Source organism: Pteropus medius, unplaced genomic scaffold (assembly GCF_902729225.1).
Source record: "Pteropus medius unplaced genomic scaffold, Ma_sr-lr_union100, whole genome shotgun sequence".
Classification (NCBI taxonomy): domain Eukaryota; kingdom Metazoa; phylum Chordata; class Mammalia; order Chiroptera; family Pteropodidae; genus Pteropus; species Pteropus medius.
In genome coordinates this window covers 18,139,905-18,211,673 of record NW_024349803.1, presented here as the reverse complement: position 1 = coordinate 18,211,673, position 71,769 = coordinate 18,139,905, and the positions used below count along the sequence as shown (strand labels likewise).

Here is a 71,769-nt window from a genome sequence, read left to right as displayed (position 1 = left end):
AATTACCTTTATTTATAGTTTACAGAATTCTCTTTACGACCCTGGGATCTTTATTTTTTCACATTAATTTGGGGTTGAATTCAACAAGTTCCACTGTGGGAAAGTAGCCCTTTAGGAATTTTTATTAGAATTGCATTGATTTTATAATGTAAATTGGAGAGGTTTAATATTTTTGATTCGGGATTTTTTTGTGACGTTTGATTCAAGAACGTGCTTTATCTCATCATTCACTCAGATCCTTTTTATTCTTCAGTTTTCTCTATGAATATCTTGGCACCTCTTTCATTAGCTTTTTATCTAGGTACCTTATATTTTTGTCGCTATTATGAATGGTGTCCTTACTTCCTGTTTCCATCATCGTCTTTGTTGCAAAAGAAAGGTAAAGGTTTCTGTATATTGATCTCGTATCTAGCGACCTTGATGAATTCTCTAATTGATTCTCATATTTGTCTATATATTTGCTTCGATTTTCTATATAAACTCATATAACTTGCAGGTGTAATTTTGCATTTTTCTTTTTGATCCTTCCTTACATCTCATTTCTGTGTGTGTGTGTGTGTGTGTGTGTGTGTTTGCTAGGACTTCTAGCACGATAGAAGTGGAAATGAGAGTGGGCGTGTTTGTCGAAGTCTTGTATTTAATACGTCTAGAGACTCTTTCTAGAGGGTGTCTCTAGAGTATATTTTACAAGCGCAGGGAGTAGTGAGGCCCACAGCGCTGGCTGCCAGCGAGCTCCCCGGAAGGCTTCGTGGCGCTTTGTGTCATGGGTGGAGTCATACGAGGCCATGGCATGGATAAGACCACACTTTGTTCCTTTGGGCTTCAACTTCTGTTCAGTGCTCTTGTCCCAAATGTCCTTGTCTCAAATGTTCTCGGCACCTGGGAGTCTTCCTCACTTACTTTCGAGCTTGGCTCAATGTCCAAGAATTATGTGGTTACTGGTTTCTTTAGACTTCTTCCTCTTGTGGTTCCCCACACCCCCTCATCCCACTTCATTCTCTACTGTTTGGAATTTGTGTCCTCCATTTCTCTTCTTGAAATTGTCCCATGTATATTTAATTTAACCAAGTCTACAGTTAAATAATATCTCGACTTCCCTGCCAACCAGTACAAGGACTTTAGAACACTTTCAACTCGTCCCTCCTGTTTTTACACCATTTTCGTCCAGTTCTCTTTGTCAACCCCATGAATTGGATGCTATTGTCACTTTATACAGGGCGTATTTACCTTCGTATTTACCGTTTTATTTATTCACCTTTCTGTCTTGCATCCCAGCTGTCTTGTGTGTGGGGTTTGGTTTGTTTGTTTTTCTTCCTTAAAATACATTCTTTTACAACAGGTTTCTTGATGATAAATGTTCTCAGGTTTTGTTTGTCTGTAAATGTCTATTTTGGGCTCCATTTTTAAAAGGCAGTTTTCCCCCGAATAGACAATTTCAAATTAATAGTTATGTTCTCCCAACACTTTGAAGATTTTGCCTCGTGATTTAAGCTTCCATGCTTGCTGTTCAAACATTCTTTCATCCTTTGCAAACGCTCAGTTCCCCAGCTTTTTCTCTTTGATTTTTCTCATCGTCTTCCCTCTGTCTTTGGCCTCTGCAATCTAAGCACGGAGGTATTTTTATTTATCTAGTCTAGGCTTTGGGTGACGTTGGGCTTCCTGGATCTGTGGATCTATGTAGTTTATCAGTTTTGGAAGATTCATGCCTAATATCTCTTAATCATTGCCTCTCCTTTATTTTCTCCCTTTAGAATTTCATTTAGACCTATGTTAGACCTTCTCGTCAACCCTACACGTCTATTAATTTCTCTTTTATTTTTTTTCCCACCTTCTTATCCTCTTTTTTGCTTCATTATAGATTTATTCCTTGGACACATCTTCCAGTTCATTAATTCTCTCTTCAGCCATAAGTAATATTTCACTGTCAATTGAGCTTTTTAATTCAGTATTTTTTTAGACACTATTTTGTTAAATGTGCTTTTCATCCCAATAGTTTCTTGTTATACGTTTATCTCTGTAATTTTATCCCTTATTTTTTTAAATGCATCTTGAGTAGTTGTCCCGATGGTGTCCTCGGGTCGGAGTGAGGACAGTTAGCCCTCGAGGGAGGAAGAGTTTTATGACACTGTTGAGAATTGTCTACTCACGATTGTAATACAAAGCAGATCGAGTTTAGTAGATTTTGTTATCTTTAAATTCTCTACAAGGACTCACCCCCTTATCGTCACACTCAGGATGAGCAATCCCACCATGCCATCGAGCCTACGTATAGTCTGAATCTGACCGACTACCCAGTATCTGCCGCTCTTGGGGAGGGGTGTTCTAAATCTTATTTCTTATCCCTGCTGACTCTACACTCACAGGGGCTTGTCTTCTCTCGGGTTTATAAATCTGCAAGCTCACTCTTGCTCATCTCTGGTGATCCCGTGGGTCTAAATCGGGAAAGCAATCCTCCAGAGAGAGTTTGCTGCCAGGGGACACCCCACCAAGACCCCTTCCAACCCCCTCAGGTGGTTCGTCTCTAAGCAGGAGTCCCAGGCTCAGTTTCCCCACTACTGTGTTATTGCCACAGGGACATGGCCACTGAGCGCCCCTGCGCCTGCTGGCTGACTGCTGGGCCAGGCCGGCTTCCCATCATCCTGCTGCTCTGGCCCCACCTTCCCACCTCAGCTCTCAGCCACTGAGGCTGCAGACGCCTAGTCAGTCATGATAGCAGAAGCGGAAATTATCCAAACATTGGTTTACTGTGTTCCCCAGAATTCACATGAGTTGGGGCAGAACTGGAGAACTCAGTTCCCAGCTCGACTGAAATGTCTGCTCACACTTCACTAACATCACCCCTGACAGCTCACATGTCTGTCCAGCCCGGGGAAGCCCGAGGGGCTGGTCTGCAGATGGGAGCTCCAGCCACGTTGCTTAGCAAGCAGTGTGTTTAAGGAATCAAAAGTCCCTTGGGTGTGTAATTGGTGTCTTCTCGCCGCGGGCAGGCCGTCCAAGGCACTGGCCTGGCTTTCATCGTCTACACGGAGGCCATTAAGAACATGGAGGTGTCCCAGCTGTGGTCAGCACTGTACTTCTTCATGCTGCTGATGCTCGGCATCGGGAGCATGCTGGGCAACACGGCCGCCATCCTCACCCCTCTGACCGACAGCAAGGTCGTCTCCAGCCACCTGCCCAAGGAGGCCATCTCAGGTGAGCGGGCCGACCCAGAGAGAGGCTGGGGTTTGGGGAGGATGGGATGTCGGGGCACATGGATGGATGGGTGGCCTCAGGGGCCCTGAGCTCGTGGAGGTGGCCACGGGGGCTGTTGCCACCTCACAGTGGTCCCGCCCTCACCTTCTCCTCGCCTCGGGCAGTCGGGGGCCAGCGCAGGTGAGTCCGGTTCTCCACACCACGGGGAAGTGAAGTGACCACCCCAACAATGAGAAAAGGCCAAAGTCCTCGGCCTGGCCCCCGGAGCGCTCCAGGCTCAGAGAGAGCTGCTTTCGTCTGTTTTAACTGAGGTTTAACAATTATAGCGTGGACACTTCTCAAGCACAAAGTCAGTGAATTTTACATATACATCCACCCAAGTGACCACCACCGAGGTCGAGACACTGCATGTCCCACACCCCGGGCCCCTCAGTCAACACGCCCCCTCCTCTATTCTGGTGATACCATTTTAGGTTTGTTCTCCCTATTGTCCAACTTCACGTAAACGAAACCACACACAGTCCGTATCCTTCGTGTCTGCCGCCTTCACGCGAACTCTGTCTGTGGGATCCGCCCGCGACGCGGCAGCGAGCACCGGTCTGTCCCTTCCCTGCCCGTCTCGCTCTGCATCGCAAGAGCGCACAGCATCGTTCGTCTGCCCGGAAGGAGTCCTACCCTTCGTCAGAGCCCCCTAGCACTTAGCAGCACCCCCTGCACCCGTAGCCATGCTGTGTGCCTTTGACTCCCGGCCACCCTAACCTTTCCTCCTTGTGCGTCCCCCCAGGATGGGGAGTGGTGGCTGGTGGTATCTGGCGTGGAAGTGGAGAGGGCAGGTGGGACCTTTAGAGTCAAATACTTTTTGTGGGGTGCCCAAGGAGACTGGGACAAGAACCCGGGTTCTGGGAGCAGAAGGGCCTCCGTCTCAAACCTGACTCCACCGTTTACGTGCTGTGGGGCGCTGGGAAAGTTACTCAGCTTCTCTGCGCCTTGGCTTCCCCGTCTGCGAACGGGAGCTCCCGAGACCTGCCTCAGAGGCGTAAGGATCCAGCGCATGGCGCGTGCCCGGGGCTCGGTGGGAACTGGGTCGGCGCTGTTTTTCTTCCCTTCGCCCTTGTAGTCGGACACAAGTCTTCGCTAGGAGGTCCTGAGGGGGTGTCCTGCAGCTCGGCTCTCCTGCCCCGACTCACCTCCCATGAGCTCAGGGGCTGAGCTGTTGGGATAAACAGCCATCCCCAGACTCAGCCTGGGCGAGATCCGCCAGACAGGGATGCCCACAACTTCCTCTTTTCCACTGAGCTGATGCCCCCTGCAGGACAATTCTGTGAATGAACATCAGTGACCCCTGCGGACGCTCTTGGGACGCCTTCCTCCCCCCAGCACCCCACACACACAGAACACACAATACCACACACACACACACACACACACACACACACACACACTTTCAGAGTGGCCAAACCATGACAGCACTTCCAACCCACGCGGAGGACCCCATCGGCCAGAGTCCCCTTGGGGTCCATGGCTCTGCTGCCCCACAGAAAACTGGGCGCCCGGGTGCGGGTCTCAGGCTGGTCAGCAGGTGGTCTTGTGGCCGCAGGTCTGGTGTGCCTCATCAACTGTGCCATCGGCATGGTGTTCACCATGGAGGCCGGCAACTACTGGTTCGACATATTCAACGACTATGCCGCCACCCTGCCGCTGCTGCTCATCGTGCTGGTGGAGACGGTGGCCGTGTGCTTCCTGTACGGCCTGAGGAGGTGAGCAGCCCCCGCCCCGCCCTTTCTCGGTGTGTTTCTTCGAGCTCGGCACTGTTCGGCAGCGTTTTCGATGGGCCCCCAGATCTCGGCTCGTTCTCTGCCTCCCTCAGTTTGCCTTCAGCCACCATCCCCCCAATGTCCTGTACCTTTCAGTAAGGGGTATTGAAAAGCCACGTCGAGTGTGGTCCCAGAGGAGCACCGACTCCCGGGACAGAGAATCCTGCTTCCAGACACTGGGCGCTCTGACCGTCGGCCAAAACCAGTATTTTTCAAGCATGCTGACCAAAGTCCAGTTGATAACTCACGCCTGAGAAAATGTGGCAAATTCAGGTCATCAGGCTCCCAGCCCTGCTGCACAGTGCAGCCCTGGCCGGTTTAAATCTCTCAGGTGATGGACGGTGGGCGGGGCCGAGACCCAGGGGTCCAGAGCGGCTTCCAGACCTGGGCATGGAGCTGGAGCTCTCCGGCCCAGGCCGTTTCACACTTGACCTTGGGCCAGCGCCCCGGGATGCTGATTAAGTAGGTCCGAGTGGGGCCCAAGAACTCACGTTGCTAACAAGCTGCAGGTGAGTCTGGGGTCGACACCCTGAGAGCCATTTCGAGCGTGGTCCCAGAGGAGCAGTGTCCGGAGCTTGTTCGAAGAGCGGGGTCTCGGGTCCCCCGTATGTCATCATGTCCAGGGGTCCGAGGCACATCACGCTCTGGGAAGCGCTGCTCAGATGGGAGCCCCATTAGAAGGGCTGTGCCAAATTGTCCCCACACACAGTCTTTTCTGATCCTCAGACCGTTTGGAGGCAGGTGGAGGCCAGGTTGAGGGATTTCCATGGTCAAACGATTTCGGGTCGTAATTAAACAAAGCCAGATTTCTCTCCCATGGGATTTCTCAAAGCCTTGGAGACAACTGTGAATCTCAAACAGGGGGCTGTCATTTGCAGAGTTTCTAGAACCACGTTCGTGGTCAAGGAAGGCCTTTCGTCCTCCCCCACAACTACTAATGTTGCAAGGACATTGGTGCCTGAGTGACCAACTCTCCCCGTTCGCCCGGGACTCGGGGATTTCCTGATACATAACACTGGAAACGTCCCGGGTGAACTGGGACAAACTGGTCACTTAAGAGGGGTTTCAGGGTAAGGAGAGAAGGTCCGGGAGAGAGCGACAGAGCCGAGGGCCCACTGGAGGTGCCGGGGAGGGGCGCAAGTCCATCCAGAGGACGTGGTGGGAAGTGGTGGGAATGGAGGGGGAACCAAAGGTGCCCGGTCCGGGTGGGGTCGGCGGGGAGGGGGATCCATAAGCAGCCAGGTCTGGGAATGACCAGGAGAGGGGAGTCTTTCTGCTCGCTTAGGGGACAGCACCATCTAGTGGCCACCTAGCAACAGTGCCATGCCGCCTTTTTTTCTGCAGCCAGCTCTGCCCACCTTTCTCCACCCAGGAAAGTGGAGGGCAGGGAGGTAGAGGGACAAGAACACCCAACTCTATCTGCCATGTGTGGTCTCGGAAATCCCAGGTGTTCACATTATGCACGTGAGGCTTCGTGGCCAAGAGCCCAGGGCCCCACTAGGCCGGCGTAGCATGGGGGCAGGTAGAGGTATCTACAAGCACGTGTGGGCCTTGACCCCTAACGCTATGAAAATGGGGAGGTGGCTGGGTCAGCCTTTCCCAAAGTGCTGAAGATACTTTCCATACTTATTTGTGCGTACGTTAAAAAATACGCGATTAGCCTATCGAACCCGCGATAAAATGGATGCTGTTGTGCCATAGCTAAATTTAGGCAAATTTAAAGAAAAGAGAGCCTGCAGACATGCCTGGAAATGCAGTGGTGGGCTGTGAGCAGCTACGCGGCTTCCCCCCACGCCAGCTCCAACGGACCGTGGCGCTTTGGGTTCCAGGTCTGAAAACGTGCTGCGGTTGCAGGGGACAGAGGAGATTCCCCTTGGGGGACATTTATAATGGGCAATAGAGTCTCTGACAGACAGCAGGGGGGAGGGGTGGGGCAGAGCTGCTCTTGGGGTCCCCTAGCATTGAGGATGGCTTGACAGATGTCCCGCCATGCCGTCTGTCTCCGCATTGCTGGGGGTACCGTACCTCTGGTCTCCACCAGCGGCCTCCACCTGAATGCTGGCACCAGGCAGATGTCTTCTGACATCTCTGTGGGGGATTTGCTTTGCCCCCCTTTGTGACAACCTCAGCCCTCCCCCCAACACTCCTCTCCCCAGAAGAAATCACAGAGGGCCCGGTGGTTGTGTTCAAACCTTAGTGGTGCCAGAACACGCTCCTCCTAGGCAAATAGGAGGTAGAGGCTGGAGCCCCCCATCACCCCGACAGCATGGATAATCCAGACTTCTTCTTCCTGTTTTCCAAGTAGATTTGAAAGTGACCTTCAGGCCATGACTGGCCGCACTCTGAACTGGTACTGGAAGGTCATGTGGGCCAGCATCAGCCCACTGCTCATCGTCAGCCTCTTGGTCTTCTACTTGAGCGACTACATCCTCACGGGGACCCTGCGGTACCAAGCGTGGGACGCCTCCCAGGTACCTGCTGGCTCGGGAGCATGGGCCTTTAGTGTCTGAAACCAAGCACCTAGTTCCATGGCGTGGGCAGGTTATTTGTCACGACATGGAAACCTCACTCAGGTATTTAAAAACTCTCAACCCAAGACGGCAGAGCTGGGCTTTGAGCTTTTCACCATACGCAGCAGTAAATAGAGTAAGATTCCCTCTGGGACCTCCCAGGAGGATACTGGTTTCCTGCCTCCCCAACGTGTGATTGTCCTTGGCCAGCAGGCCCTCCGGCCTCTGTCCACTTAGGCCTCCTTAGGAAAGGCCGAACAAGACTGGATGGCATAGCCACTGACCCTGGCCCCTGGCCCCAGCTAGAGCAGGCTCCTGCGTCCTGCAGGGACTCGTGGTAACACTTGAGTTGCTGGATCCTGGGAGGGCCTGGCTCCGGGTGCAGCTGAGACAGAACTCAGTGAGCAGCTCACTCAGGGTGCTGGGTGGCAGCTGTCCACCAAGCAGAAGGGCAGTATGTCACTCTTTTAATAGCCAGAGCAGCTACCTCAGCACATTCCGCCTGAGGATCAGCCCTGGGTGTCCTCACACAGACACATTCTCCTAGAATAAATTTGGCCAATTTGGATTTTTTTTTTTTCTTGTGGATAGAAGACACTGTCCTTTAGCATATAGTGCGTGTGGTGTGTGCAGAGGGGGTGTGTGAAGGGCCCAGCGAGCCAGCTCACGCCACTCCACGTGACCAGTCAGGGCTGGAAGGCGGCCCTCCGACTGGTCCCAGCAATGGTGCCCACTCCGCTTCTCAAACTGGTGGAGGGCTGTGGTGGCCTCTCCATCCACAGCAGACCGAGTCTTTTCTAAGATGCAATAACGACGCAGTACTTGAAAAGTAAAATTTAAAAAAGATAAGATACAAGCGTCAATTACTTATTAGATTCGACAGGCACGAGTATGCTGTCAGATTGCTGAGACAGTTTCTAAATGTTTCCTCTCAGTTCCTGTACTTGTCTGTGCAGAATATTTTAGACTAACAGACGAGTAACTAACAAAAAGTTCATGGGCTGGTCCCCGTGGCATTTTGGTTTATAAACCAGACTTCCTTGACAGTGAACACCTGTTCCCCTGGACATGGCTGCCCTGTGCTTCTTTTGTGGAAAGATGGCATATATTGAATTTTTGGCCTCATTTCTCATCAGTTTCAATGTATGTGCGTTTAGGGAGACATCCATCACCCCACCAACTAAATCCAGGGGCCCAGAGAGACTGCTCCTGAGACCATAGCTTGCTATTCAATGGGGTAGCCGACGGCCACCTGTGGTTATTTACATTTAAATTTGTTAACATTAAATACAATCTTAACCTCAGTTCTTTAGTCTCGGTGGCCTCGGACACCATAGCCACCTGTGTCTGGTGGCTGCTGTACCGGGCAGCACTGATATGGAACATTCCCAGCATCCCAGAAAGTTCTATCGGACCTCGCTGGGCTAAGGGCAGCCCCCAAATGCAGGTGCTCTGCACGGTGCCTCAAACGCAAGGCCCCTGGCTATCCTTCTGCTTACTCTTGGCGAGTGGCTCTAAACAATGACTCTGTGCACACTGGCGAAGTGTGCGGAAGAGCAAGATGACAAGGGGAGTCAGTGTACCCTTGCTGGTGAGCCGGGGGGTGCCCGGAGCCAGGAGGGTGCGGGGCTCTGGGGTTCCACCTGGAGAGGTCCTTCCTGCTGACGCTCAGCTTCTCCTTCCAGGGCCAGCTTGTGACCAAGGATTACCCGCCGTATGCCCTGGCCGTCATCGGGCTGCTCGTGGCCTCCTCCACCATGTGCATCCCCCTGGTGGCCCTGCGGACTTTCGTCATGCGCTGCCTCAGGAGGGGAGGGGACACAGCCCACGTGGCCTGAGAACTGGGTTCCCAGAGGCCGCTGTCAGCTGCTCACTGTTTCACAGCTACTATTTACAGGTGGAACCTCCGGCTGCTTGTTCAAGTATTTACTCCAGGTGTGCTCAGCCCGCCATCTTCCTGAGTCTATAAAGAAGGTGTGGAGGAAGGAGATCCTCTCAGGGGAACTCACCCCCCCCAACCCCCTCACCCCCGCTCAGAAGCGGCCCCTCTGCCTCCCTCCAAGGTCCATCCTGCTGCCTCCTTGTCACCAAAGGGGCAGGTTTTGCATGGCCAGTCTTGAAGACAATTGCTTTCTTGATTCTAGGAACGTCCTACGACTTGGGCACAGTGTGAGCTGAAATTTGACTAATGTTTATGGAATAAAATATATGCAATTTTTTTTTTCTAAAGAGATTCGAAAATATTAGAGGGCAGTCGTTTTTAGATCAGTTTGAAAAGTTTTTTCAGTGCCCAAGACGACAAATCCAAATGTCATTGGTGCAGAATTAGTTCTCTTTTCTTAGTCATGGCGAATACGCAATTTCTGTGTTCTCTCTCACTGGTAGGATAGGCAGGGCCATAAAGAAAGAAGGCCTCTGTTTGGGACCTACAAAGGGGGTCACTTTCCCCTAATCCGAGGTCTCTCGAGGCGGGTCCAGGACCAGTCTTCTCTACAAAAATTGTCCAATTCCAGTTTGCAACCGCAGCCCGGCTGCCTGTGGCGTGGTCCCGTGAGGCATTAAAGCAGACGGCCCCTGCCCCTGGAGGCTTCATTTATTGGATGAGGATCAAAGTGCATCTAACTTCCCCATAGACTTTACCTTATATTCGGGCATGATGGCCAACTCTTTATAGAAAAGACCAAGAATTTTAAATTATTTATCTGTATATAAGTTTTCTAAAATGTATATAACTCAAACAGAGCATCTTGTAACTGAAGACACACTATATTTATGATAGAGCGTTCGCCCACCGTGCAACTATTTTTTTTTTTTTTTTTAACTGCAGTAAGTAGGTCAAGGTTAAATCTAAAGTGAAGGGGGCCCTTCCTGCTCTAACATTCTGTGCTTCACTGAGATCGTGGGATTCAGGAAAGTTCCTTTGGGTAGATGCGTGCAGACATCTTTGAAGATGCTTTAAGCACTCAGCTAGAGATGTCTTTTTATCTTAAATTCTTTTCATGCTACGAACTTTGTGTGGCGTTAGGAAGGGCTCCTTCTGTCTTGAAGACCACCATCCGATCAGTGTTTCCAGCTCCACCTAATGGCCAGTTATAAAAAGATCACTTGCCCTTAAAGTGAATGAACTGGCATTTATTTACCCCAAATAGGCAGTCTCCTGATTTCTCATCAGAGGTTACCTTAGCATCAGAAAACCTCGGATACCAAGGCTCACTCGATAGCAAATACACAGGACAGGGTCTGGTTCCCGAATCCTTACAGATCAGCCCCCAGCTCTGGTCATGGTCCTACAACACAGGCCACCCCTCCTGGGGTCAGTTGCCAAATGCCAGGTGTCCCCAGGAGCGTAGAGACAGATGTCCTAAATCATTATTCACAGTTACTGCATTTCAGTGGTCTCCACCTCGTGGCCCATTTGAACCACCTAGAAGCATCTAAAACCTGGATGCTCAGGCCACGCCCCACTTAAGAAAGAAGAAAATTGTGCCATACCTTTAGGCACCTTTACATCAAAATGACCTTTCAAAGTCTAAAAGCATTTTTGAGCCTTTCCTATGGGGTGGAAAAGTCACTTCCACAGAGTAAACTTTGCTCGCCAAAGTCAGATGGGCGAAATCCCACTATTTGTTGAATAATGTGCTCCAGACGAAGCTGTCCCAAGTTTCAGTTCAGTTTTCCTCTGGTTTCTGTGAAATTCATGAAGAGCAGAATGTTCTCAATAAATCTCTTCAGTCAGTAATAAGTCCTGTCTCAAAAAAATTCTTTGTTGACTATTTTTTAGGTACTTCACAAAAGTGGTCATCTTGACATTTGTCTACCCCTCTCCAGTAAGCTGGAGAGAAAAAGGGACATTCCATCCCTGTACACTTAACAGGAACCATGGCAATAAGGCCAAAGCGCGAACTCTAGAAAGCTTTCTATTTATACTGGAAATATAAGGACCCTTGATTTAGCTCCGAGAAATCATGTGGGGAAATATTTGACTTTTAAGCAATTGTCATCATAAATAAAACCCTCAACGAGTATATCTATAGGTTTGTTTGTTTTTTGGTTTTTGGCTTTGTTTTTGTCATTTACTGGCTGCTGTTTTAAAACTTCTCTCAACACAAGATTCCCCCTCCTTAAGCAAACACACAGGCTAATTTGGGGAAGATATGGAAATAAAGAAGAGGAGGAGACACGTCCAGTCTTTTTTCTATCACCTTTTCCATTTTTACCTCCTCATGTGACCAGTGACCCTGCACCAATGCAGGGTATGAAGATCAATCACCACATGAGGAGATGAGAAAAAAAATGGGAAAGAAAATATTCCTGATTTTCCGGATTTAAAACAGAATACGCGCTCTTCTGAACTCCTGCGGACTCTCTCCAGCCCTTTTGAGAGGTGTCCTGGGCGATCTGCCCATCTCAAGATCCCTCTCTGCACAACGGGTCAGAGTGTGAGCTTAGAACTGTGCCCGGGGTGGGGGCAGAGTGTGCGTCAACCGCTGTATTAGATTTTTGCATGAGTTACTTTACATGGAAAAATAGATTCATGGCGTTTCTACTTTAGAGAGAGAAAAGCTGGGGCAGAGAATGAACTCACTCACTCATCGTTTTCTATTAAACATCAGTCAGGGGAAGAAAAAAACCAGATTTAACTATCTCTCTGCAAGGCAAAAAGTGCATCTACCAATATGAAATCCTGAACCAGAATTTCGTGACCAGGTTCTTATATGCGAATCACTTTTCTTTTGGACTATTGCCCACCCGCCTAGTCAATCAGCCTTTGTTGAGATCACCAAGGGGTATATTACCAACCAGTCCGTGGGGAGGCGCTAGGGACAGTGCTGAACAGGACAGGCACGGGCCCTGGCCTTTACGTCACTTCCATTCTGGAAGGGAAGAGAGACGGTGATAGATAATGAGATGATTACAGACTGGGATGGTGTCTAAGAAGGAAATAAACATGCCAAGGGATGGTGTAAGAGGGTTGGTCTTTCAACCAGTGGTCGAGGAAGCGCTTTGCGAACTGAGTTTAGAAGGAGAAGAATGAACTAGTTATCGGAATCGCTGGACGGTCCATCCAGGCAGAAGTGACAGCAAGTGCAAAGGCCCTGAGCAGAAAGGCGGCCCGTGGTTAGAATGGAGAGGGCAGATTGGAGGTGAGGCCGGAGGAGTGGGCAGGGGCCAGGTCACATGGGCCTTGGAGGCCGTGGCGAAGAGCTTGGATTTTTTAAAAGAGCAACGGAACCCCACTGCGAGTGCAGTGTGGGGCCCTGCGGAAGCTCACTTAGATGTGGCAGATCCACTTAGATGTGGAGAAGGAATGGGAGAGGCCGGTAGATGGGGAAGCTGAAGAAGCAGGAGCTCCTTTAGAAAGCCCAGGGGAGAGATGATGGTGGCGTGGACTTGCAGATGGGTAGTTCCCACGTTTCCTAACCTCAGAGTCTCTGCATCCTTAACAAGAGCTTAAAGTGAGGACATAAAATGGGACATATTTTAATGGATGATACTTCAGCTTTGCACAGCTAGAATAATAAACAGGCAACAGACACGCATCACTGAAAACGGTGAATGGAGCAAGATGAACACTTGGACCTTTGGCTAAAACATAAAAACAAAGAAATTCACGCTCAGAATAATCTGTAAAAGGAAGTGTTAAGAACAAGTAGGCCACCTAACCAGTTCACCTGGGACCCGGGCATTCATTAGAATAATTATACATGTCACAACTCCTTAATAATTGCCCACCCGTCCCCACTGAACTCACATTCTTGCAACCTCTGCAGCACATCCAGCACAGAGAGTGACAGCTGGACCTCAAGGAAGCACTCCCACCTGTAGATCTACCTGCGTTTCTCAGCAGGTGTGTGCATGCATGTGTGCACGCATCATAGGGAATTTCCATATGGATGAGAATCAAAGAATTTATGGTTAAACTTAGGGAGGTTCAAATAGAGCTCAGGTTTTTCAACTGATGCCGGAGTGTTCCTCCGCATGCTAGCCAGACCCAAATGAATTCCGCAGAAGACTAGTTCTATGAGATGCTCTATGAATAAACGAGTCCAAACGTCATAAAGTTTGGGTGCTGCTGCGTTGTGTATACGCCTCACCCCCCATCCCAGGAGCCACTTCAAACCTCCGACAAGTCCTAAAGGTTAGACAACTCTTTAACTTTGTTTAATGTTTCCCAGTAGTTCTCATCAAAGATGCATTTTCAAAACAAAACAACTAGGAACATACAGGAGAATTCACATTTCCCCAAAACACGGGTAGAAAAATACCTGGCCTAAGACCGGGGAGCTCGGGGGCCCAGGGCTCATGGCAGAGCCAGGGCCAACCTGCAGGACGTGGCCACTGTTCTCAGCAGTGAGAACACCCAGGCCAAAGGGCAGAACAGAAAGCTCGGAACACGCACAAGCACAAGGGACCTCGAGATGTGACCTTGGTGGCACTGTACATCGGGAGCAAGGGATTCAGGAAGGCTCGCGGCAACCTGCTAACCACACAGGGAAAAGGAAGCCTGGGCTCTGCCGGAGGACATCTCACACTGCACTCTCCCGCCTCAGGCACCTCGCTTTAGGCCACGTCCCTTGCTCTTACCAGCGAAACGTGGCTGTCACTTTCAAGCAGAAACGCCTCCCCTTTCTGCCAAGACAACTGGCAATGCTCCAGAGAGGCGCTGTTCCATCACTCTGGGGCCCAGGACGAGGGAGTCACGTAGCAGAGCTGCGGCCAAGGCTTCAAGGATACACGGAAGGAGTGAACAAGAAACTCTCGTTTTTCTCAAGCCATTGGGATTTGAGGATCATTTGTTACCACCGCACAACCCGACATATCTGGATTGGTACAGACCCTTTCCTTACTCCACGGGGTGCGAAGATCTAAAAGGGAAAAAGCCAAACTAGGTGCAAAGGCATCAATTTGGAGTTGAGTGACATGGTCTGACCCGGGTGCAAAAGGTGCTGGGAAATTTTTGGTAAACTCAACACCATTGAAATTATACATTCCTCTCATCAAAATCACCACAAGGAAATGAAAAGATGAGCCACCAGCTGGGAGAAGATACACGTCGTACATGTCACCCACAAAGAATTACTCTCCAGAATACGAAGAATTTCAGCAGATCAGTAAAGACAAACAATCTAATAGAAACAGGCAAAAGACCTCAACAGGCACAGAATAGGAACCGCCGAAGACTAAAAACAGAATTTTTTAAATGAAAATAGGCTCGATCTCATCCGTGACCAGAGCAATGCCAGAATCAGATAACTACTTCGTACCTACTGGATCGAAAAATTAAGAAGTCCGCCATAACTAGTGTTGGTGACAACGCGGAACTGCTAGGAATATACATAGAACAAGCAACTTAGGAAACGATTTCCTGTTATCTTGTAGGCTCATAATTCTAGTGCTGGGCACACGCGTGGGGCCGAGACGTAGGGAACGCGCACAGCGGTCCTGAGTGCCACAACTAGCAACCGGAAGCCACCACCAAGTCCGTCAGCGTTAAACTAGATAAAGAGTGAGCGGTGAGACAGTCATCCATAAATCCAAGTGAATACAGATACTATGACATACTGTTCACACAACATAAACAAGTTAACAGAAATAGGCAACAGCCCTCACCGTCGGCATGGATGAACCTTATAAACGTGATGAGTTAGAAAGGCAAGTTGCAGGACACACAGAATGATGCCACTGTGATAACACGCAAAAGTGTCAGTGCACTCATTTCCGGATGTATATATATAAATATATATATTTATATATATGTACTAAACTAGGAAAAAATGCAAGGAATGAGAAGAAAAAAGTAAGGCTCGTGGTCTTCCTGGTAAGATGTAGGGATGGCTTTGGGATGGAGAACGTGGGGCTTCGAGGTGCGGGTTCTGTCTCCCCGATTCTGCTGCAGGCCTCACAGTTGAGATGGAAGCAGCAAAGCCTGAGATGGAGCTGGGGCGCTGAACCCCTACAGTGAGGTGCCTTCCTCCACTTCCCCCCTCACGCTTCTGCCAAAGAGGGTGGTAGCTGAGGGGAGCAGCGCATGGTTGTGCCCAGGCTCGGGATTTCGGGGTGGGGGCGGCTGTCCTGGATGGGGCGTCCCATGCACACTTGCTGTCTCTCTTCTCCTTCTGCCCCTCCCCCACCCCCTGCTCCTGCTTCCTCTCTCTCCTCCCCGCTCTCAGGTGAGGAAGCTTCTGATGATTCTGGACGCCAGCCTTTGAGCCACACGACTGATGTCAAGTGGAATGGAGGTGAGCAGTGCCCACTAGGCCCTGCCCACACTGCGGGGTTTTGTAAGCAGAACACAAGCCACCGTGGGGGCTCACCTGCTCCGCAGCATTAGGCAAGCGAACCACCGCGGTCGCAGCCTAAGCCTGACCGCCCGCGGCCACCGGTCTCTCCCCGCACTAGCTCCGAAGCACGCTCTGCATTTTCCTCTCCTGACTGGCTGTGGTAGCAGGTGGCTGGGATGATCCCCAGAGATCCCCACCTCCTGGGATTCATGCCCTGGTGTAATCCCCCCTCCCCGTGAGTGAGCCGGATCTGGTGACTTGTTTCTAATGCAGACAATATGGCAAAAATGAAGGGACGACACTTCTGAGACGGGATTATAGGACTGTGACTTCCACCTTGCTGGCTTTGATGACCTAAAATGCCATGTTGGAGTGCCTATGTGGCAAGAAACATATTTTAAAGATTTATCATAATTTACCTATTAGATAATTTCTTCTGACGTCAGGACTCTCAGACAAGCTGAAGAAACCCCAAAGCCCTCATTGGTTCGTCATTTCCCCCAACAACGCCCCTCCCTGCACCCCCAACCCCGACCCGCGTTTCTCCTTTCCGCGTATGCGGGCTTCGTCCCATTCGGCCAACTCAAATCTTAACTGCCACAAAGAGTAAATCCTGTTCCATCAGGACTGACGATTCTGCATCAGATGACTCTGGGAATAATTCCCGCCACTAACCCTCTCCCTACCCTCACCCCCGGTCACTGGAACCTAAACGGGACAAAGCTTTCCATTTCGTAGCTACAAAGGACTTAGAATAATAAATAAATGACTTAGATAACACACTGAACCTCATTCGCAATGAAGTGTAATCGGGGAATCCTAAGTGCAGTTCATATTCTCTCCCCCGTGGACGGAAGGGGTTCCAGGTCGCCAGGCGCAGAACACCTGAGCGTCGGAGGGCAGGTCATGGGGGCGGGCTGTGAACTGCTGACAAGCGCTTTGTGGGAGCCTGGGCCAGTGTGTGCGGGGAGGTGGGGTGGTCGCGTAGAGAACTGAACCAGGGACGGTGGGACGCGGCGCAGGGCCGTGTCGCACGGTTCCTGACGGGGAGTGCGTACCCCAGAAGCGTCTCCGGGGCCCCGCCTCCCATGCCCCGGGCGAGGGTCTCCTGGTACCGAGGTGTCCACGTCAGCGGTTCCTTCACGCTCAGACCTCCCTGTGGCCGAGAACATTTTACAGTTTGGAGCTGGGGGACAGCTGCCATCTTTCCATAGGCATTACACTTCACTGAAGTTTTCCCTGGTTTTATAACTAAAAGATAATTACAAGGATAAATACCATTTCTTAAGTGATCGTAACTGCAAAGTAACATTTGAGAAGCTATTTTCTTGTTTCCTTATGTTGCCTAATTTTTCTATAATGACCATGCATTATTTTGCATGATTTTTAAATTCTAAAATAAAAGAGAACACTCCTTTCGAGACAAAGTACAGGAATGACACCAACAGTGGTTAGAAAAGAATACGACATTTTATTTTCACTTATGGATGTACAGGACATGAATTTAGAAATAAAATCAGTGAAGAATGACACCTGCCGGTCCAACACGCCATCAGCCCATTCCCGGCAAAGCGGCCACATCGGCAGTTCAGATTTGGTCTTTGTTACAGTTGCTGAAGTAAGTTCTTAAAGTGAAATGTCCAGTAGCATTTGAGTGATAGGCTACTGGAGACCCGAACTAAGTTTCAATATCTCATCTTTGGAAAATTATGCTTATTTACATGTTAAGAATAGGCAGTTATAATTACTTACCCTATTGTGGGTTTTTAATGACTGATTTTAAGCTACAGAGGGTTTTCCAGCTATTATTTTAGTTTCTAAAAGCAACAAGTCTTATTAATGTTTATAAAAGATAATGTTGAAAGAAAAAGGTAATGTTGAAAAAAAGGTAATGTTGAAATAAAGGCGCTTTTAGAGATATTTCAGGAAAACAAGGTACTACTATTGAAAAAACTGTACATATTTTCAAGCATAACACAAATATCATAGCAGTCTTTAATTGAACAGTTTTAAGATAGTGGCAATTATACTACCTTACATACTTTTCTAATATTTAAACCTCGTAATTACAATTTGAATATACAGTCTGACTTAGACCTATGCATAGCTTCTAAAGCATATTTTTCAGGTTTGGTTTTACACATAAATTAAAGTTTACGTTGGTCCTTGATTTGGAGAACTGTAACTACCCGGAAGCACTAAATTTTAGACACACTTATTGATTGATAGCTAACGAAAAACTTTACAGAGTGAAGAGCATCTCAACAGTACCATGAGTGGGGAAGCAGCGCGCGGCTCTGACTGCATGGCCGCACCCAGCACGAGGCCCCCAGGGGCCTGCATGTCTCGGTGAATGTCCCCAGAGAAGCCGAGATGTCCGGGGGGAAAGCAGCTGCCCCACAACAGCATTCTGCACACCGAGCTGATCCTTACAACAGAGGCGGCTTTGGACCCTTAGCATAGGAGACAGACTTTACATTCTTTGATTTCATGTACACCTTTTAAAAAAGATAAAGTATATCTGAGCTCACTCGTCACACTTCACCTGCTGGCCCAACTGCAACAGTCTGAGCTGGTGACCTCAGGGGGCAGCCCAGCTGAAAGTCAGGAGATCACGGGACCCGTTCCCTTCCCCGCCCTGAAGTCACAGGCTGTTCTGTCAAATTTGATGTGTGTAAAGCACATTTCATAAACAGAGCAGAGTTAGCTTATTATTAAACTTTTAAGAAAAGCCCAAAAGGTGTGTGAAAAGGATGCCTGTGAACAGCACCTGCTCCCACAATGACAAGACTGAGCTAGAAAAATAATTTTACTGTCTTAAATAATGAAAGAAGCTAGATTTTTTTAAAATATATTACTTATTCTGCAACAGATGATTACACTGACAATGGACAGATTCTTTCCATTCTGTGAGCTGAATTCAGATTACGCTTTAATTATAGAATAGCTTCAAATGATAAATATGACTGTCCTGACAGTAAAGAGATCATCAAGGCAGCGACGCCAGACCGATTCTAGTTAATCACCCCCACGCGGAGCACAGGACGTGCTTCTGGATAAAGGCTTTAAAAAACCTCGGGCCGATGTGGAAAGCGGGTCAGTAAAGACTCCAGTTCTGCATAATGGAATCTTCCAAGCCGAGCCGCTTTCCACAGACACAGATTCAGTCTATCTTTTCTTTCTGGACTAATCTGGGCGCATCGACAAAATCTTTGCCGTTGTAAAGAATGATAAAAAATGTTCCGATGCTTGCAACTCCCCAGAAGAGTACATAGGCCAGTGTTTCCGTCCAAGTGTCACCTGTTGATACAAAAAACAAAGAGCTGATAAAAATGGTTTTACTGATACCGTTTAGCACATCTTGACACCATTACGAGGTTTACTGACACATCGACAAGACCCTGCGCTCCAGTTTAAACCAGGGGTTCCCAGACTCTGGCTAGCACCAGAACCCTCTGAAGGGCTTGCTAAAGAGGCAACAAGAGTTTCGGTCTGGTGGTTTGGCGTGGGCCAGAGAATGTGCATTTCTAACAAGTTCCCAGGTAACGCCGATGCTGCTGGTCCAGGGGCCACACTTTGAGAACCACTTGACGAAACTATTTCATGTTATATAACACAAATAATAATTATTACTTTTAGATTATATACTTTAATATTACAAGAAACTATTACTAGTCATTTAATTCATATTAAATGATTATGACAGATATTAGCTACTATCAAAATATCTACACAAAAATAACTACAAAACATACGTGTTTCAGAAGTTATGTATTAAAATCAAGTGTACAAAACTGAGTAACATATTTTAATAACATATGTAACACGACTCCCCCATGTGCATTTCTGTCAACTCGAGTTCGCGAAGGCTGGCGGCAGGCGGTGCGCCAGGATCAGTTCTGTCCTGCTCCTTGAAGGGCTGAGCCCTCGCCGCTTCTGCCCTGCACCAGCACCGGCCAGCCAGAGAGCATGCCGGGAGAGAAAAGGACGGCCCAGACTCCGGCCTAGAGCTGTCAGAGGTCACGCTGCACGACGTCTTACCGCTCTCTTAAAAACCAAAGCAGGGGCCAGAATTCAGACAGTATCCTATCCGAACATCACAAGGCTCATTATTTTATAACAGTTAACTGACGTGAGATGTTACCATCCATAGCATCCAACCTCTTTTTACTCAAAAACACATCCAAACTTTCTTAACTGCTAATTTTCAGAGCTCTACAGTCTTAAAATTCTTGGGCAAAGGAGAAAGGCGGTTCCTCCCTAGCCCACCCCGGGACACTCCCGAAGGAATCGTCCGTCTGTCCAGGCTGAACACTCGGTCTTGACTTTCCTGGCTCTCCAGAGGTTTCAAAGGGAAATGTGGGTATATAGTCCAGAAAACACAAAACAGATCAAAACTATCCAATTCAGCAGTGGAGTGGCTCCTAGAAACTAGCACCAGTGGGCGGTGTTTCACAGTCAGAGGGTTTAGGAATGAGCCGACCAGCACGGGCCTCTGAGGGATCATGGGAAGCACCTGCTGGCTGGCCCTGTCCCCCTCCCTCCTGCCTCCAAAGCTGACACAGGACCCACAGTCATGCCACACGGGGATCCCTGTGCCCTGGAGGTCTGAGCCTGTTTTATACTGAGAACTAAGAATGGTTTTTCCACTCTTAAAGAGTTGTAAGAATAAACGATGTGCAACAGGGCCCTTATGTTGTTTGCAAGGTCGAAGACGCTTATCTGACTCTTTTCAGAAGACGTCTGCTAAGTCCTGCTCCAGGGCACCAACAGGGCGCTCCTGACCCCTCTGCCTCGACTGACTGACCCCTGCAGAGGAGTGGGCCGGGCCGGGCCAGGTGGGGGTGGAGATGGGGGTGGAAATCCGAATTCAGCAAGTTCTTGCTGAGGACTTACTACGAACCAGACCCAGGAGACAAAAAGGAATTCACGCTGCCCTCAGAAAGCTGCCGATCCGGTGAGAAAGACAAAGGAGGACGCGAATCATCACCACACCGAGAGAAATGCAGCGAAGAGCTACCTCTAAAAAAGAAATCCCTAGATGCTTACGAGGTGAACGAAGCGAAGTGCTGTAACAGAGCTGCAGAGAGCGCCATGGAAACCAGAACGGGGGTGTTGCACTGTGCGGCGGGGTGGGGGGTGGGGGTGGTCCAGGGCTTCCTGAGGGGTCTGGCTCAGGCAGGCTGAGAATCCTCAGCCCAAGGACAAGTCCGCTAAGGGGGAGGATGAAGGCCGGAGGGTGCGTCTTCCAGAGTGCCTAAGGCTGCATCTCGAACGTGTAATGCAACCAAGCCACAGACTCCAACTCACAGGGCTGAGCTCTGCCTGATGGGGATGCTTTAATCTTAAATGCTTATTAACTTAGTAACAGAGGATACTGAGAGGAGAGAGAACCAGTGAAGGCCTTGGTAGAGCTCAGTTCTTCAGCAGTTTTGTTTTCAGTCTATTAAAATTTAACAAGTGACATATAACTATTAATAACACTTATTTGTCCAACGATAGGTGGTGGGTTAAACAAGTGATACACCTATAAATGGAATACTTTGCGGTTCTTAAAAGAACAACAAAAAAAAAATTAAAGAATGTGGAGAAATGTTTACATTGCTCAGTGAAAAAAAAAATTACAAAAAAAATGTGTCTCACTTCTGAAAAGAAATCACATACTTATAAAGATTAAAACATCAAAATGTTAACAAGGTAAGCTTACCTCTGGGAGGCAGAATGAAAATATTCTTTTTTGTCTGGCTGTATTTTCTATAATTACTATATATTACTTTGGTAATAAAAAAAATATTTTTAAAATCTTAAGTTAAAAAAAAAAAACCACGAAAAACATTTATTGAGCTACTGAGTACATATTTTTCCTTCAGTTGGCTCTAAGGACTAATCTCACCTGCTACTTTACCCATCGAGTTTAACTGGGAAACATCAAGTGTCGAGTAGACTCAAACTCAAGACATTGTACGAGGAAGTTCTAAAACATGAACCTCAGAGCGGACTTACCAGCCATAAGCAAACAGATAATGCACATCGAAAAGGCAACAACCATGATAATAGGCAACTGGAAAAGAGAAGGGAAAGAGAAACCATCACTCACGACGCTAATCAGCGGTGCTACGGATCGACAATGCTAGGCCTGAAAATGAGCAAAGCTCTTCTGCAACCTAATACACAAAATTTTTTTTTTTGACAAAACATCGTTATTTAGGGGTACAATCACAACTGTCCAAATCTTCAGACTGGCTGAGTGAGTGATCAGATCTGAAGCAGCAAGGCTTGCTCCAGACCGAGCGGTGCTGGGTGGAGGGAGGGCGCCCAGGTGAGGACCCGGGGCTCAAGGCCACCCCGCCCACTGGAACGGGACCCCAGAGAGGCTCTTGCAAAGTCTGGTGAAGAGAGGAGTCGAAAAAGAAGAGACGTGTCAAACGCATGCAGGCATACCTCATTTACTGTGTGTCGCCTTACTGCGCTGTGCAGATACTGCTTTTTTAGAAATTGAAGGTTTGTGGCAACCCTGTGTTAAGCGAGTCTATCAATGCCATTTTTCTAACAGGCTGAGATGATGGTGAGCATTTTTTAGTAATAAAGTATTTTTAATTAAGGTGTGTACCTTGTTTTTTAGACATAATGGTATTGTATACTTAATAGACTATAGTATAAACTTTATATGCGCTGGAAAACCAGAACATTTATGGGACTCGCTCTGTGAATCTCACTTTACTGCGGTGGCCTGGGACCGCACCTGCCATACCCCCGAGGTGTGCCTGCACCCCGCCTCCATGTCACCAGTCTGCCTCCAACAGTCCCTGAACACAGGGGAGTGGAGTCTCCTGCAATAAGAAGCCTTCTGCACAACCTCTGCTAATGTGTCCTCGCAGGAAAAGGGTGTGCAAGAGTCAAACACGAAAGAAAAGAAACGCCCCGAAGTTATTTTACTCCTCTCCCAGACCTTCTCCTTGGGGGGAACTTAATATCTATATTCCGTTTACAACAACACATAAGGTTTTAAATCAAGGGGAGCTGGCACCAACTATACCTTCTAACTATTTTTTTAACAACTTGAAAAACATTAAGGTTTCTTACAGCCAGGAATTTCAAATCCCTTGGAACACTTAAAGGACTGTGAGAGTCTAATTCATCCACTGAATAGTTCCCAAGAAACAAGTCTATGGAATCCTAGAATAGAAAGAAGAAAGTTATTAACTCCCAAATTAGATGTAATGATATTACTGAGGAACAGGAAGGACACAGCCACATAATAACCAAAAATTAACATCAAATACACACTTACTTGTCTAAATCCATCAGAAAAGTTGTTCTTGTAATAGCGTATCAGTGAGTTCCAGCCATCCTTTATAAGTCCCAACTGAGTTCTCTTCCCAGTTCTGGTTAAAAGAGGTTAAGCTCTGAGTTATAGATTTGCATGTTAAATTCTTACACTGTTTTATAGTGTGAGCATAAGTGGCCAATAAGTATGTGGTATGGAGATACGGGAGTCACAAAGATTTAAAAAATCAACCCTGAAATATAAAGGAAACACCTTATAAAATAAACCACAATCTCTTTCTAAGATACTACCAAAGTAGGCACAAAGCGGAAAAACACTCACTTCCAGCTGCAACAACAAGAAATGAGAAACACACAGTCGGGGTAAAGCGGTATGAAACAGCGAAAAGACTGAGAAATCTCATTTTGCTCCTAGGGAATCCAGACAACAGGAAAAGACCCAACCTCATACATGACAAATTCAAACTTTCTGGCTCCACTGCCCAGTATGACCCTGGGAAGCAGCATCAGAAGCATCTAGGTGCCCGTTCGAGGTACAGCATCCCAGGTCTGCCTAGCCCTAACCCCCCAGGGAGGCTGAGGGCCTCCCTCCCGCACGGGCCCCTCGCCAAGCCACCCTGACGACTGGTGGGAAACGAGGTCCCAGCGCAGCTGTGACGCCCCAGGACTGCAAGTGCGGACTATCTTAAGAGCGTGGCTTGCCTGGTAAAGTCGGTCTTCAAGGCACCAGTTCCCGCATACTGTTTGGCACAAGCATTTGCGTTGTCAGCCCAGGCTGTGAAGAAAAGTAAAAACCGGCTGATAACGATTAGAATGACAACCAGAGTTCTAAATGCGAAATATTAACTTATTTCAAGATTTGAGTAACTTTGCCCCTATTAAAGAAATTACCTACCATTCTTGTAAATCTTCTCAAAATCATCTTGTTCTTCAAGCTTCTGTCCCACATGCAAAACTCCTAGTCTCTGAAATAAGAACCACACCCATGTTTACGTGTGATACATAACGGCACACGCGATTTAGAAGAAAAAGCAGACAGTCCCCAAGTCGCCACGTGGCTCCTGGCTGCAGGTGGAGATGCGGTCCGCGCACACAGCGGGTCCCAGCTGACCGCAGGCCTGTCCTGCCCCTGCGAGGCTCAAAGCCCCTCGGAGGGCGCCCTTCCCCCTGCGCCCCCCACTCTCCCTTGAGGCTCAGCACCCCAGGAACAGCAGCAGGACTCCCGGTACTCAGGGAGACAGGCAGTCGGGAAAAGATAAGCTCCCGCAGGATTCCGGCCTCTGCTTCCTCCTTCTCTGCCATCCCCCAACCTTCTCCTCCTTAGCCCTCTCCCCACTCACAGTTCACCACCTGGACTTCCCCACCCCCAAGCGTGCCCCTAACCCAGGCAGGGACCCTTTGAGCATCGGATGAATGCTACACACCCACCCCCACAACCTGCACATCCGCACAGCCCTCTAAGGGTTCCCGGGCACCCTGAACCCCGCACGGCCTCTCCTTTGGGTTCACCGACCACGGATTAGAAACCCACCGTGGCCTTCGTCACCCGCCCTCAACTCTCTCAGAACCATCATCTCCAGTGCTCACCTCAGACACCGTGCCCCTTCCCCCTCACAACGGGGTGCTCCCCCCGCCAGCACAGGAGCCACCCTCGACCTTCACTGGGGACCAACTCTGCCTCCCTGGAAGGGGACGGCACAACTGGAGCCCACACAGTGGCAGGCGCTGACGCGTGCGAGGTTCCTGCCGAGGACCCTCAGAAACCGGCTGGGTTTTCGACACCACATTTAGCACGTAAAATAGTGACATAAAGATTGCAGAAGCTTCTTAAATAGGTTTTTGTTACTCAGCCTTGGAACCATCATTCCTAACATTGTGGCTGCTGAAAACCATCCTCTGACGTCACCCTGGCAGACTGACGGGGACACAGTGCGACAGGAGCCGGAGCACTCCAACAGGGAGTCCACCCCCTGGGCACGTGCTCCGTGAGGGTCCCAGGGCGAGGCACCCTGAGGGAGAGGTCCCACCTCCACACCCCCCACGCACCATGAAGCTGTCATACGCGGAGCCGAACGCTTACTGCTCAAGGAAACCATCAGGGGGGCATTTGTTTACCTCTCACCGCAAACGCCAATGTGATCCGGAAATTTGGGCTCTACGTACTTTTAATTCCAAATATAAGCAGAAGAAAATATTTATCTCTATTTTTATCAACAGCACAGTCTTAACGGTAAAGCAAAACTGTGTCAGAAGCTTTTTATCTGGAAGTTAATACCTGTTGCCAGTAATAAAAGAGATGCAAATAAAAACAACCTTGAGGTACTATTTTGACTAATAGAAAAAAGTTTTAAATAAAAATATCTAATACTGGCAAGAGCTCAATGAAATGGATTCACTTATCACTGCTGGCTGGTGCCAGCGTGAACTGTCATGACCCTCTTGCAAAGGAGGATATATATTCTCTTCACCCCACTAATTGAACTAAGAATTAACCTGAAGGAAATAATTCGAGTTTATAACAATATATACAGATATATTCTCTACAGTGTTATTTATAGGCCAAAAAATGTAGCAACCTTTTAAATGGCTTAATAAACTATAGTGCAACACAACTCTTAAAAACTACGATTATGTATAATGCTAGAGGAAAATGGCAAGATTAAAAATTGTGCATAACTATACTGACCAGAGTTACAGAAAATGTGCACACCCATGGCTGGCAAGACACAAACACAGGGAGAGCTGGGTTTCGGTGGGGACAATGTGAATGTTTTCTGTCACTGGTTTTGAAAAACGAAGTTTCTTTCATTTTTTGCTGTATTGTTTAATAAAAGGCAAAAAAGAATCTGCACCTGCAGCTGGGCCTGAAGCGAGCGGCGCGCCAACAGGCTCTGGATGACGTTGGTCCTGTCCAGGCAGTCCATGCAGTTGCTGCGGAACACGCCCTCCTGGTTGGTCACCACCTTGCCGGCAGAGTCCACTAGAAAATAACTAAAACATATTTGTATAAACACTCTCATACCAAAGTCAGTTAAATCTACTAAGGACATACTTCTTATAACACAGGTTTCTTATTGGTAACGTTATTAAAATCAGTAAATTAAGAGGTCAGACAGGAAATGCATGGCCCAAGTCCATTTGATCAAAAAGAAGTTTCAAGGGCGGAAGTTGCTATGGACACGACCGTGTTTCCCTAAGGCCAGAAGAGGGCTTCCTGTGGCATCATCATTCCGCCTCCATCCTGCACAGCAGGGTTTCTCGAAGCGTGGCCCCTGTTCTAACTGTATCAGAGTTCCCCGAGTTTGTTAAAAACGAAGAAGCATGGCCTTGAGATAAACTGAGTAAGAATCTCTGAAGCAAGGGTCAGATACTGTGCATCAAAAACACTTGTCCGAATGGGTAAAATACACAAATAGCACAAAATTTATATGACATAATAGGGTATTATTTGAGAAACCTGTCTCCCTTTCTCCCTTTCCCCACCCAGATGTCTACACTGGTGTCGACCACAGTTACCAGTTCTTGTGTTTCCTTCATTTTTCACCATCTCCTCAGATAATTCTAGGCACTGAAGATGTGACACTACATAGCGTGGAGGCGAAGAGAATGAACTCTGGCAGCAAACGATCAGGTTTGCTGGCCTTAGCTCCTTGGGCGACTTGCTAGCTGTGTCACTTTAAGTAATTAACCGAATCTCTCTGAGCCTAAGTCTCTTCATCTACAAAATGGAGGCGACGGCACCACCAGGCTGCTCTCAGGCCCGAATGAGATAATGTATAATGCGCATCAAATGCTCACAGAGTGTATGGAACGGAGCATAAAATGAATACTAGATAACATCAATCAATTAATTAAGGCAGAACAAAATGATAGAATGGTTTACAGATTCCTTTTTCTGGCTTAAAATAAGTAAAGTCTGACACGTGCAGAATACGGTAAACCTGTGAACTGACACAGTAAATACCGTGATAAACACACATGGAAAGTGCCATAAATATATATTCAGACTCTTTGAGCTATTACTCCTACTCTCAAGAATTTATTTTGGGAAATAATTTAACAGAAGTAAAAATATGTACACCAGAGTGATTCAGTGCAGCACAATCGCTCACAGCAGGAAGAGGAGAGGAAACCAGACAGTCAGTGCGGAGGAGAGCACTGGACTGGGACAGCGACGACCCAGCGGGCTACACAAAAGCCGTCACGCACGACCGCCGCAAAGACTGGGCAGGCTGACGGCGAAACGCCCGTAACAGGATGTCTAGTGAAAACAACTGAATATAAAACAGCAGTAAACTAACTTCAATTATTAAAAACTTGTAAGTGTGTAAAAAATGATTCATAAGAATATGAAAATACCCAGTAATTTTTAAGAATTTAAAAATATTTAAAATATAGTCTCATCTCTCCGATTAAAAAAAAAACCTAAAAATAATAGTATAGACAAGTGCTGTCAATCTAGAGAATTGTAAGTCTGCTGGATAATGCATAATAAATATGTCCTTGTCCCTTGACCTCTGCAGGGAAATAATATAGCTTACCTTAATTCATCTTGCATTTCTGCTACCTGATCCAATAAAATACTTAGTCGATCCCATCTCATATTCTGACATTCCTTATGGAAGTCAAAGGCAATGTATCTACCAAAAAAAAAAAGATATTCAAAACGGATCAAAGATTATTCATTTTCCTTCTATTAATAATATCTTCACGGCTGAGTTCCTCTCCGTATAGCATGGCACACAGATTTCCTGGGAACAGCAGAGCCTCCCTCACTCTGGGTTCACCCCTGTACACACACACACAGCCCACCTTCCTGTGCTCACTATCGTTCCAATTTTAGTATACGTGCTGCCGAAGTGAGCACTGCGCTCATTATCTACTGAAGGAAACAAAACGCGCACACACTCTCTTCTGCTTTCACGTGCTCGTCTAGAGGCCCTCAGAGAGGAGCACAGAAGCAGCCCGGCTAAATGTAGGGAAGAGCGCTCAGGTACAGCAATCAGATCTGTAATAGAAAAAGCCTTCTCCAGTTGGGTATCTAGCTTATATTTACTCTCCACCCCCATGTGCACAGAATAAGGTCCCATTTTATTGTTCAAAATGGTCAAACTTGATTCAGCCCAAAGAGAGTTAGACTGTCTGTTGTATACTAGGGGTCGTGAGAAAAAGCAGAAGCAGGATGGTCCACACTCTCGTTAGTTACTGTCCACACTAGCAAAAACTTCCACTTCGCCAAATCTATACATTGCATATACCCGTGGTAGAGAAGATTTTCTTGTTTGTCAATCTGTAATGGGTTGTTTTCAGTTATCTAATATTTAAGAGGCGCAAATCTCAACGTTAGAATACATCTAACAGTGAAGACGTCCTAGTACGAGCTGAAAAACATTGCCCCTTGAGAGGGAAAAAAATCATTAACCAATTCCTGAAAGTCAGAGCAGGAAGAAGGCAGAGCACCTGAGCACCAGGGCACATTAAAACCCTCACATACTCCACTTCTGCCCAAATTCCCACTCAGGGATCACGCTGAGTCACAGAGTAGGACTGTGGAAGGGCATTATGCTCGTCTATACAGCGCAATTCAGAGGCAATGTCTGATCTCGTGGCTCCAACAGACGGGGCATCAACAGTATGGGCTTCTAAGCCGGTCAAAAGAGGGGCTCTTACTACCTCGATGGTCATCTCAGGTGAGATATTAGAAACAAAATTAGAAATTAGTGCAAAAATACAAAAATACAGGTCAGCCGACTGAGAGGTTAGACGCTGGAAAGACTAGGGTGGGGGAGCATTTTCAAAGACAGCTCCAATGAAAGTGACAGTGTGACAGTTACTTTGGAGTGCTCTGACCAGGAGCAACAGCGCTAGACTTCTCCGAAGAAGTTAAGAAGCTCACTAGTACCTAAATGTACCTGAATTCTTAAGCTTAGATCCTTCTAAAATCGTATTTATATCTTCTAAGAATGAGCTACATAGTTACATTTTGATAATAAATGATTTTAAATATATTAATTTACTGCTGATCCCAACAGTCAAGTAGTTCTACTTCTTTCAAAAGTCTAAGAAGAAACCTGTGGAGACACATAACCTTGCACATTTCATTTTTTCATCCGGTTTCCAAAAGAATAACTTTCCATTCCTTAGAAGAGCAAATGTATGACTTTTCTCTGTCTGGTCATCCACCAATCCATCAATTTAATCTATTTAATTTACTCAAAGTAATAACAGTTAAAAAACTAAAAGTGAATATCCATTAGATATCTGAAAGATGAAAATAAATCTACCATTTAATTTCACTTTAACCAAAAGACTGATTTTTATCCCTGCCAGAAAATATATTAAGTGGAAAAAAAAATTAAATATTCTTTTGAACATGCTCCTCTATCTGGTGGTCTTCAGAGCTTTGGGGTGTTCACTTTTAGCAGTAGGTGTCCTCCAAGTTCCCCGGAACACCAAGGGTATAACCTTAGCCCCTGACCTATGCCTCAAGTTCTCATAGTCAGTTGCTGCTGCAAACCCAAGACAGCTCTGGAGGTGAGCACACATACGGGCACCCTGTGGGGCAGAGGGTGTGCGGAGGTGCCTCTTCCAGAGTATACGTGCTGGACCCCACACTCAGAGATCCTCGTTTTTCGAGTCTGAGGTATATCCTGAGTAAGTGCCTCTGAGGATCTAGAGCACGTCCTGGTTAGGAATCCCTTCTCTGAGTCCTCCCAAGCGTCTCTGACGGGTTCCACTGAGAAGGCAGAAAATGTGCATGGGTGAGGGCCTGATGAATTTGCTAGAGAGTTTTAGAATTAGACAAAATAGACAAATTCTTCCCCAAAGAGTCTATTTTTGTATATGTTTAAAATTTTCCATAGGTTAAAAAAAATGTCTCCCTAAACAACCCAGTACTGCTTCTTTGGAAAGGTTCCCCCCCAACGCCCGTGACCACTTCCTACCAGAGTAGAGCCCACTCTTCCTGCTCGCATTTCCTGCTGCAGAGAGCTCCAAATGGGCTGACTCATCACCCTGTACCTCTCCACAGGGCAACCGCTGATATTTTAGGATCCTCATCTTCTGACAAGGCTACACAGTTTATAACTGTTGACTGGTGACTTATAGGAAAGGCACAGCTGCTACTCCAGACAAGGCCATGCCAAAGTAAACTGGCTCCAGCTCGTGGTGGTTGGAACCACAAAGACAACTCCTAGCAATCATGAGGAACTGCAATTCTGGACCCAGTGGTCACAGTGATACAAAGCCTCAAAGAGGGGATTTTAATCAGGGACTAAATTTTTACGAAATTAAAATTAAAATTCAATGGTTAAAAAGTTATTCTACAATAAAAATTATGCCAGAGAAAATTTTAAGCCAACAAAATCATGTTTTGATCTAGTATTTTAAAAAAGAGCCGAAATATATATACATTTTGAGACCTAAGTACTTGTGTATATATACAAGTTAACATCCAACATAAAAAGAGCTCCAATGGGTTTTTAGTAAAGTACCTGATCATTCCACTTGCCAAGGAAGACACCATGGTTGCAAACGCCTGTTCAAGTGGCTTCTCTGAGCCCTTCTGGTTAACCTGTAAAAGATTAAAAACACCATAGCTTTCTTTTAAGTTTATTTAAAAGGAGAGAGTGACATCAGCAAAATGGCAGACTAGGAAGATCCGAGTTCTTGTTCCCTTACAAAAACACTGAAAAATCCAGAAGCTGTCTGGTTCAGACCAACTTCGTATGAGCTCTAAAAAACAATCAAAGGTATTAAGCAACCAAACAAATGCCCAATCAAGACAAAGCCATCTTCAAACTCACAGGAGTTCTGTGGAATTTTTACTTGCCCTTACCCCACCTCCCTTCCCAGTGCAGCGATGGTCTTCGTCTTAATCAGTGGCAACTTAGTTCTCGGTTCCTCTCCCCAAACTGGAGGGAGGAGACCAGACCTTACCTGCAAATTATTGTGTATGTTTTGTTCTGACCTGAAGGACTAATTCATTTATACCTGCCTTGCATAACTCTGAACACAGGCAGGAAGTGATGGACTCTGCCCGTAAAAGCAACGAGATGACTATAAACCAACAGATGCCTAGGACAAGAGATTTCAGGTGGAGACGTAAATCAGACCATATAAAACCTGAAGAAGAAGCTGGGGTGATACTCTTTGGGAAGTTGGGACATTCAAAATAGTCACCCATTAGGAGGATTTTAGAAAGCCACATGCATATCCAGGCAAGATGCATGCTCAGAAAAGTCCTAAGAAGACCTAAAGTCTTCATGATCCCTAGGCTGAGAGCAATTTTAGCTAATCAGTGAAGGACTGCTCCAACACAGAACCAAACTGCAGAGACTGGGAGCTGATGTTGTTCTGTTTTTTTTCTTTGCTTTAACTCCTGGCATTCGAAAACGTCTCTGTCAAAACATTAGCTGAACATGAGCTAAAAGAATAGACAAGGAACAGTTTTTGCAAAAATAGTTTGGAAAAGTTTCAAAATAGTCTTTGCAAAAATAGTTTGGCAAAGTCTCAAAACAAATGGATTACTATAGTCTTCAACAATCAAAACAAAAATAAAACAAAAGAACAGAAAGAAGAATCTAGCTTTCAGGGTTATCACATTAGAACCATCCAATGCCCAAATTTCAACAACAATCACAGGGCATACAAAGAAAATGAAGCATATTTAATGGAAAAGGATAAACTGACAGAAACCATCCCTGCAGAAACCTTATTAGAAAAAGGTTTTAAAACTGTCTTAAGTATGCTCAGAGGTAAAATACAAGACAGACAAAGAACTAAAGGAAATCAGGAAAACAAAATAAGAATATCAACAAGTAAACAGAAATTACTCAAAGGTAGCAAACACTAAGTCTGAAGCTAAAAAGTACAAAATGGAAATTAAAACTTCACTAGAGAAGTTAAAAATCACATTTGAACAGGAAGAAAAAAAGAAACAGCAAACCTGAAGATATGGAACAAATGAAATAATCAGGTCTGAGGGGCAGAGAAATGAAGAAAAGTAAACAGCATAGGGAACTTCTGGTAAACCATCAAATGGACAATATACTCATTATGGAAGTCCCAGAAAGAAAAGAGGAAGGGGCAGAGAGATTATTTAAAGAAAAAATGGCCAAAAGCTTCCAAAATTGGATGAAAGACATAAATCTTCAAATCCAAGACATGTAACAAACTCCAAGTGTGATAAACCCAAAGAAACCCACAAAAAAACATATCATAATTAAACAACTGAAATACAGAGAAGATACTGAAAGCAGCAAGAAAAAAGATTCATCATATACAGGAAAGTATCAATAGGGTTATATACCAATTTCTCTTCAGAAACCTCAGCAGTGGGATGATATATATAAAGTGCTGAAAGAAAAAAATTGTCAACCAAGAATTCTATATCTGGCAAAACCATCCTTTAAAAAAATGAGAAATTGAGACATTCTTAGATAAAAAAAAAAGCTGAGGGAGTTCGTTATCACTAGACCTGCCCTATGAAAGACGCGAAAGGAGTCTTTCAGGTTGAAATGAAAGGATGCTATAAACAACTCAAAGTCACGTGAAGATATTAAGATCTCCAGTAAACCCAAATACACAGCCAGCTATAAAAGGTAGCATTATTGTAATCTTGGTCTGTAACTCCACTTTTTATTTTCTACAGAACTTATATACATAGAAAGTAATTATAAATCTATGTTATTAGAAATAAAATATATAAAAATGTGATTTGTGACATCAATAACATAAAGGGGAGGGACAAGTCTTTATGAGAGTGGACTTTTTGTACATGATCGAAGTTAAGTTGGTATCAAATTAGGCGTTATAACTTGAGGATGCTACATGTAATCCTCATAGTAACCACAAAGAAAATATCCAAAATATATATAAAAATAAATCAAAAGGTAATCGAAATGTGTCACTATAAAAAAAAATCATCTAAACACAACAGAAGACAGTAACGGAGGAAATGAGGGACAAAAGCTGTAAGAGATACAGAAAACAAATAGCAAAATGGCAGAAATAAGGTTTTATAAATCAGTAATTACTTTAAATATAAATGAATTAACTCTCCAATCAAAAGGCACAAGTTGGCAGAATGGATTAAAAATTACATGATCCAACTATACGTTGTATAAGACATTCACTCTAGATCTAAAGACACAAACAGGTTGAAAGTGAAAGGATGAAAAAGGTATTTCAAACATTAATCGAAAGAGAGCTAGGGTGACTATATTAAGATCAAACAAAACAGACTTTAAGTAAAAAACTGTTAGAAGGACAAAGGACATTATATATTGGTAAGACTCAATTCACCAAGAGGATATAACAAGATATCAAGGCACCAAACATCAGGGCCCAAAACTATATGAAGTAACACTGAAAGAACTGAAGGGAGAAATAGACAATTCTACAATAATATCTAGAGACTTCAATAACTTACTTTGACAATGGATGAGTAGAATAACCAGACAGAAAGTCAGCAAGAAAACAGAATCTGAAGACCAACAGCCAATTATATCTATAAGCCCTAACGGACATAAACAGAACATGCCACCCAACAAAAGCAGAATATACATTTTTCTCAATGCGCATAGAACAGTCTCCAGGATAGATGCTATGTTAGACCACAAAACAAGTCTTAATAAATTTAAAGTAACTTGAGTCACACAAGGTATCTTTTCTGATCATAATAGAATGAAAGTGACAATCAGTAACAAAGAAAACTAGACACTGCATAAATATGTGAAAATTAAACAACATTGGGTTAAGAAAGAAAGCATAAGAGAAATTAGAAAATACCTTGAGACAAATAAAAACAAAAATTCAAAACACCAAAATTTATGAAATAAAGCAAAAGCAGTGCTAAGGGAAATTTGTAATTGTAAACACACAAATTAAAAAATAAAGCCTTAAATCAATGCTTTCACTTTATACTTTAAGGAACCAAAAAAAGAAGAGCAAACAAAACTCAAAGCTAGCAAAGGGAAGGAAATAATAAAGACTGAAGCAGAGATAGAATAAGAAATAGAAAAACAACAGAGAAAAACTCAATGAAACCAAAGTTGGTTCTTTGGGAAAAAAAATCAACAAAACTGACAAACTTTTAGCTATAATGACCAAGGAAGAAAAAAAGAGAAGATTCATTACTAAAATCAGGAATGAGAGTGGGAACATTATTACTAATTTTAGAAAAATAAAAAGGATTATAAGAGAATAAACCATAAACATTTATGTGTCAACAAATTGGACAACCTAGATGAAATGAACAAATTCCTAGAAACACACTCTACCAAAACTGAATCGTAGCATCTATCCTGAATTGACCTATATACAATAAAGAGGTTGAATCGGTAACAAAGAAAAGCCCGAAACATGATGGCTTCACTGTAATGATGGTTCACAAATTTTCTACCAAAAATGTAAAGAATACCAATCCTCCTCAAACTCTTCCAAAAAATTAAAAAAGAGGGAAAGCTTCCTAATTCATTCACTGAGGTCAGATTACTCTGATACCGAAACCAGACAGAAACACTATAAAAAAAAAAAGTAAAGATCAATGTCTCTCATGAATATTGATGCAAACATTCCCAAACAGCAAACCAAATTTAGCAGCATATTAAAAAGATTATACACCAAGACCAAATGGGATTTAGTCCCACAATGCAAGAATGGTTCAACATACGAAAATTAATAAATACATGACATTAATAGAATGAGAGAAGAAAAACCACGTGGTCATTTCAAATAATACAGAAAAAGCATCTGACAAAATTCAACACCCTTTCTTGATAAAAATACTCAACTCAATGATCTAGAATAGAAGGAAACTTCCACAACACGATAAAGGTCATATATGAGAAACCTATAATTAACACACTTAATGGTGAAAGACTGAAAGCTTTTCCCTTAGGATCAGGAACAAGACAAGATGCCCGCTTTTGCCACTTCATTTCAACATAGTACTGAAAGTCCTAGACACAGCGATTAGGCAAGAAAAATAAAGAAAGAAAGATATCCAAACTGTAAAGGAACCAGTAAAATTATGTTTTCAGATGACATGATCTTATATGTAGAAAATCCTAAAGATGCCATGGAAAGCTGTTAGAGATACATGAATTCAGCAAAGTTGCAGCATACAAAATCAACATTCAATAATCAACTGCATGTCTATACACTAACAATGAACAATTCAAAAAGGAATTTTAAAAACGCCATGTATAAAAAGGCTCAAAAATAGCAAAATACTCAGAAATACATTTAATGAAGGATGTGAAAAAGTTGTATACTGAAAACTACAAAATATTACTGAACGAAACTAAAGATGACATAAATAAATGATAGGGCATCGGTGATCATAAACTCAAAGGCTTAATATTGTTAAGATAATACTACCCAAAGTAATCTATAGTTTCAATGCAATCCCTATTTAAAATCTCAATAGCATTTTTTTTTTTTTTGCAGAAATAGAAAACCCCATCCTGTAATTCACATGGAAGCTCAAGCGACTCCAAATAGCCAAAACAATCTTGAAAAAGAACAATTTGGAGGTTTCATGCTTCATAATTTCAAAACTTGCAACGCAAAGCCACAGTAATCAAATCAACTGTCATGCTGGCAAGAGAACAGACAAAGACCAATGGAATGAAAAGCTCCCAAATAATCCCCTGCATATGTATTCAACTGATTTTTGACGAGAATGTCAAGATCATTCCATGGGGAAAGGACAGTCTTTTCAACAAATGGCAATGGAGAAACTGGATATCCACATGCGAAAGAATGAGGCTGATCTATATATATAAAGATTAACTCAAAATGGATCAAAGAGCTAAACACAGGATATAAAACTATAAAAGTCTTCGAAGAAAACAGCAGAAACTCTTCATGACAATGGTCTGGCAATGACTTCTTGAATATAACACCAAGAGTACAGGCAACAAAAGAAAATAAATTGGTTTCATCAAAATAAAAAACTTTTATGTATCAGAAAACATAATCAAAAGAATAAAAAGACAACCCAAAGAATGAGAGAAAGTATTTGCAAAGCATACATCTGATAAAAGATTAACTTCGGAATACATAAAGAGCTTCTATAACTCAACTACAAAACAACAAACAACCTGATTAAAAATGGACAAAATACTTGAGTAGACATTTCTCCAGAGACGATATGCCAATAGCTTATTGCATACGTGAATAGATGCTCAACATCGCTAGTCATTAGAGAAATGCAAATCAAAACCACAATGAGACACCACCTCACACCCATAAGGATAACTATACTCAAAAAAACAAAACGAATTCAGAAAATAACAAGTTTTTTGGCAAGGATGAGGAGAAATTAGAACCTTGGTACATTGTTGGTGGGAATGCAAATTGTCATAGCTACTATGAAAGACAATATGGTGGTTCCTTAATAAGGTAAACACAGAATTACCATAAGATACAGCAATTCCATTCCTGGGTATATACCTAACAGAACTGACAGCAGGGACTCAAACAGATACTTGCACATCCATGTTCACAGCAGCCTTATCCACAAGAGCTAAAATGTGGAAACAATCCAATGTCCATTGATGGATAAACAAAATGTGGTTTACACATTGTCTTTAAAAGGAAAATAATTTTGATACATGCTGTAACATGAACCAACCTGAATGAACCTTAACAACATTATGCTAGGTGAAATAAGCAAGACACAAAGGAACACATATATTATATGATCTCATTTTTATGTGGTACCAAGAATAGGCAAACTTATACAGAAAGTAGAAGAGAGAAAGGGTCTATAAATGGTCAGTAGTGATGTTTGCACGACACTGGAAAATTCTTAATGCCACTAAATTGCACACTTAAAAATGGTATTTTATGTTATGTTAAAAAAAAAAAAGCAATTATTTTTGCTTGGTTTGTTCCCCCAAAACAAGTAAGAAACATACCAGATTGACTATGACTTGTTTTCCATAAATAATTACTTGTGAATCAAAATGCCTTTGAAAACCATCCATCTAGAGAGGAAAAAAGAGTTATATACTTCATTGGATTACATTAGAAGAATATTTATAAGTTTTTTAAAGTATCTCCTTAAATATTCTATTTCTATATTCAAAAGAATGACAGTAGGATGGGAACCATGACTCCTAGATATTCTAAATACTATGTAGTAAATAGTAATTACAAGCCACTCTACTTTGAGCTGCAAAACTACCAATTCTGAGAAAATCTCAAATGGAATACACTAAATACTATAAAATTATAAAGTTAATTTTGAGATGCCATTCAGTCCCAGCTCGTTTTTCCACATTTCTAACATGTCATCTATACAACCTTTTGGTTTAAAGGTTTGCTATGTGCCAGAAACAAGAAAGAAGGCCTCAAAAATGTTGGATTCTGACTTATGAAGAATAAATACATGCTCTACGTGTAAACTACAATGCCATTATGCTTCTATTTTTAGCCAATAAGAAAAGTGTGGAAGATACACACGTGATTTGCTACTTTGTTGATCTGTGGCTGTGGTTTGTATTTGAGATTTGGTCTTTGAGACCAGAAAACTGGTATTGATCCACGAGTCTAAAAGAAAAGAGAGAAATGTGAAAAGAAACATATACACACACAAAATTGTTTTTCTCCGCTTACTGTCAGTGGTATATACATATCAACGACTACAAAGGAAAAGCTATAAATACAACCTACAGACTACGAAAGAAGTCCATGTATACCTGCTCCTATAGGTTGTATTTCGTGGGAATACATTTAGAAAGGCCTTTTTCTCCTTCTGATTTTATATACACTGCACTGGTGTAGCACACACTTTATTGTTTCCCCTAAATTCTAAAATAAATCAAATATCTAAGAGTAAAAATTAACAAGTTATGTCTGTTATATAATTTGGCAGTATAATAGAGCTGGAAAATTATCCATTCTCAAATGAGTATGTTTATGAACTCATAAATTTAGCCAGCGGTGCTCTGGAGCAGCAAGTGATCCACAACTCTGTAAGGTGCCAACGAGAGAGAGATTGATTATCTCACAGTGACGGGCAAGGCAGGGAGAGTCAGCAGCCTGTCCTATGTCACTGCCCCGAAGGAATCTAAAGGGTTAAGCTGACAGGTGGCTCCATTTCCATAACCCTGGACCTCCTACCCTACCCTCTCCTTTAGGAATTTAATTCACCAGCAGGAAATGTCAGCACCTGAGTGCTGGATTAATGTTTTGGGTGAACTTTTTCTACACTGTAGACGATGACATTACTTTAAAAAGGAGGGAAGAGAGATTTCAATAATGACAGAAAATAACATCCAAGTGGAGAAGGCCGCCTGGCTGGCCGCCTGCCGGACAGCTGGCTTGCCTGTACGAATGAAGCCCTGCTCCCATTGTAGTGCACGATTTGTTCGGTTTCTACGAAGTTAGCTGCATGGCCTTCAGAATCAATTCCTAAATTGAAAAAAAATTAGAATTAACTATAACTTAGTACATAAGAAAAACATCAGAAACTCACTAATTCAGTTTACTTTGGAGAGAACTAAGTCAGTTCAAATTAGTGGAAAAGTACTTAACAAAAATAAATTTTGAACAAATGCATAATCCATGATCAGAAACCTAATAGAAGCTCCTTTTAAACAGGCTTACAGGGATTATTAAGGATCCATTAGTAAACAAATGAACTTAGTTGCTATTTAATACATCAATTGTTTATACATACACAATCCTGTAATTCCTCTACAACAGTGTTTCTCAAACTTGAGAGATCCGATTTCTCAAGGATCCCTGAGAGTATGTCCATAAATCCCACTTTGAAAAAGTACTAATGCAAATGTAGCCATTATGTTAATACCATTTTGTTATAATAATGGAAATGGTCCAGCAGACGCTTATAATGATTTTAATTATCAAAATGAAAGCACAAAAACTGTATATGATCCTAGAATTTGTACAACTCCATGAATATACCCACAAAGCCTAGTTTGAAAAGCACTGCTCTAGTGTTTAGTCTTAAGTCTGCTTAATCTTTTCAAACATTTAAAGCATTCCTTTACAGTCGTGTTCACGTGATCTATTTTTACTAAAAAAGCTTGCTAAACAAAGGTTACTTTCAAGTTAGTCCCTGACTCAAAATACCAAATTATCAGAAATAAATCAACATTTAACTGTTTCAAATATAACGTTCTTTCTACCTGACATCTTTCTCAAACATAACATTTTGAGGTGTGAGGTATTAATTAGTCTTTTTGTTAATATATTACCAGAAGGGGACATAAGTTTTGAGTCAAATCAGTATAAAATGCCTTCTCAATATCCTCTACAAGTACTTGTCAGAAGCATGGGCTATACTTGGTTCTTTCCACAATTCCCATTAAGGAAAGGAAGACTGTGTAGTTATTTTTAAAGATGAGAGAGAGATGGAGAAATGAAGAGGGAGTTGAAGAGGGAAGGGAGGAAGAGGGGGAGGGAGGGAAGGAGGGAGAGGGAGAGACTTTCATGAAAAGATTTCCATGATACATTAAGTTTAAAAAAAAAAACCACCAAAGTGCAAGAAAATGTGCACAGTATACAACCACTGTATACAAAAGGAGAACACACCTGTAATAGCATAAAAATTATCTGGAAGGATAACCAGAAACTAACAACTGATCCGCTGGTAGGGGGTTAGGTGCAGCAGATGGGGTCGGAAATGAGAAATATTTCTGATTGCTGAACTATGTGAATGTATTACCTATTCAAAAAATTCAATTAAAAAATATGTCTCCATCCAAGAAAATCTAGTTACAAGGGAGCTGCTAACTCTAACTCTGGTTCTGTGATCTTAGCTAGCTCGCTCATGTCTTTCTTCCCCTGATATATTACCTGTAATATGGGAGATTAACAAAATAATCTTTACAACTTCCTGCTCCAAAACTGCTACCATTTATCTAATGGCCCACAGGATTTTATTCTGATAGTCTGGCCAAAAAAAAAGTGACTCCTTTTCATGATGGTAACTTTTAATACAGATTTTAAAAGTTTGGTTTAAGCAAATTAGCATTTGCTAGTCCAAAGCCTAGAAAACAATTGCTCAAAATGAAAATCTTTAAAGTTGATGGCATAAAGACAAATGTCCATCCAGCTCCATGCATGTGAAGAAACTAAGGACAATGAAAGAAAATACTTTCTGATATGGGTTTAGGTTACTGAAAACTACACTAAGCTGTACTTTCAGGCATCCAGCAAACCACATGACCAGTTCCTCTTCAAGTAGTAAAAGCAGTCCCCAGTGTCTCTTAACATTTGCACTATAACATCACTACAGGAGCTGGCGTAAAGCACAGAAGACCTACCTAATTATTCCAAAGAAGCAGGAGATAAACATTTAGTAAGGCTATAAAATGACAATAAAAAATAGAATACAAAATATTATAGTCATGTCACTGTAAAACAAAACATTAAGTAGTGATATAACCCAGTAGTAAATCAGGCTGACTTAATCAATCTCACCTCTTACATAATAGCGCACGCCGGCTCTGAAACAACTCCTCCTCGAGATGAGAATCCAATCAAAGTACTTTCCATTAATAGAACACGAGTGCATAGTAATAACTTAACTACATTAAGAAAAATATAACTTATACAGAAATCACATATATTATTTCCAGATTAAACAATTCTGACGAATTGTACCTGGGGTCTGAAAGAGAAGAGCCTGGTATGAATCTAAATCTACTTGGGTATCTACAGACATCTCAAGCTTCACATGTCCAAATGGAAGTCTGGATACTTCCGGCCTCACCCCCACCTCCAGACTCTTCCCTACCCCAGTGGATGGCTTCCTTCCACTTACTCTGGCCAAAAATTTAGATTCATAGTAAACGTCTCTCTTTCATGCTCCACGTACAATTTGCAGAAAATCCTATTAGCTCTACCTTCAAAACAGACGGAGAACCTGACCATTTTCCACCAGCATCACAGCTACCATCCTGGTCCCAGGCGACATCACCTCCCCCACCCACATTACTGAAACTGCCTCCTAATTATTCCTTGATTCCTCCTTTGCTCGCCTTAGGCCTTCTAACATCGCCATCAGAGTGATCCTGTCTCGTTGGCCAATCCTCCACTCAGATGCCAATGGTTCTCATCACAGTTAAAGCAAAGACACAGCCTATTCGGCCCTATACCATCTGGGCCCAGCTCCTTCTTGGACTACCTCTCGCTGTCCACTCTCTCTGCTCCAGTCATGCTGCAGGCTTGGGGCCTTTGTTCTTGCTGACCTGTCTGCATGTATGTGAAACATGTAATTATTCGTCTAACCAAGAAACCACATTAAACAAAGCTAATTTAAAAGTTTAGATTTAGCTAAATGGACAAACTGCCTAGAAAAAATGATCCATTATCGCCCTTGATATTATCTGTCCATTCATAATCTCATTTGAGGAAAAAAAAAAAAACCACACAATTCACCCAAACTCGTTAAAGTGCTAGAAACCAATACAGATTTGTTCTTAGAGAGTCTGGAAAGCTCCAGGAACGAGAGGAAAACAAAACAAAACACAAACAGAATAAGCAGGAGCACTTATCCTGAGACTTTCTCATTTTTATTCCTCTGCAACTGTGAAAATGTGTCCTCCATTACCTTTCTGCTTTCTTTACGTTTCACAAGCACAGTAATTTAAGGAAATCCTATGAGCAGAATGAACAAACAAAACACAGGCTGCTGTGTTAGTAAGCTTCTTGGGGGTACTTGGCAAAGATCCCCTTGGTTTCTGCAGCACGCAGTCCTGTGACAGGCACACATCAGCACACTGTGCTCACCCTTTCACAGCCAGCTCGCTTTGCTTCCCTATTTTTATTCCGATGTTTATGATAAAAATAAATTTTTTAAATGAACTTACAATTAAATAATCAGTACTCATTCTGCATTTATATTGATTCTGCCCCTACCCCAGCATCATCCATCTTCATTCTTCCTGCAGCTATTTCAATAGCCAGGTTCAAGCTACTCTTGTTTACTGATACGAAGTCTAAGAAAGGAAAAACACAGTGTACCCGTTCCTTCTTTACACCACCAGCCACAGCACTCTTGAATAGAGAAAATAATTCACTCTAAAGGGGACATTCTTTTAAAAAACCATAGTCATTTACAATCACTATTCTAAGATTTTATGTTAATGGGTTTGATTAAAAGCAATTTCTATTAATTCTAAAATACTCTCCTCATAAAATATTTGAGACTGTCTCTAAACCTGCCTTATAATATTCAAGTAAAGACTACTAGAAAACTAGGGAGTATAACATGTAAGGATACAGCCATGTAACACTGGAAGAGCAAACCGATGGACCTGAAATGAAGACATACGTTACATTTAGAAATAAATATACTTTAAACAGAAAGCACTCTGTAAAGCACATTTACACACGAGGGAGTAACATACAACTATTACGAGGGAGCACGCTACGGGCAGCTGTGAATCTTAAACGAGTGTCTCCTGCATCACAGCGCCCACAGTCACGCAGGCCTGCGCCCTCGAACGGAACCGCTCGCAGGTGCAGACAGACACAGCTCCCTCCCTCCTTTCCAGTCTCCGCCTGCAACAACTTCACCCTCCAGGGAAAGATGCTCGTGCTAGCTGTCTGCAGCTCCAATTACTGTTCCAAAAAAACAGCGCAAGTGACAAGAAGTAATGCCTTCAGGCAAATCTATTTACCTAGATTCATATATTGTGCTTCCTAGCTGGGCCTCCTTGTTCGTACCTCACTTTTATAAGCTAGGGACAGAGGAAGGTGACAACCATGCATCTCTCCTGGGTGCCTGAAGGGAATGCCACCCCCCACAGGAGGACAAATGCAGAGCAGGGCTCCACTTGCCTGGGGACTTAGCTCCGACCCTCATTTCTCCACTATATTCCTCCACCAAGACCCAGTCTCTCTCTCTCTCTCTCTCTTACAGAAAACAATGTATTTTTACTTAAGGCTTCTACAGGAGATCAGAGCAAAATAAGTCTTCTTCAACCTAGAACAATGTGAGAGGGTAGGCCTGATGAAAGCTTCTAAGTTATAAACAGAGTTAAATTAGAATTATTTACCCAAATCCCTGGTGATTATGTGGCCACTTTACAATATGTATTCAATTAAAACTTGGACTATGACGAATAAGCAGGTTTTATTTAGTGTAAATTACCTCTGGCTGAGCAGAAAGTTCTCGTAAAAGATGACAATTCCATACAAACCGCTGATCTGCCTAAGAGAGAAGTTTTAAAATTAATAAAATATCTCCTGCCAAGGTGTTTCTACAGAGAGAAAAGTGACAATCAACATTTCTGTCTCACGGCTACACACAGGTCCCTCTGACATGCTCCAAATGGAACTGCTCTTGCCCCCAACCCTGAGCCCCCGTCTGGGTACGCCCGCCCGCCTCTGCCTCGAGCCAGTGCTGCCACCGAGACGGAGACCTGGAGTCCTCTCAGGGTCTTTCCTTCTCACATGTCCGGTCAATCCTTGAGTCCGGAATCACCTTCCAAACCCATCCTCTCTACACATCTACTGCCGTCAGCCTTGGCCAGCACTCGATTCCAACCCAACCGTAAAACGGCTTCTCTCGCCTCAAGTCTTGGCCTTGCGCTTCCCACCCACTCCTCCACACGCTGCCAGCAGTTCTCCAACGAGACAGGCCTCTTGTCTGCTGGAAATTCTTCACTGACTCCGTCATCTAAAGAACCAAATCTCTGCGTGGCCTGACCACTCCTGGGATCTGACAGCCCTTACTGAACTCTGATCTCATCTCTGGAATCTGACTTTCAAACTATAAATACAGAAGAGGCTCCTTCGACAACTCAGTAGATTAACCAATTCTCTCCATTCTCTTTATAAAACACACAAACTGACATCCCTCACAGACCCTCCAGCTGAACGTAACAGGAAGTGGCTCTTGCACTCAGCCATACCCCGGTGAAAGGTACACTTCCCAAGATTCAGGTGTGTTCCCAGATGGTTTGTGCCAGCTGTACTTGTTATTCATCATTACATAATTTAACTAAATATCTTATATATCAATTAAACATGATTTAAAAACAAACTGCTGTTTCCATAAAGCTGAATGTCAATTTGGAATTTAACTGATAAAAGGCAAGTTGGTAAAATAAAACTGCTGTTGAATTAAAAGTGAGAGTGGCAACTATAAAAGATTAGAGAAACACAGTAAAAATCTATAGGATTCTGCGAACAGATTGCTCTGGAAGTGTCGAAATCTTTAGAGACTCAAAGTGGAGAGTGTTATAAACGTAATTCATCCAGGAAAGACAATCAGGAATCAAGGAACCAGAAACACAGAAAAGTCTAAGGTTCTACATCAAAATATCGACCAGTCAATGTAAAATTTTAAGTTAAAATAAAATATTTAAGGTATGTGTGGTGTATTTATCACTTTTATGGTTCCCTGTGTTAACTCTGACTCTTGATTAGCTGCCAAAAATTTCCTTTCCCTTCTCTACTGATGCGATGGCTTCTTTTTCAGTTTAACCTAATACCGTCACTGTCTCTGCCGGGATCCCTCCCCTTCCCATTGTCACCTGACTGGTAAGGCCTATTCATCATTCTCAGCTCAAAAGTTAGCTTTGTAAAGTTGTCCCTGACCCCCCTAGACAGAGTGAGACCCATGTTACTTCGGGATCCCACTACACTTTGGCATATTATCTCCATGACAGCAATCGTCCCTTGTTTTGTGATTGCTTGGACTTCTGTTTCGGACTACAGGATGCCACAAGGCAGGGGCCATGTCCTTTCGTTCTGTGTCCCCAAGTGGCTAGTACAGTGCCTGGTAAGTAGCAGGCATCTGCGAGACATCTGATAAACCAACAGAGAACATAGCAACTGCTTTTAAAATAGTCTATTTGTAGTTAAAAGCCAAATTTCTTTTTTCTTTTTTTTACTTTCATTGCATAGTTTTATAATCAAGTTTCTTGTTTTCTAGGAGTGCCAAAAATATGTTAAAGGATGAAGTGGACATTTACTAGCTGGTGAAAGTTGCAATTTATATTTTGTAGAACTGCACAATGAAAAATGAACGACGATGCAGAGAAGTGGGTGGTTTGGGAAAATGACTGGAATTTGAATAAAACGTTTGCAACATCGTGTCAAAAGCATGAGGGTACAGGTTTTTTTAATCATTTACTCTTTTTTTCTTTTTCAATTATAGTTGATATTCAATATTATTTTATATTAGTTTCGGATGCATAACAAAAAGCGTATCTTACATTGGAACCTACACTAAGCCCACATAAATTTTACTAGATTAGACTACGAAATCTTTAAAACAGCCCGTCAACTAAAATATTGATTTAGGTTGAACTATATGAAATTATCATTTTTATTGCTTAAAACTGGTCAATTACTGGCACTTTCATATGGTCCAACCTAATAGGTAACTGACAGCAACCTTTTAAATTTTGTCTGCCCCCAAACATATCTAATATCTGTTAATAAAATATCCAGATAGCAATTATCCAGGTTCCTGACCAGCAGAAATTTTAAGTTGTGATCATTTGAGGCCTAGTCTTAAAGATACACTCATCTTAAAAAAAGGAAAAAAAAGAAAAATAACAACCCCCCAAAATAAATACTTTTCAAGTTGTTAATTCAGCAAGTTGTTACTTTTCTAGCTGCAAAAACTATAAAATAACACCACTGAAGGAAATGACATCGCTTGTCAAAACATTCATTTTATAAGCATAATTATGTTGCTAGCTCCAATAGCTGTCCACTACAGAAGAGGGAGAGCTGGGCAGTCAGCAACACGTGTGTCCAGTCGGATTTCTGACACCTTTGCCAGCGGTTCTCAATCCTATGTAACGTACACCAATTCTGGGGTCCCGAATTTGGGATCATGATGTGTATTTGAAACATGGTCTGTTTGTTTTCAAAGCCGCAAACGTGATCCCGATATAACCAAGATGAGAAATATTAATGCATATTTTTATGGATGAAATAGATATGCCCCTTAAAAAAAACCCAAATATGTAAAAACAAGTGACGATTAAGCTTACCCTTTCCAAGAGACTCATTTCTTGAAATTCTGGACTAGTGTTGGACAGCCGCTGCAAAGTATGGGTCAAATCATATGTGGTTGAAAAGTAAAATCCATCCACACTCAAAACATGGTTTATCATTGCTAGGAAAGTTTTATTATCTTGCAACTGTAAACGAAGGGGAGGAAAAAATTAATCCATCTCATACTTGAAAAGGAATCTGTCAGCGTGAGAAAAGAATGAAAACGACCTGTAAGTGCGACCCTGTTACCCACCACTGGCACAAGGACTGGGCTGGGGAGGGGAAGCGCGCCATTTCCACAGGACCGGGGACAGTTCCTGACACAGACGATGCTCGATGAACAGTGCACGGTATTGCTATATCGACTGATGGTTCCCTCACAATAATGGGCAGAAGAGTTATTTTAACAAACATCGCTACCTTAGGTTAGTGTGTGCCAGACACTTTACATAGATTCTCTTTTATTTTCGAAGACAACCCTACTAGGTTATAGCAATTATCCTCACAGGTGAAAAACATAAATTCATGAGGGGCCAAGTAACAGAGAGAGCAAGGAACAAGAGAACAGTACCCTCATTCTTAAAAAACTTTACTGGATGGGGTGGACGGTAAGTGAAACAGAATTCTTTTTGTAAAACACAAAGATTAAAAGAAAGTACTTCAAAAGTAATATTTATCTTTATTTTCTGATAATCATTTTAGCTGGCTTTCCCAATGAATACCAAGGATGATGTTTGTTTTCATCCTCGTTTTAAAAAATAATGTTTGTGAATCGTGAAACACAACCGCTTTGTCATTAACGCTGACAAACCCGCCTTCACTAGCACCTCCGGCCGCGTTCTCAGTCTCAACAGCAACGGTGCCAGCCCCCCCTCAGCCACTGTGTCCGCCGCCACTCACGCTCAATCTGAAAGTCACCTCTAGAGTCGCCACTTTTTGTTTCTTTGCACTTTCATCTTTAGTGGGCTAGTTCGTTAGTTAATACAACACGATAAATGAAATATAAACTGTGTTGCTGGGGGACTGGGGTTAACTAACCACGGTAACTGAAATCTGTGCATACAGGAATGGTGCCAAAGGAGGGCTGTTTGAACGTGTACGTACGCACACGCGCACACATATTCACATGTGGTAAAAGTGAGGAAAACGTTCCCTCTGGGGAAAGACAGAATGAGTGAAACTTCAAAGGCATCTAATATTTTATTTCTTTGCAAAAAGGATATGAAGTTGAATCTGGGTGTTGAAAACATGCATTTTCTGTCTGTCCTTTTCTTTCCATGTGAAATTTCATAATTTAAGAACTGAGTCAGTTTAAAAAAAAAAAGATAAAATATATGAAGAACTTTTTAAATCACATTTTATGGCTAGGTATAAAGGTATGCAGAGTGACCCTGCTCTACGGGATGCTTAATAATCAGGCATAAAAACCCACTCTTCGTTGTCCATCGCCCTCTCTCCATCTCGGGACTACTTTGGGTTTTGCAATTATTAAGTAAGTGCTTGCATTTCTTACCTGAATATCAGTTAAGTGTAACATTGTCTTCTTATAAGAAAGGACATCAAAATCTGTTGCTTTCCATATTACATGATTAAAAAATTCACCTATTTTTGTCTTTTTCGTAATGACAATTAGATAATTTCCTGTAAAAAGCAAAGCCAAATTCATATAAATATAAATAAAGCCAAAAGTAGCAGTCCTTATTGCTTAAACCCTAAAAACGAACAGAATGAGATTGCATTGTGCAATACAGATAGAAGACGCATATTTTTTAAAACAATCTTATAATTTATGAACAGAAAAACCAGCACATTATTTAGAAAAAATCCTATTGAAAGGTCAATTTTTTTTTTCTCAAAAAGATTAAAGCAAAAGCTTTTGGTAGCCAAAGCAGTGATCTCAGAAGATGAAAAGGAGGGACAGAAGACACTTGTCTTTTTCCTGTCATTCCCCCAGGCAGGCAAGCTTCTGCTAACACATTCCCAGTGTGTACCTTAAGGCACCCAGCACATGAGATCTGACCACTACAGGACAACGCCCCATGTACATCACTCCTGTGTCCTTCAGGTCACTCTAAATGGTGGGGGAATGTGCTGGGGCGGTATACCTAACTGGTTACTATGACAGTACAAAAGGCCCCCAACTTAGGACGGTTCGACTCGTGATTCTTTGACTTTACAATGGTGCGAGAGCACTCTGCATTCAGTAGCAACTGTACTTCAAATTATGAATGCTGATCTCTTCCCGAGCTAGCGATATACTGTACGATACCCTCTTGTGATGCTGGGCAGCGGCAGCGAGCCACAGCTTCCAGTCATGCACGCGATCGCAAGGGTAAACAACAATGAATACTGCACAGTGTATTCACTGTGTCAGGTGCTTCTGCCCAACTGCAGGCTAATGCAGTGTTCCGAGCACGTTCAAGGTAGGCGAGGCTAAGCTACGGTGGTCGGTAGGTTAGGTGTATTAAGTGTATTTTCAACTTGTGATATTTTCAGCTTACGAAGAATTTATCGGAACATAACTACATGGTAACTCGAGGAGCATTTGTACAAAGATGAGTAGTCAGGAATAAAGGAGCCATCACAGCACCATACCCAACACACCAACCCTGATCCTGGCCACCTCCTCCCACAAATAAAACAGGATAAGCCTTTCCCACTGATTAACTCTTAAGCCCTGTTCAAGGCTCTCCCCACAAGTGTCCTCCCTGGAAATTTTCCTACATTTGCCTCTCTCCTAGGACCTGTCACACTGTACTGCAGTAATTTACTATTTAAATGCCTCTCTCACTAGACTGTAGGGTACAGAACAGAAAAGACTTGCATTTTTTATAACTTAGCATCTAGCACAGTGGCTAATACAACAGGAAATTTTAAAAAGTTCAATGAAATTTAGATAAATACAATCACTTTCTAAATAATGCAGAACCAGGTGGCATTCTCTAACATGCACTATGTCACACTGACTCGGTATGGGGTTGAAGGTAGAATATGCTGGTCCATCGACACATTAAAATTTTTATTTAAATACTCTCAGAATTTATGAAAAATGTCTAGCTGACTAGGGATTTCAACTCTTATTGAAATAAAAACAAAACTGTTTTTTAATAGAGCCTCAGGCCTATAAATTTAACCATTTATAATTTGGGATATATTACTTTTACAAATACCTAGTTTGTAAATACCTAATTTACAGATTTACTGCCTTAAGCATGGTATGAAGCATGTCTTCATCTTATCTCATGGTGTCAATTTATTACCGAATTCTTTGCCCGTCTTAGCTTATTTTTTCCTTACCTGCCACCAGATGGATTGTGCCCAGTATACCAAATATCGGTCTTGTGACAGCTGAAGGAGGAATATCTTTCTTGACTTTAAAAGAAAAAAAAAAATCACATAGAAAATGCTCACCGACAAAAAGAGAAATTTAGTTACTTCAACTAAATCAACATATATGATTTCTTCTTAGAAAGCAATATTCCTTCATTAGTGTTACACCCCCATTTTGGTAGAATTTAGAATAAAGATGGCCACGTAATATAAAATTCTCTGCCTGTCTAGCATAAGCTGTCAAAAGTAGCATGCTTCAGCATTCTCATCAGGTACAATACGGGTTATTTCTAATGTCAATTTTCAGTGAAATTTAACCAACCTCCTGCCAGAAAGTAAGTCTTTATCCCTTTAAGAGAATTAGAAAGTAAATGGAAGGGAGGGTTGAGAAAAGATTTTCATCTCAATGTACAACCAGAGGAATGCAAAAAAAGGCTTGCCTATCCACGTCTAAGAACGCGGGAAAGGAAGGCGAAGATCTCGAGGAGGTGAGAGGCAGGAAAAGCCTCCCTCTCGTGTCCGACAGTCACTCACACACTGTGAGGCGTCATCACTGTGATTTTCTCAATAATGCCCTTATTAATAAATTAAACTATTAACCTTAGATTGCAGGGTTCATTTCATAATTGTTAAACTTTCAGCCAATGTGTTTCACAAAGCATTTTGTAGAACTCTGTTTTAGGGAATAATGCCCCAAAAGGAGAGGAGGTAAGGTCTCTCCATCAAACGTTTATTTTGCTACATCCATATTACCTCTATTCCCTCTCCCAGAAACGATCAGAATGCCCAGTAAGAGAATATAAGCGCCGAGAAGGCCCACAGAAAAACAAAGTGGTTCTGCTGTTTAATTCATGGTTTTCCAAACTTATGTGGCCATAAAAATTTTCTTTCAGTCACAGTTTAATTATCACCTTGGAATCCATTCTGAAACACTGCTATAAACCCAAGTTCTTTTTCTTAAAGGCAGTCCTGTTATTCTGAAAAAGGTCTAAATTTCACTTTTGTTTCACTCAGTAATTCAATTTACTTACCAATGCTATGCCACAATTAACTAACATGAAAAATGGGAATACCAGTACAGTGAAAAGCTCAAAGAAAGTCTGAATATACCGAGATCATTTGATAAACTTAAATAGAGCTGTAAGCTATATGAAATGGAGTGTAATACCAACAAAACTATAACAATTCCTAAGAATATGTTTTCATTTTTCACGAGAGAAAAAAATGTCCTCTTTCCATGGCAGTGGTCTGCATTTCCAACGGTAAAAAGAAACTGGCAGAGAAATTGCGAGTGAGTCAGCCCCTCATCATCACTGACTTCGAGTCAAAGTATTTCCTTGTGTGTCTACTGATAAATGCCTGGTATTATCTTTACATCCAAACGATTCATGACCTTTAGCTTTGTCCACTCAAATGAGTCTATGATCTCTACCTACAAATTAAATGTCACTAAAAAGTAAAAAATGATTGAAAACACATCCATATTAAAGCTTTTATAAGACACTAGGTCGTGTCGATGTGGTATAAGGAAGCAGTATGATGTAACTTCAGGAGAAGAGTACCAACACTGGCTAAAACCAGTCGGCTACCCTGAGAGAGCACCACCCAGCAACAGACAGAGCCAACGCTAAATTAGCAAACTAAAACAGAGCTCTAACTCCACCTGATGAAAACTATACACATGGTACTTACCAGAATAACCAGATAACCAAGGAAATAGAAATGTATAGTCATACCTTTCTTATATTTTACTACCCCATGCAAAATATTTTCATATTTCATTTAATCCATTCGAAGAATATTTACTATTTACTGAAAATGCCTACTCTATGGTTACTCAAATACTGTACTTAAAAAAAATATATACAACTCTGTCTAGAGGTGAATTTTTAAACAAATGAAATATAAAATTCTAAACGTGATACATGTGGTAAATTAATTTGTCACTAAAATTATTTCACATTAATCTAGTCAGAAATAAGTGTTCCACACAATTGGAAAAAAAAAAGTTTTTTTATACCGAAAGAAGCAAAATCAAAATATAACTGGATAGACAGATAAAGCTTAGAAAGATCATTTGCCTAAAACACAAGTTTTAATCAGTGATGTTTATACTATCTTTCACTTATTAAATTATCCTCGCAGTCATAAATATTTTAAAAAACAAGCAGCTATTAAAATTCCACACACTTAATGCTAAAACAGCCTTCCCATACTCAAAATATCTTAAATCTTACAGCTAAAAGGAACTTAAACATAGCAAAGTACAGATGAGAACAAAGAAATCACTGTTTTTAAATCATTATAAATAGTAAAATTTTCAAGTTCATTTCTCCACTTCATAAAAAGGAGAAAGCATAAAAATTAATGTCTAAAAATCAAATGAGGTAGCAGGAATTAAAATTTTATAAGATACTCAGGGATCCACACACTGACGCACCTCTGATTAATTTATCTTACTGCAACTTAGGTGTAAAATCTTTCTCAGAAACTTCTAAATCTGGTTATAAAATACCTGAGAGGGTAACCTCTGTGGACACACGGTCGATGATAAGTACATCATCTGCTCCATCATCACAGGCTTCCACATAAAATTTTTCAGGTGTGATATGCCTAAGAGAAATTTAAAACCATAAGTAACTAAACCAAACGAAATCAAGACTTCTAAAAAACTATTATTTATTATAACAATTTCAGCAGTGTTCAAATTTGACATCATTTTCCCAGCTTCTGAACAGATGAAGCTGTCATGCTGTCCTTATGTGTTCATGGCCACTCTTTTCACTTGTATATTTAATGCTGACAAAATTTTAATTTGTTGTCAAACTATCAATTTGACTTATCAAGAAAATCATAACAAACTCTAATTTATTATATTCGACATGGTGCAGAAGGCAAATAACATAATAGGAGCACAACCTATAGAACCAAACTACCTGTGCTGTGTGACCTAGGGCAAGTTACTCATCCTCTCTGTTATCCATAAAATAAGGATAATACCAGACTCATCAAGTTGTTGCGAGGATAAAATGAGCTAATCTTTGATAAGTACTTAAAACAACATTTGATACATAGTAAGCCAGATGTAAGTATCAGCTAAAAATCCTAAGAAATAGTTTCAATACATTTCCAGGAAACTGCTTAAAATAAACTACTTTAACATTTGGGTGTTTCGTTGTTGTTGTTGTCGTCGTTATCGTCGTTAGAATGCCACGTTAAAAAAATGAGAAGAAGGGAAAAAACTTCTCATTCTGCAAAATAAAAAAAAAAATAAAGAGGGTAACATTAGGGTTGGGACAGACAACTCAAAATGTATGCAACTTTGTAACCAGAGTCCAACAAAAATAACAGTTGCTTTCTCAGGAGATAATTGGACAACTCAGGCAAGCAATTTAAGTACGGTAAGGGACCGTCTCAGGAAACAGTAACGATGAACAGAAACAATAAAGTGAAAATGCAGATTAGCAGGGGCCAAAACGATGCAGGCTGGGGCCACTTAAAGATGGGCCCCGGAGGGGGTACGGTCCTTCAGGAGAAGGCTGGCAAGGAAACCAGTCCCCGCCATACCATTTTATATCTACTGCTCCTAAATCACACCTGAAAAAGTTCTCTCCGTGCCGCAGCCAATCTGAGGGCTCCTCCCTTTCCTTTGTTGATTCTACTCCCTCTATTCCACGCACCTTGCCCGTGAAAATCTAATTCAAACCTATACAATCACTGCTGACATCGCTCCTTATTTACCATTCTCGAGTAAGTTATTTGGTGTTACAGAAACAAGTCCTGTAGCAGAACAAACTATACTGACCATTCCTGACTAAGTTCTCAGAGGAACAATCAACCCTTAATTATCCAAATATAACTTGTATCCTTTTATGGTTCACCTATAACTAACTTCTCATAATTAGGCTACTTTCTTCCAATTGGGGGGGATGTGCTGAGGTACTAAAAATCAATTTTAATACGAATCAAGCAAAATGCAACAAAGATGGCAGATCTACAGTCTTCAGTTAAAACTAAATGTAACAGTTCATTCCTTTCTGCCACAGAATACTATTCCACTGTGCGGATCTATCACAACTGTTTATCCCTTCACTTGCTGATGGACCTGCGGGCGTTTCCAGTTTGGATGTTATGAAGTTTCCATGAAAATTCTCACAGCGGTCTCATGGCAGACATGTGCACCCACCTCTCTTGGGTGACGACCTAGAAGTAGAATGGCTGGATCATATGCAGTTGTTTAAATTGTGAAAAGAGGAATTACGGTCACAGAGAAACGTTTTGGGGTGATGGATGTGTTCATTATCTTGATACTGGTGGTGGTTTCACAGGTGTAAAAATATGTATCAAACTGTATACTTTAAATGGTCTATATCAACTATACTTCAATAAAGTTATATGTATAAACATATACATATATTTATGTACATATATTTATATATAAAATATATATAGCTTTAAATGTTTTATATATAAATACATATAAACAAAGTGAAAGCCCCTGAAACAAAATAAAATATAACAAATTTCACACAATCTGCTCATACCCCTATTAGAATTTTAAAAAATGATTTAAAGTAGCCCATATGTGCAGAACAATTTATACAAGTATAAGTTGCATTCTAAGAGTAAGTCAATATATTGAAAAGCTACCATGTGCCAAGCATTACAGAAGCATTAGGAGGTAGATGATACATAAAAACCAAATAAGAAAAAAAAAAATTATTTACTAAAAAGCAGACCTGAAAAACAGGACTTGTTTTTATAAGCTTTTGAAAACACCGCTGTCTCTAAATCAGATGGCATTTTGATAAGCCTCATTCTTCAGAATCCCTCTGTATCCCACACCCCCAACCTTTTAAACGCTATGTAGGTGCCTGGGCAGATGTTCCACTGCATTCTCTAGGGCTTAGAGGCTTGGGACCTGGAAGTCGTGAGAAATGCTTTTATACAATGGCTGGTGCTATCACAGAACATCCTGTCCCAACTCTAAAGGCCTTTATGAGTTCTCTTCATAAGGTTCAAATGAGTAACAAAAAATCTCTCCGCTGTTATCTTATTTTTAAAATGATTATAACACGGATAAGAAATGGTCTGTTCCCAATGCTGCTTTGGTGTTGTCACCTACCAATGATTTGTTCTAGTCCCGGTAATGCTGAAGCAATCATCCAGCTCACAGGCAATCGACACACACGTCAGCCCGAAACTCAACACTCACATAACTGATCACAAGCTTCTAATCAAAACACTACTTCGACACAGTACAAGGCACTGCATTTGGAGCAGCGACACTGAAAAGCCCTCGAGATCTGCAGTAAACACAGAGGTTCTAATCCTGACTTTCCTATTACTAGCAATGTAATGCTGGCCGAGTTATGAGTGTCTACCCCAGGCCAGGCCTTTTTTTAGGTACAAAGTCCCTGGATCAGAGCTTGCATTCTATTAGGGAAGACAATCAATATGCAAGAAAGGAATTCAGCGATTTCAGACAGTGGCAAATGCTATGAAGAAAATAAGATATGTAGAGATGGGGGGGGGGAGGAGGAGGAAGAGAGGAGGAGGAGGAAGAGGAGGGAGGAGGAGGAGGAGGAGGAGGAGATCAATCCCCTTGAGGATTAAATGAAACAACATGTAAAACGCAACTGTGATCAAAGAAATCTCTGCCCTTAATTAAGCCTGGGAATGAGAATGCTCACCCTAAATACCTCACAGAAGTGAGAATTAAATGAACATTTATGAAAGGCTGGCTCACAGGTAAAACTTTTAATCATTAATGAAAACATCCTTCAACAGAGAAAGGAGAAAAGTAGTAAATTTTCATGAGAGGTTACTCAATTCACACTTTAAAGAAATCATACAATGGAGGTCTCGATATCTTTGTCACACGGACAGTATCTGAGCAATTTTGACAGGAAGATACTGGAATCGAGGTATAGCCCAGTTTATTTTGTTTAAACATATAACTGAGATACACGAATGGTAATATATTAGTCATATAGCTATGCTTTAATTCATATGTATCCTCAATTGTATTAAACTGATAATTAATGGGGTGTAATTATTCTAATAATGTTATTCTAAAAGTAAAAATACCTAGGTTTCACATTTTGGCCCCAGAATTACAGTGAAAAATACACCTTCCTCATAATAATCCCAAGTTTCTTAATATTTCAAGATCTAAAATATCTTCCTACATATCTGGATAGAACTCACATTGACGTAAATCTTCATGTTTATAAGAAATATATTCTTCAACTCACAACATGACAAAAATAAATCTGAAAAAAGTTCCATTCCAAAATAACAGAGTTACCTATTAGGAGTTAATCCTCACCCAAAATATCAAGACTATATAAAACAGAGGTCTGATTTATCAACGACAAATGCTCTGGAATAAAAAATTATCCATGAATGTCCTTCTTGATTTGTGAAGATGTGAGTCTATAAAAAGAAAAAAGCTTTAATACAAAAACAATGTTAGCCTAAAACAGACAGCAGATGTTACACCCTGCTACTTTTTCCAGCCATCGTTTTTACTTTGCATAGTTAAAAGTTTGAACAATTAAATTGCAGGCAGAATGTGCTGCAAATTAAGAGTTTTATTGTAAAACTGATTGTGGTAGGTAGAATTCTAAAGATGTCCCCCCAAGATTATTCATTCAATCTAGGTACTGCCCTCCAGATAGAATTAAGGTTATGATTCAACTGGCCTTAAAATAGGGAGATCATCTTGGGTTGCTGGGGTGGGCCCCATGTCATCACATTAGCCCTTAAAAGCAAACCACAGAGATGCGGCAAATAGGGAAGGAGAGATTTTAATCATGAGAAGGATGTGACAAACTGCTGATGGCTCCTAAAATGTTGAGGCCACATGCAAGGACAGGGGAGAGGCCTGTGAAAGCTAAGGGTGGCCCCATGCTGATAGCCGGCAAGGAAACAGGGACCTCAGGCCCACAACCACAAGGAACTGGATTTGGCCAACACCCTGAATAAGTCTGTGAGTGGATTCTTCCCCCAGAGTCTCCGGCATGAAATGCAGGCCTGCTGACACCTTGATTTTAGCCCCGTGAGACTCGTGGTGGACTTCTGACCTACAGGAACTATGAGGTAATATATTTGTATTATTTTAAGTTTCTAAGTTTACAGTAATTAGGCACAGCAGCAACAGAAAACTAATACAGTATTCAAATCCCCTCTAGAATGAAGTAACCTTCCCATTAACCCCTGGCCAAAACACACCCAGAAATAGAAACACTTTATCTTCCTGGCACTAATGAATGAGAAGCATTGATACCTGGTGTTTGGGTTTCTAAGTGATACAAGTCTTTAATTTAAATTTTATTAAACAAAGGTGTCCCCTTATTTCTTACTATTAGTAACAATGTTTTCTTGGTGACTTGGGTCTATTTTGAACATGTCAATTTCTGTGCCATCCTACTGAAAGAGAATGCCTTTGAATCCTAATATAGTTTGGTAAAAAAAAAAAATTACAGGTTTTAAACTCTTACACACCTAGTTTTAATTCCAACTCCAGACTTACTACATAGGACCCAGAACAAACCACTAAACTTGCCAGCCCAGCTTTCTCTCCATTAAAAAGATGTAAGTGATAGGTGAGGGTAAATGACAGAACGCACAAGACATGCCCAGCACTCAGACACCGCACAAAATGGTGGCCACGTTATTTTACTAAATGACCTCAGACCACTGGGTTTTGTTTTTGAACTCTTCTGCTGCATTTAGTCTCTTGACAAAGCCACCGCCTACGCTCCTACTCAGCTGCTCTGGTTTTACAGGAGACAACTGGCTTCCAGTAAGATCTGAGGAAGGCTACACAGGTTTGACCAGAGCGAAGTCCATGGGTTTTATCACGCCCGTTTTCTTCACACTGCTCAGGGGCCTATGTTCTTCTAAGTTCATAGCTGCATTTGGGCGACAGGACGATTTACTTTTCCGCACGCATGCTGTGTTACTTCTTTAATAACTAATGTTATTCTTAATATAAAAAGATGATTAATCAACATACCACCTCATTCCCCCACTTAGTACAATGCACAAAGCTTGCATCTAAATAAACAGCCAACAGAGAAATGCTAATGCTTTCCTTTGGTAGCTTACATTTCGACTACCTCTATTTTTATGAATGCATTTAAGCTTCTCACCTGTGAAACTTCTAAGTGGAACAAAAAAAGTATCCCAATTAAAAAGTCTGTCCTAACTTGGCATTTAAATTTAAAACTGATCTGTATGGGTATGAGAACACTGACAAAATATATGCATATTGGATTAAGACTTTAAATCATACACAAAAAAAATATGCAGCTACAGAACTAGGCCTTTACTGTTGCATTCCTAATAATCACAAAGTTGACGACTTCTCTATGTTCTTAGACTCCTTAAAATTACAAAGTTAGAAAATGAAATTTCTTTCATGAGAAAATGAAACAATATATGCCACTTCCAGTCTGGACAGACACACCTGAAATGAGATCAACAAACTAAAATTTTAATAGAAGTAGAATAAAATGAAAGTCCTCCACAGAAAAAACTTCGGTATCCTTTCAGCAGATGGGACCTGGGGAGCACAACAGGTGGGTGCGGGCTGCGGGGCGTAGACTTATCATTCAAGCACAGGTTTAATGGGACAAGTGCTTGGAAACGGACTACTGCACTGAGTCAAGTCACCACACCATCTAATTGCCTACGGGGTGAGGGCCAACAAAGCAAGCTCCAGAGACTCCGACAGTAGCACCGTGAAAAGCCTCAAGCCTCAAGAACGAGAGGGAAAAGGTTTGGCGGATGTGGGGGGGATGGGGGTTGGGGGGGAGGGGAGGTGGGGAGATTGACTGGGGTGGCACGTGAGGCAGTGAGAAGTGTAAGGAGCAATGAGATCCCCGCCCAGACCTCAGTGTCCGGGCGCCTGCCCTCCCTGACCTTGGGACTTAACAGAGCAGTTCAACAAAACCAGCTCTGGACTCCAGACCTCAAGCGACGCTGGGAACCACGTGAGAGAGCCAAGTGAAGTCAGGAGACACAGAGAAGGTCTGCGTAAGACTGGACAAATCAACCAACTTTCCTCTTCCACCAGATCCCCAGAACGCTGGTGGTCAAGCATCGCCCTCGGAAAAACCCCCATCGGAGCTCTGAGTATTGTCTCTGAAGAAACTTACTGGCCCCTCCCCACCATTAAAGAGTTGAGTTGCTGCCCAATCGCTCTACAGTTCAGGCCACTACTTGACAAGTACTGACCCATTAACACACCTTCCAATCAAATATTTAGTGCTTCATTCTTAAACATGAAATGACAACCAGGGATCACCAGATATTTAAGAAAAGCTTCCATCACAGAAGACAGAGATCAAAACAAACAGAAAAACAGCTCTGGGTAAATGAATTGCAGAGAACATAATAAAACTTCAAAACAAATTATGATAGCCTCAGAGAAAAGACCCGCATTTATGAAACATGAACAAGGTGCTACAAAAAAAGACTCAGAAAGCAAGAACATGTTCTTGGCTGACAGCGGAAATCATTTAAATATTTAACGAGACTGCAAGATAAAATGGAAGATAAAATGGAAAAACTCTCCTTGAGAACAGAATAAAACAATAAGAGCTGAAAAACAGGAAAGCATCGGGGAGGGGAAGAGGAGGAGAGAGAGAAAAAGAGGAGAGAAAGAGGGAAGGATCCAGGATGTTCAACATCCATTTTACAGAAATTCCAGAAGAGCGCAGAAGGAAAAAAGGAAAGAAATCATCAGAGAAACGGTGCAAACAAAGCAAAACAAAAAATCCCTCAAACCGAAGGACAAGTTGCCAGATGGAAAAGGCCCACCAAATTAGAACACACACACACGAACACACAACCACACACACACACACACACACACACACACACACACACACACACAGAGCAAAACATAAAACTTCAAAACACTCAGACAGAGACAATCCTAAAAGTTTCCAGAAAAAAAAAATCAAGAGACAGAAGCACTGGACTATTCAACAGCCACACTAATGGATTAATCAATAGTTACACAATGGACTGTCTGACAGAAAGATCTTTAACATTCTGGACGATAATAATTTCTAACTGAAAATTCTGTATGTAGCCACACTATCAAACAAGTGCAAGGACAGAATGAAAACATTTTCACGTGTGTCATCTATGAAAAGATACCTCTCTTTCACACTTTCTTAGAAAGAAGGAAAAATGTGTTTCACAAATATGGAGTAAATCCAGAGTTAGACTTGGAATACAAAACAGGAGAGAGACAGGAATTCTCACGATGATGGTGAAAACAGGTTCCAGGATGACAGCTACACGAAAGGCCTGAGGAACGGCTGGAGCAAACGAAAGCAGGAGACAGAGGTTCCCGGAGGTGAGTCCCAGAGAAGAAAATGAACTGACAGTTACTTGACATGTCTGAAAGCAGTTTTTTTTTTTTGCTGCCATAGACACTGAAGATTAATTAGCAATACGTACGTTAAAAAAAAGTCAAGCAAATAAAAAGAAAACGGGCAATTTTTAATTCTAGGAAAAATAGAATGTTTTATGAGGAAATGTAATTGTAATGCACTACTGACTTCATCTGAACGATGTGTACATAACCGAAACGATATGAACACTATTTTACTGTAACTATAGTGAGAGGAGAGGAGAGGAAAAAGAGTATAAAAGCTGATTTCTCATCTTCTGCAGTAGGAAGTCAACAGAAGACTAAAACTAAAAAATCAGGAAACAGCAGCACAAACACATTGTTTAGGAATGTGGAGTAAACAGAAGACATCGCATAAGAGGTCGGAAGCGGATGTCCCCGGGGCGGTGTGACTGAGTGTGCAGAAGGATGCTAGGATGCTCTCTTTAATTATTCGTTTTGTGTACTATTTACTTTTAAACTATATACATGTATTAGATTAAAATAAAAATTAAGTTTAAAAAATGTGTTAAAATATGAAAAACAAAAATATGAGTAACTGTGGGTCGACGCAGAGTTCCAGCCCAGAGCCATGAAAAGCGATGACTCAGAATCGCACTAACTCTAACAGGGGTGTCATCCTGGCTCGCAGTCACCTACCTATGGATCCCTCTGCTGTCTTCCTCTTCCCCTTTCCCTCCCTCCATCTCCCACCACTCTTTAATCGGCCTTCGTATTGATCTGCAGTATACCTGTTTTATTTAGCAAACTTTATTCTGTAAGTTTTATGCTCCCCAGGTTTCATTTCAAAAGCTAGACAAATTAACTTTACCTCTCTGGCACTTACCCTCAGAAACACCTGAATAAACGGCCAGTGGTATAATTTTTGCTGGTGCGTATGGTTTCATTGCTAGGTTTGTTTTTATTCTTCCCCAAACAGGCTACCAAGCCTCTGCAGACAAGGACTCTGAGCTTATCCACTCCCCTTGGGATTTCTCATGCAAGATAGCAGAAGCTCAATTTTCTTAAAGAATATAACGTAATTAGTCAGCAAACACATTAAGCTGATTTTTATATATGGCTCTTCTTTAATGTTTTCTTTGGCTCAGTGACAGAGTAAACAGAACTTTAAAAATTGTTTTCTCCTAAGATCCTGACAGGTCAAACTTTAACTGGATTTGATGTTATCCTATAACTAATAAGAAAAAAAGAGGGAGTATACTCCGATTATAAAGTCTAAGAACTGTCACGGAAGCCAGGTTCTGCCTGGAGGTTTTGGAAATTAACTCGTTGACAGGCTCTACTGAGTTCTCAGTGTAATAAATACATGAAAACCAAGACTCGAGACTCAATAACCCAAAGTCCAGGGGAAGATCCTCTCCCTGCTGCAGAAAGAACGGCCCTCAAATGCTGCGATGTCTCATCTCCATGAAGCTCTCTCACAGGACTTATTTTATGAGATGATCCTGCTGTCGACACTGAATCTCTAAAGTTCATGGTGACACTGTGTAGCGAAAGGAACTCTCGTCCTATACAAACTGTCTGGTGAGGTTACCGGAATCATGTAGGTATTAACTCTAACTAAACAAGAATACTAGCTTGTTTCTTTCAAGACAGAGGATTCGATGTGAACCCAGAGTTCGAGTTTCCATTAAGATGACACATATGTTGGAAGATATTTCAAAATAACATAATACTTAGATAACAATTACTTCCTATTGACAATTTATGTTCAGTTGACTATTATGCTTTTATGGATTACTGCCCAAGTACGGGACAAAAGAAAAAAGAAATCACAGGAAACTGAAAGTTAAATTCAACAAAGACAATTCTCATTGTTTAATATAAATGCTCTTAATCTTACAGCCATTCAATAAATTTTAAGTGCTTTTAAAAAATTACCCTTGTTAAATTTTAAGAAAGGTAATATATTTAATTATAATATCAACATCAGGTTTTTTTTTCTTTCATCGTTTGCAATGTGATTTTTTAGTGTCTGAAAACATACCTTTTTTTCCCATGTAATATTTATATATTTCAGGCAACAATTAACCTCTTCGAAATCCTCTCAAATCACAATGAGTAAAACAACCTACTTCAAAAATATTACTATTTGCTGACCTCGTACCCATCGGAATGCCTTTGACCAAAAACCAAACAGAGTAACAAATGTTGATGAGGACGTGGAGAGACTGGAACCCTGTGCACTGTTGGTGAAACAATGAAGTGATGCGGCTGCTACAGCGTTAATTAAAAACAGAATTACCACGTGATCCGGCGATTCCACTTCTGTGCACGTAGTCAAAATAACTGAAAGCAACGTCTCAGAGATATTTATACACCCATGTTCACAGCAGTATTAGTCACGACGGCGAAAAAGACAGAAGCAACCTAAGGGTCCACTGACAGAATGGATAAACAAAATGGAGTGTACATATAAAACATCGTTCAGCTTTAAAAAGGAAATCCTGACACAGATGAACTCTGAGGACACTGTGCTAAGTGGAATAAGCCAGTCACGAAAGGACGAATGCTGTATGATTCCACATATATGACGTACTTAAAGAGTAATCAAATTTCTAGAGACAGAAAGTAAAATGGCGGTTACCAGGGGCTGGCAGTAGCGGGGATGGGGAGTTGCTTAATGGAGACAGAATTTTGGTTTTGCAAGATGAAGAGTTCTGGAGATGGATGGTGGTGACGGTCGCACAACAGTGTGAATGTGCTTGACGCCACTGAGCTGTACACTTAAAAATGGTTAAAATGGTAAATTTTATGTTTTGTGTATTTTACAATTTAAACTAACAATAATAAAATTACTATTTGCATAGAAGAATGGTGAGTGTCATGTCACAAAACTGTAGCAAGAACACATTTCTTCAAAAATCTTACGTAAAGAATTTAATCAATGTCTTAATGATCACATATACCATATCTCTGGTTGAAAACATACAGGCAAAACATTTTACTAGACTGACTAGCAAAAAGCAAAAACTCAAATAGTAAAGGGTCCTCTGGGCCTACTACACCCATTCTCAGAAGGTGCTCCCACCGCCCCTCATGCGCCCTCCCCTTGGGTCCCAGCAGTCTCTCCTTCACTTAGTGACTGACTGCTGGGGCACCTGTCCTATAGCCCAGGTTCCTCGCAGACAATCCAGGAGCCTAATCCAATCCCGAACCCCAGCTGATAATTCTAGAAAGCCAATTCATTGTAATTCCATCTTCTCCCTCAAAACCCTGAATCCCACTCACTTCCTCTTCTCAGTACATCCTAAAACCCATCGTCTCCAAAACCCATTCTCCACAGGACCAGGTCTAAATGCCATCTACTACGAAGCTTTAACTCGCAGCAAGGTCTTCCAGAGCCCAGGTCCCGCAGAGCGCTCTCCTACTGCATGCTCTGGTTCTCGCCCAGCTTCACCTGGCCCTAAAGGGCCCGCCAGAGTGCAAAGAACTACCAGGATGGCCGGCTGACCGTGCAGGTACCAGGCCCCACCTTCAGAGACGGTCCCGCAGTTGGCTTCCTGCAGGGCTCTGGACATGCATTTAATACAAACGCGGCCAGTGGTCTGAGGCACACCACCACCAATTGAGACTTTCTAGCCTGAACCCCCACTCGTCTAATGCCCTGCACACAAACTCCCTGTCATCTGCGCCTAAATCTATGAAGAAAATCTGAGCTTGCCTCCATTCCTCCTTGCAGAGATGTATGAATAATCTGAGAATTCGTTGCACGAGACAGACCACGTATGTCTCCATCCGTTTGGTTAGTTTACACCCGTTCTCAGCTCTCAGCGTTGCACCACATCTGCCCTGACTGACCTCACAGGACGACAGTCTTTTAAGAAGAAAGGTGACTTCCTAACTGAAGAGGCAAGCTGCAGCCTGGTTCGCTTTCTAAAGGATTTCGTGCCTTATACCGATTTCAGTTGACCTTTAAAAAAAAAAAAAAAACCACACCTGTGCTTTAAATGTTTCCAATAATGAATTTCTATTGTAATTTCAAATTTATCACTGTCTGACATTCATGCTTCTACAAATGATGTAAAAAGAAAAAAGAGCTGCAAAATAGGATATTTAGAACTGCCTGGATGTTTAAAAAGTATGAATTTAACATTCTGAACAAATCAATATTGTTTTCTACATTAAAAATCCATATGGGCATGACAACTATTTTCAATTATAAGTGACTCATTCTACACGAAACATGTCTGAGGACTAAGGCGAGAGCAATGTGATCAGAGAAAAAAGGTAGTCTGAATAATGCAGTGTAATGGAAAGATCACCGGACTCCAGGCCTGCTGTGTTCCAAGGCCAGTTCGCCCGGCTGGGCTGTGTGACCTGACTGTGGGGCCAAGGGCAATTATTTCCCTGTCTTCAGCAATGACAGGGTATATATCAACCAGTGACCTCCCAGAGGCACTGGAAATACATTAATATACACGAAATGACGAAAGCTGCTGCTACTTCAAAAGAACACATTCCAAATTACTTCAGATTGTGTTCGACTTCTCAAGTGCTGGTAGGTGTTCTACGCTGGCAAGTTCCTTTCATTTCCTCAGTGATTCACTGAGGATCCGCTCTGCACGAGGTTTGATGCTAGGCACTGAGGACTAGAGAGGAAACCAGCGTTAAGGTGTTTCTAATGTGTCTCACTATCTGCAGCCTAGCTAGAGAAACAAAGTATACGTAATGATTGCATCGTTTCTAAACGGCAAAGTGAGTGGTTCAAACTGTGCTACGGATTGATCATTCTATTCTCTCAGCCCTCTTGTCCATATGACTGTAAATATACTGTTAATCAACCCGAAGAGAAAGAATGTGCAAACCGATGGACGTTCGACACGTAGTCCCTGCGACAGTAGACTGGTATGGCAGCCCAGGGAAGTTTGGCAAGATGTGGGGGAAAAAAGGCTTCTCAGAGAAAGTGAGTATCTGTTAAATACAATGGATATTTCATCTACACTCTCTTTCAGTCCTTATGATAGTAAAATGGTAATATTCTCATTTTACAGATGAAAAACCAATTTAGAAAGATTAAGTAACATGCTACACAAAGCAAGTAGCAAGGTCTGCATGTGAATCTAAGTCTGTTCTGACTAAAAAAGCCTGAGACCGCTCAGCTCTACCATGATGTGATCCGTGGGTAAAGAGGGGAGAGAGGAAGAAGGCATTCTGGGTAGAAGGCCCAAAATAAGTCCAAGCCTGAAGCTAAGAGAGTCTCCGAGTCTGGAGGAAAGAGAGAGTGGGGAGCATTGGGCAGTTATGGAAAATAAAGTTAGGGGACATATTGTGAAGAGGCTAAAATACTAAATGGCTAAAAAATGTGGACTTAATCCTACAGATCCATAAAGTGGAACAGGAGATTGTAAGCAGAGGAGTAAGGATGAAACCAGGGCAATGAGGAAGGTGAACTTCACAGCAGGACAGAGATGGACTAGAGAATGTACGGCATAATGTAGAAAAAATTATTATTTAAAATCTCAAGCACTTCAACTTTTAAATAAAGCCAGTGACAATATTTTTGTAATAAAATATTATCAAACGGTCTCTTGAATGGATCTTAAAACACATCTCGAGACACGTTTTTCTAAAATGGCTATTACGTCCTACTAATTCTTATATGGTCAGAAACCACTTCCACCTCCAAATGCACCTAAAAAGAATATTCCTAAGGTCAGGGCCATATTTAAAAACCTTGAACGGCATGCCGCACAGCAAAAAGAGCCAAACAGAAGGAATAAGAGCAGTGACTCCAAATCAGGAACTCCTTGGTAAAGAAAAACAAAGTTGCCAAAAGTTATATCTTCACATTGACAGAAGCACTCAAAAAAAGTTAAGGACTGACAACTTAGAGGATGACTTTCACATAACCCCAGATTTCCTTTTCCCCAAATTTATAGTTTCCACTACTCACAAAAATCAATATAAAAGCATCAGCCTCACCACTTAAGGGCCAAATTTCCTTACTCTTACGGATGTAGAACTTTTTTCTTTTCTTTTTTAGGTCTGGGCTGGTGAATTTAGTGCCTCCTTGGCAGCTCATAAACAATCATCACAATGCTCAAGTTCTCCATCCCATTCTGTCTTTACCACAGGAAAATTCAGTTGCATTCTGTAACTTGACGCTCAGCTGTATCGAGCCAAGGCTCCGTATTGTCTAAACACATTTGAGACCTAGTGTAGGATCATATTAAACCCTTTGGTAACTATCAGATAGACAGTAATAACCCAATTAGCCAACAGAGCACACATGACACTGGCCTAGCCAGTCCCCTGGTCAAAAACACTTTGCTGGATAGATTCATTCACCAACAAGGTGATCACCTTGCAAAGGGGACTTAGAAGAGAATGAGGAAATTTGGCCAGGAAAATCTGGAGGGAAATGTGCAGCTGGGGTTTTCAAAGAGAATTACAGTAATACAGTAAACAGAATGGCAAACGGAGTGGGCTCAGATAAAAGTAATCTTCATCTTTTCTACAAAATATCTGATGTTGAGTAGACGACTTCACTCCCTGCTTTGCGTCCTTAACTTAAAATTGAACCTTCCAGAAAGTAAAGTGAGCTTGAGGTTCTGGGGAACATAGGAAGTGCCCAAACCACATTCTGATGTCTTCATATCCGTGCAAAGGAAATACCTATACCTAAGTACCAAGACATTTTAACTTATTTAGGGATGGATGAGCTTCTCAAAGATTATATTTGCTTGTGCAGCCAAAGACATTCTCTCAGACTGCGGCCACGGAATTTTCAAAGTCTAGAGGTAAAGCATTACACACAAAGTGAGTAGAACAAAGTTATTCACAAATGAAAAAGTGTAGGGGCGAGATGGTAATGCTAAGAAAAATAAACATATTTTTATTTATCCAGGACGAGCCCAAAACCTTACAAATACCTAATTTACAACTTTAACAAACCAGAGCCTATTTCTCCAAGCCTCAAGAACTTGGCTTTACAAAAAAGTCAAAATTCTCGAGATTAGCCTCTGGCTGTCCATCTGGATTTTAAAACCTACTTTACGCTTCAGCTGTATAATATTTAAAGCCAGTCAATCTTTCAGGACCTTAAGAGTACTGACTGTACTTTACGTTTTTTCTGCATCCTAAAGACTGGTCAAGCAGGTTTCGATGCCTAGACAAAGGTTTGTCGATTTTTCTTATTTAATGAACCCATGGCAGTACGTGTGGACTCCAACGTGCTATGTATGGGTCCCTTAAATAAGAAAAATCTCCTTTCTCTGCTAAGTAATAAGGACAAACTTGGCCTCCACCTCTCCAAAAACAGAAGTGGGGAGGAACGGGAAGGGCTGCACTGAACGGGAAGGCCAGTCTGCAGCTTCGCTCTTCCACCGTGGGCGCTGAGGCCGAGAGGGACGGAGAGAGGCTGGCGAGACTGTCGCCCTCGGGCCTGCGGCGACTCGGGCGGGGCCTTGGGGAGGCCGCGCCCGGCGAGGAAAGCGAGGAACGAAGGGCTTCGACACCCGGCCCGCCGTCCAGGGACTCGGAAACCCTCCCCGGGACCAGTGTCCCGCACCTGCCGCCCCGCCCGCCGCCCCTTAGGCCCTTTCGCTCAGTGGACTCCGACCCGCAGGACTCACAGCTTCAGGCTCTCGTAGGTCGTCGCCGCCGCCATCCTGCACCACCACCTCCTTCCTCCTCTTTCCGTCTGCTCCGCCCCGCGCCGCCACCTCGGCTACGGCTCTACCGGTCACCCTGGCACGGCGGCCGCAGCAGCGTCCAGCCTGGTCCCACCCCTCTCCCGCGCCCCGCCAGGCCTGCGAGCGAACGGGAGGCGGCCGGGGACAAACTTAGTGCGCGCGCGAGAGCACGCAAGAGACGCTCTCCGACGCCGTGGGCCGGGGCGCCGTGACGTCGCCGCCGCGCATCGGCGGAGCGTGCTTGCCGGGAAAGGAGGAGCGTGCAGGGCTGTGCGGCGGGGCCGCGGCGGAAATGCGGCGTCTGTGTCGAAGAGCCTGTCGAAGCTACGTAAAGGGTAATCTGCATTGCAGGGAAAGAGGTGGCAGTACGGGGCCAGTGGCGCAATGGATAACGCGTCTGACTACGGATCAGAAGATTCTAGGTTCGACTCCTGGCTGGCTCGATACGTACATTTTGCCAGGTCTGGGTTGGATGTTCCGGGGCCTCCTTGGAAAGGATTATACTATAACTAAAACGTAGAAGTTAAAAATCTTGAATTTTAACGCTGTTTTGCCCGAAATGTCATCTTGTAAGCTGTGTTTGGACCTCGGAGTTGTGTGACGTGGTTTGTAAATTGCAAAGCGCCCGATTAATGACGCACACGAGGAGTCTCTGAAAATGGGGTACATTTAGGGAAACGCTTGGAAAGGTGGCAGTTGCGGGGGGCGGGGGGCGTGCTGAGGCCGGAGGTTAGCTACCGGGTGACACAAAAGCGCATCGCAGGCAGCAGGCAGTCTGTCCTTTCCCGCCGTGGATCAGAAGCCCCCCGCGCTGATAAGAAGAGTGCCGCTGCCCCAGTTTACCGGGATCGGGGAGCTCGGGCTCGAACCCGCCTTGGAGAGGGCCCCGCTGAGTGCGGCAGCGCGCCCGGCGGGCCCCGCGGGCCTGGGAGTCTGCGGCCCGGTCCTTGAGAGCGACCTGGCCCTCCCCGATGTCAACCTGCGGACGTGGATGTTTTTGCAGTAAGAAGACCCAAGACGACCTAGTGTGTTATTTTATTTTGTAGGCGCCTGGCTGGAAGACCCGAGGAGGCCCAGAATGCCTGCGGCGGAGCGGGGACTCGACTCCGGGGACCCGCCGAGACATCTAACGCTGTGGATTAACCACTCACTCACTCAGTCGATCAATTGACTCTCCAGTACAACTTGTTTTCCTATCAAGGTAATGATAGAAAATTGGAAAAATACAGAACATTACCGGCAATAAAAATAATGCGAATTCTCATCCCGAGAGCATCACTAACATCGTAATATTTTTTTCCTTACAGACTTTTTTTTTTTCTTTCACGCTTTTTTTTCCCTTCCATACTTTTTCATGTGGATCTACCTTCACACGTATTTTTCTGAATTTGGGGTTGTTGAACCAGAAATATCTTTGTGTTCTCACTTTGTCCCCTTAGCTTTTTGCCTGAGATTTACGGTTATTAAATATTCTTTGAAGATATCTCATTAGAGAACTAGATATTTTAAATACTACTCTTTCGTTGGGAATTTGAGTTGTCGGTTTGACGCTTTTTAAAAATAACGCTGCGTTGAATTATTTCGGATATGTCATTAATTTCTAGATGTGGAATGATCTGGTGGACTTTTTTTGTCTTTTTTTTTCCTTGCTGATTAGTGTAACATTTATTTATTTGTTTGTTTAAGGTGGACATTTTTAAGATCTATTTCACCGACATTTCTAAGATGTGGTACATATTTTCAAATTGCCCTCCAAGAAAATTAAACCAATACACATGTCAGTTGGTTGCATGCTAACCAACACTGAGTATTATAAATTTCATTATGATTTCTTTGCAATTTTCATAACTGAAAAAACTTCCTTTATATTTATTACTTGATGTATATATTTTCTCTTGATGTATGTATTCAATGTTTCCTTATAGATTTGTTAGACTTTTTAATATATAAAAGGATATGAATTCTTTGGCTATCAAATACATTACAGTCTTTTTCCAATTTATTGTTTACCTTTTCCTTTATAATATTTTTGCACCTAATTTCCACTTTCGATATGTTTCAGTCTACCAGTATTTTACTTTGTTTCTTCTATTGCATAAGTGCTCTTTTCAAATTGTTTTTTTTCTATTTACTTTTAGACTATTTGTAATTTAGTTTGTTCATCATTCCAATGGAAAACTCAATTAAGACTTAAAGCCTATCACTCTTACTGAGCAATTAAAAGCTCTAAGCTCTTTACTGAGATTAATTTGATCAATCCTACCACAATCCTCTTAAGTAAGTCCTGTTGTTATTTTAAATATGAGGAAACTAAATTTGCTTAAGGTCATTGAGCAATTAAGTGGTGGAGCCTGAGTTAGAACTTGAGTCTGGGCTCTTGACCCTAAAAGCAATACTGCCGGTGGCTTACTGTGTGCTGCTGAGCAGACTAGGGGCCATTCCCTGTCTGGGGGTGCATGGTGATCGCATATGCCCCTCACCCCTTCTCCCCTGCTATTTAGCAATCAGAAGACTTCATATCTAGTCCTGAAGATGCTTCTTGTCACCCGCTCTGGGCTCTTGGACATTCCCTCTCACTTAATAAAATGGGGATTTAAGTTTTAGGGCTTTGAGAAAAGAACGCTTCCAGCCGAACAGCCACTGCTGGCCAGAGAGCTTCTGCTGTCACCACAAAACTAAGACACAAAGGTTGATTTTCCTTGCCAACTGTGTAATGCAAGCTGAGGCCTTTTTGTGAACATTCAGTGAGATGGAAACTAATCTGGACAGAAACAGGCATCCCTCTTGGGCATTTTTAAAAGCCAAACAAGCATAAACTGAATTCTTAGGAAAGCAATGTTCAGCATAAGAAATCGGCCAAGGATGGGTAATGGAAATGGACATTTTAGCCAAGTTTTTCCTTTAGTGAATATGTTACCTAGGTAAATACTTTTACAAAATCTGCCAAGGGGATTTTCATGACAACAATCCAAGCTTCAGATGAAGCTCGTTGGCATCATGCAAATAATCTCTGCAGCCCATTTTGAAGGCTGTCCTGCAGGAGAGAATGGCTGCCAAACATCCCCCAGGTATCAACTTTTGATCCATTCTGTCTGTTATGGGGTCTGCTTCCTGAAAAGTCTCCAAATCGGATGCATTTCCTCATTTGCCCTCCATCACGGGCCTGCTGTGGGCCAGGTCGCATGGGTAATGCAGGGCCCACCACTGTCTGTCCCTGAAGTCTTGATCAGTTGGAGGGATGTGTGTGTACTCAGGTGGTGGGAGCGCCCTAGGCTGCCTCACACACCTGGGGGCATCCATATAACCAGTGCTTCAAGCATTGCACACCTGGAGCTGTCGCATACCTGGACTTTGTCACATACCCGGGACCTGGTCCTGGGTCAGTCCTCTGGCTTTTCTCCCTCAGAGTCTGTCTGACCTACTCTGATTTTTTTTACACCGGGACTCCAAGGTCTGAATCACTTTTATGTATGAAGCACCTCTGTTTTCAATCCAGGGAAAATGCAAACCCCATTTTTAGCAATGCTTGAAGAAAATGCACCTGATGTCTTCAGCATATTCTTTCATTTCCACCCAAAATATTTGTTGGACACTTGAGTAGGCTGAATAGTGTCCCCACCCCCAAAATGTCCATGTCCTAATCCCCAGAATCTGTGAATAGCTTATCCTATGAGGTAAAAGAGGCTTTGCAAGTATGATTAAGGGTCATAAAATGGGGATTATCCAAATTACATGAGAGTGCTCAGTGTAATCATGGGCCCTTACATGAAGGAAACAGGAGGGTTTAGAGAGGAAGTATGGTGACAGAAGTCAGTGTTGGAACCACAAGCCAACAAATGTAGACGGCTGAAAAGAGGAAAGAACGAATGGATTCTCTCCTAGGGCCTCCAGAAGGAACACAGCTCTGCGATCCCTTGATTTTAGCCTTGATTAAGGCCACTTTCTCCAGAATTCTAGGATAATTTTGTGCTGTTTTAAGCCACTAAGTTTGGTTGTTACAGAAGCAATAGGAAACCAATACAGACACCAACAGAGACAGCGATGAGCCACTCCAAACACTCAGCATGAGTTTAGGCTAAGTAGCCTTAATGAACAAATACCCTGAACGATGAGTTATGGTCCCCGGAGTGTTCAAACAGCTCCCTCGGGTGAGATTGCCTGGGATGGAATCTTGACTCGGTTCACTGGGTACTTACGTTTGGAGAGTTAATCCACCCTTAGGTGTCTCGGTTGTCTTATCCAGAAAATGAGGGATCATAAAGAATACGGTCCTCGTGA

The 71,769-nt window shown here is 42.7% G+C and overlaps 2 protein-coding genes, 2 long non-coding RNA genes and 1 other non-coding gene across 7 annotated transcripts in view; 3 read left to right on the top strand and 2 right to left on the bottom strand.

Annotated features, from left to right (window-relative positions):
- The window catches only part of SLC6A20 (solute carrier family 6 member 20), a 31,825-nt gene extending 22,347 nt beyond the window's left edge, over window positions 1-9,478 (top strand). Inside the window, exons 8-11 of the mRNA XM_039837544.1 lie at window positions 2,988-3,192; window positions 4,790-4,949; window positions 7,312-7,477; window positions 9,202-9,478. Of these exons, the coding sequence (XP_039693478.1) occupies window positions 2,988-3,192; window positions 4,790-4,949; window positions 7,312-7,477; window positions 9,202-9,354 (684 nt within the window). The 3' untranslated portion in view covers window positions 9,355-9,478. The remainder of the gene's footprint in view (window positions 1-2,987; window positions 3,193-4,789; window positions 4,950-7,311; window positions 7,478-9,201) is intronic.
- LOC120582266 (uncharacterized) overlaps window positions 1-13,627 on the bottom strand; it is an 18,131-nt gene extending 4,504 nt beyond the window's left edge. The window contains exons 1-2 of the long non-coding RNA XR_005647523.1: window positions 13,612-13,627; window positions 2,834-2,840 (exon numbers count right to left, since the gene is read on the bottom strand). This is a non-coding gene — a long non-coding RNA (uncharacterized LOC120582266). The remainder of the gene's footprint in view (window positions 1-2,833; window positions 2,841-13,611) is intronic.
- A 3,618-nt stretch (window positions 13,628-17,245) lies between these two features.
- SACM1L (SAC1 like phosphatidylinositide phosphatase) lies at window positions 17,246-67,615 on the bottom strand. Of its 3 annotated transcripts, none has more exons than XM_039837541.1 (20): window positions 67,432-67,615; window positions 51,935-52,032; window positions 49,387-49,461; window positions 47,603-47,730; window positions 46,086-46,235; window positions 43,226-43,285; window positions 42,353-42,386; window positions 40,549-40,650; window positions 38,426-38,511; window positions 37,561-37,647; window positions 37,014-37,082; window positions 30,579-30,658; window positions 27,627-27,725; window positions 25,938-26,076; window positions 23,981-24,050; window positions 23,788-23,860; window positions 23,090-23,183; window positions 22,835-22,974; window positions 21,802-21,859; window positions 17,246-19,098 (listed from the first exon to the last, which is right to left on the bottom strand). In XM_039837541.1, the coding sequence occupies exons 1-20, from the start codon at window positions 67,464-67,466 to the stop codon at window positions 18,985-18,987; spliced, it is 1,791 nt and encodes a 596-aa protein (XP_039693475.1). In that variant the 5' UTR covers window positions 67,467-67,615; the 3' UTR covers window positions 17,246-18,984. The 3 variants fall into 3 exon arrangements, with proteins under 3 accessions (XP_039693475.1, XP_039693476.1, XP_039693477.1); XM_039837542.1 differs by having other exon boundaries at window positions 22,882-22,974; window positions 67,432-67,577; XM_039837543.1 differs by lacking the exons at window positions 47,603-47,730; window positions 67,432-67,615 and having other exon boundaries at window positions 22,882-22,974; window positions 51,935-52,009.
- Window positions 67,616-67,674: 59 nt separating this feature from the next.
- Window positions 67,675-69,489, top strand: LOC120582263 (uncharacterized). Its single transcript, XR_005647522.1, has 2 exons — window positions 67,675-67,952; window positions 68,538-69,489. It is a non-coding gene; the product is annotated as an uncharacterized LOC120582263 (long non-coding RNA).
- TRNAR-ACG (transfer RNA arginine (anticodon ACG)) lies at window positions 67,862-67,934 on the top strand. The gene has a single exon. It is a non-coding gene; the product is annotated as a tRNA-Arg (tRNA).
- Window positions 69,490-71,769: the final 2,280 nt, after the last annotated feature.

Coding starts and splice junctions, on each gene's coding strand:
- SACM1L (XM_039837541.1), bottom strand. CDS start 67,466: ATGGCGGCGGCGACGACCTACGAGAGCCTGAAGCT. Junction 30,659..37,013: donor AACAAGTCATAGTCAATCTG/GTATGTTTCTTA, acceptor AATCTTTTACAG/GTTAACCAGAAGGGCTCAGA. Junction 23,861..23,980: donor TGAGAAGATTTACAAGAATG/GTAGGTAATTTC, acceptor TTTTCTTCACAG/CCTGGGCTGACAACGCAAAT.